Raw genomic sequence first — 72,089 nt, 5'->3', positions numbered from 1 at the left:
AATCCCTCCCACTGAGCACTCCAACCTCGACGGACCGAAAACCCTCAGCAAGGCCAGACCAGCCTATTGGCAATGTTTCAACAGTTAGATCAAGCTTGGCACCACGTGAGGCAAGACTCCAACCAGCGACGGCCACAATAGCACTGCAACTGCCGGATCCATCCCCACTTCAACTAGAACTTGGTCAAGAGTCCGGTGCTGGGGTCACTTAAAGCCCCAATAAGCGGCCCCAAGCAGGTCATTCTATGACCAAACAAGGAAGCCAAGGCTCAGGATCAACTCCGGCACTGCCCTCCCCACACAGGCGCAAAGTGGCCACAACCCCGGGTTCACCAAGAGTGGTTCAATAGGTAATCCTCACCCCAAGGTATCACAGTACGGGACAGCACGACATCTTGAACAGAAAGTAATATACTCAGCCCCCTCAAACACACTAAACAAATACAACTGGGTGACATAGTATCAGTGAAATTCCTGAGCACGAAGGGGGACACACACGGCGACTCAACAGTGGTGGGTTTAAATCACATAAAAATACAACAAGCCATTATGAACAACTCTACACAACTCGCTGAGTGGGGTATCGACGTCCAGACGGTGCCGTACCCAAGATACCCACATGTTCTGGCACCAGATAACAAGGGAAAGGCCCCTTGGTTGATCCTGCATGGGACAAACAGTTCCGGCTCCCCGGGCAAAACTCGGATAGCCCCCAGAGTCTCAATGGACATCAGGATCTCATGCCAAAACAACCAGTGGGACATTTGTGCAGACCCCTTTCCATCAAACCCACCCAGAATCTCAAGTGGGGAGCATCAGTATTCCTAACCGCAGAGAATTCCAATCAGCCAGGGGAGGGGCCAGGCGAGAAATATTCCACAAACAGCAACTAACCTTAATCTCCTGGAATATAGCAGGGATTAGCAAAATCAGTGGAAATGAAAATCTGAATCAGTTTTTGGAAACCGGCGATATACTCTGCTTCCAAGAGACCTGGGCTTTGTCCAGTACTCCACTGGCAGGGTACTACGAACACTTTATACCAGCCACAAAAAATCATCTATTTGGCCGACCGGCCGGTGGTCTATACGTCTTTATAAGACACGAAAGTGCCCTCGAAGCTGCAGTTATTAATCTAAACTCAACCGGACTGCAAGCACTACACATCAGAGGCCTGAACCTTAACTCACACCCAATGCCCCTTCTAATAATCAACTGCTACATTAATCCGGCGCTGCACACTGAGAAGTTGGAGGGACTGCTGGGGAAACTAGAAGACCTCTTGTGTAAATATAAATCTCACCAGGTCCTCCTAGCAGGGGACTTCAATCTGAAGGATCTGGATACAACCAAACCCCCCCCCCCCCTACCCCCCCACCCCCGGGGATCCGCCAGGGCAGCACCCTTGTCCAACTTCATCATCGACCACAAGCTGATTTCAACTCACGCACGAGGGGGCGGACCAACTGAGGGACCTTTGGTTGCTTCACTGAGGGTAGCACTAAGGAAGAAAATATGGGAACATAAAAATGCCACCATGGAAAGGGAATGGCTCAAAGTCTTCTCCCTGATTAAGCAGAAGAACCCAGCGCATCTGTGGAGACTTATAAACCAGCTGAGCAATAGAGATATATCAAGAGAGAACGGAGTAGCAGAAAAGGACTGGCTGATTCATGTCAAACAGCTCTACGCAATAGCCCAATAACACAAAGATAGTTCAGAAGGGGCCAGTGGTGGCGCGGGCCGTGTCTGGCAACCAAAAATCAAGCCAGGACACACGATCGCCAGTCAATGTAACTGGTCTGTGGGTAACAGAACTCCGGGTGAAACACACTGTACACCACCAGCCCAGCTTACTCCCCAAATGGTCATCAAGACCATCAGGAACATGAAGAACGATGGGGCTCCTGGGCCTAATGGGATTCCAGCGCCATTCTTCAAAAAGGCCCCCGATTTCTGGGCAGCAATGCTAACCCCGTTATACAACCATACTTTCCAGACAGCCACAACTCTCGACTCTTGGAGGGGCTCCATCCTGGTCCCTATTTTCAAAAAAGGAGATAGTTCAAAGCCATCAAATTACAGGCTCATTGCCCTACTTGACCTTGAAGCCAAGGCCTACGCCCACCTACTTCTAGAGGATTTGGAGATGTGGGCGGAAGAGAACAGCATCATACCCTTTTACTAGACTGGCTCCAGGTCACAGGCATCCACCATGGACAACGTATTGGCGCTCGCACACTTATCAGCCCAGGCAACCCTGAAGAACCACCCACCACTTTTCTGCTGCTTCGTGGATTATAGCACAGCCTTCGACAAAGTCATTCGAAGAAGATTATGGTGGAAGGTAGAAAACTGGGGTATTCCACCAAACCTACTGAAGGCAATAGGATCGCTTTATGAAGACACCTGGGTAAGGATCAAAACCAGCACCAGCACAGTGCCCTCGGAAAAACCCACGGAGAACGGGATGAAGCAAGGCTGTATGCTGGCACCCATCCTCTTTAACCTATACACGGCGGATCTGGGGGATGCCCTAAAAGGAGCTTGCTTAGTAGTACCAAGGCTAGAAAACAGGAGGCTGCCGGTGCTGCACTACGCCGACGACACAGCCATAATGGATCATACGAAGGTGGGCCTACAGCCCTACACAGAGCCCTAAATGCACTAAATCGCTCCAACAACATCATCAACTTGTCAGTAAATCAAGGAAAGACCAAGGTCGTCATTTTTGGGACTTGCCAACAGAAAAAGAAAGCACAATGGCCAATGGGCAACTTGCAACTTAAGACGGCGGCGTCATACAATTATCTAGGGGTCTGACTTACGGAACAGGCTAAGGTGAACGCCCACTTGAAACATCAGAGCATCAAGGTCAACAAGGTCAATCATCTACTTAAGCAACTAAGCCACCACCTGATCAGTCCAACTGCTTGTCCAATATTGAAAGTCTCACAAACGAAACTTTTATCAGCAATAAGCTATGGCCATATGGCCTTCCCCGGCTCACAGCATGCCTGCCTCAATTCAGCACAATCTAAAGCACACAAAACAGTGTTCCATATACCGAGGTCAGCAAGGAAAGCAAGGCTAAGGCTGGAACTAGGTGTGGCGAGGGCGGACTTGATGTTCCAGGGGGACATTATAAAGCTCTAGCTCAGGATTTTAAGGGCCCCACCCAAAACACTAAAACATCAACTGAGATCTATCTTCGAAGAGCCAAGCACGACCTGGCACACCAGCCCTGACAAAGTGATCGAAACATTGAAGATAGTGGAAGAGAGCATTTTGCGGCCGGAAATCCCCATGAATGGGTGGAAAAGAGCCATAAACAAACAAGTGTGTGAAATCTCATTTGATCTCGACCGCAAAACTCGCCGTTCAAGTTCACACTTAGATCCGCTGAACAGCTCCTCTATGGCAGGCAAAGCTCAGCCTTATCTAAGGGAAGCTCTCACCCCATTGGCCCGAAGTAAAATTCTGTCAATGAGATTAATCACCTTAGGAATTGCAGATGTCAACCCTGCATGGGCCAGAAGGTGGGAAGCCACAAACTGTAGACTGTGCCCCTACAAGAGGGAATCGTGGCTGCACCTCTTATGCTGTTGCCCCAATCTCATCGACGAACGCCGACGACTACTTCGCCCAATCTGTACCACCAATGGAATAAAATCCTGCAGTGAAGCATCAGCTATGTGCTTTTCTAATTCCAGCACGACGATCCTTGCAAGACTGGGTAAATGTATCCACTACATTAGGTCTGCCTAAACAAACGAAATAACACTCTGGAGAAGAGCACTATAAACCCAGCGGAAGACAGTTGAGGTGGTCTTGATTGAGCGCTGACACCTGTCAAGTCCATAGTCACAAATCCTGGGGAAGGTCTGATCGTGGTGGAACTGGGTATGGGTGGCAAATTCCTTAGCAAAAACATTTTAATTTCTACTACAAACTGAAGTGTTTTCATTGTTTTAGCTGTAATATATCGATTGGTTTTTACTGTAATGATTTTAATTAATTGTACAGTTAATAAATAAATAAAAATGAGACTACTGAACATGGTTAGAACACATGTCTTCAGCTTCTACGTGGAGTAGAATTACTGAGCGTAAATTGAGTTTTCCTAGCTATGGGACATTTAACACCAGAATCCTGGATCATTTGAAAGGAAACTTGTATGAAATGATTGAGGGGAAAATTGCAAGAAATGAAGCCACCATCTCGACCCATTCAATATGAGGTATTTAATGTTTGGGAGAAAGTTGTAAGGAGAAATGAGAAGGCAAAGTACCAGAGGAGAACTGGGCGAGCAGTACAGAATTATGCAAATGCTTCATGGGTTGAGGGACAGCGTAGATGGAGGAAAACTATTATTGAGGGAACTAGGTTGTATCCAGTACTTACCTCGGAAGCTGCAAATAAGGAAAAGAATAACTCTGCCATCAAGCAAGAAGGGGATGAGTCAGATACTGATTCAGGAGATGAGTTGTTGGAACAGATGTTTTATTCCAACCCCCCACCACCACATACTACCCTTGCCGAGCAAGGAGATTTGAGTGCCATTACTAGTCAAACAGTGGCTACTGCCTCTGTGGATCCATGTTTAACACCAATTAAATGGCCGTTACAAGTCTTGCAAATTGTTCCATCAGTTGTGGTTCGACCACCAGCTGTAGTTCCTGCTACGACAACTGCAGTTGCTGTGCCTACCAAAGCCTCAGTACCTATTCTTGATGCCCTGATTGCACCCCGAGTAGTTGCAAGTGCTCCTGTATCAGCAGAAGTGAGGGCAGAAATACAGCCTGCTGCTATGTCCGGATTTGTTCCAACATCTCATAATTCACGGATAGTTTTGTGGAAGCCCCCACAAACTCTGCAAGTCTTGGTGGATGAATGAGGGACGTTGGTCTTTATAACCCCTATGGCTTGAATTGATTTAAATGTCACAACTGAAGGGGACATACCTGCATGGCTTGAGGAGGCTATAGGAGAGAAAAAAATAGAAGCTTTGGAATCACCAGAGAATCTAGAGACAGAAAAAGAGAGTGCTTTAGAAATACTGAATTTAAAGGTAGAGCTTGAAAAGATGATAAGGGGATGTTTGGAATTGGAACATTGAAATAGATACCAGAGGAAATAATTATTTTACCAGTGTAAGAAAGTTCCATGAAGGGCTGCCTTTGTGCATGATTGATTGACAGAAATAGCCAAGAAATACGAGGTAGCTCTAATCAGTAACATACATTTGCACCGAAGTTAAAGAACAGAGGGGCATATCATCAAGGACCGGCGATAATTATCACTAAGCGCGCTTAGCGCTAGGATAATTATCGCCGGCTAACGTGGATTTATATCGCTGAGATAGCGTGCTATTAGCAACGCTTATCTCAAAAGTGATAAAAATCCTAGCGCTAACTGCCAAACGTGAGATTATCGCTGGAAACCCAGCGATAATCTCACGAAGTTTGGCGCTAGCTTGATGGTAGGGCAAGGCAAACTTAGCCATGATATCCACCTTCCATAGGATATCATGGCTAAGTCAGTCTTGAAGCAGGCGTAAGAAAAGTAGCGATAACAGGGGTTATCGCTACTTTTCTTGCCGCTATGCTTCATAGCGTGGGGCTTGATGATAGAAGAAATGTCGCTTAGCGACATTTCTCCAGTCATGTCAGGGCAGGAACGCCCACTTTGCATCTCATTAGAGATGCACAGCTGGGCGTTAAGAATTCAGGCGCTAATGCAAGGTTTCACGCGAAAGCGTGACCTTGCTGATTAGGCGATAAAATTATCGCCGCTTTTCGCCCAAAAACGGACGCAAAAGCGGCGATAATTTTTATCGCCTTGTTGCTGATATGCCCCAGAGTTAGATGAACCGGCCAGAGCAAATATGAGAAGTACAGGAATGCACTTGCATATTGTGGAATTAATCAAATGCATTCGCAGGTGGAAGGATGTGGAAAAAATTAAAAATCAGGTAAAGATGCATGAAAAGAAAAAGAAGGAAGCAGCTGGTGGAGGAGGACAGGATGAACAACATGAGAATGAATTGAAAGTCTCAGTAAAAATAGGCAAGTTCAGAGAAAAGCATCAATTTGTTGTGTGCGACACAAGTCCTGTAAACCTGTTAGGAAGAAATCTACTGTGCAAGTTAAATTGCACCATTTATTTTACACCAGATGATGTTGAGTTTCAAACACATAATGAGGATGTAGATTTCAAATTAATTAAACAGAAAATTGAAGTAAGGATGTTCCCTTCATTGACCATTTATGCATTACCAGAAGACTTGAGAGAAACCGTGAATGCAGAAGTTTGATATTTCACAGGAAAATACATCGAAATTATCAAAGGTGTAGAACCAGTCTGAATAAATGTGAAGCCAAATGCTGTCTACCCCAGAACTCCCCCATATCATGTGACTCCAGAAACAATTGCAGGTATAAAACCAGTGATTGAGTATTTGTTACAGAAAAGACTCCTGAAGCAAATAATTGATAGTCCATGTAATTCCCCACTTATGGGCTCACAGAAGCCCAATGGAAAGCACAGGATAGTTCATGATTTAAGATATGATATAGTAGTGCCCTTTTTTCCTGTGGTGCAGAATCCAGCCACTGTATTATTTCAAATACCATGTACTCCAGGTTTACTGTTATTGATTTATGTCAAGCCTTCTTCTCAGTGCTATTGAATGAAGAAAGCCAGTATATTTTCTCCTTTGTGTTCCAGCAGAAGGTATTAACATGGTGTAGTATACAGAGAGTCAATCCATTTTTAATCAGATTTTGAAAATAAATCTTGAAACCCTACAGATGCAATGTAAGTCTACACTCATTTAGTAAATAGACTACCTGCTTGTGGCATCATAAACACATGATGCATGTAAACATGAAACCATCACACTCTTGAATCACCTGGCTGCGAATGGACACAAAGCGTCTCCAGGTAAACTGCAGTACTGTTAAAAAGAAGTTAAATATCAGGGACATATGATTGTGAAGGGAGCTAGACAGGTGTCTCCAGAAAGTGTGGAGGGCATCTTACAGATGAAACCACCCCAAACTCAAAAGGAAGTCAGAACGTTTTTGGGAATAGTTGGCTACTGCAGGCAGTGCATACCAAACTTTTCCTAAATGGCAAAACCTCTACGGAGGTTGACATACAGAGATGCGTCAGATCCGATTCCACGGGACAACTAATGTACAAAAGCATTCCTAGAAATGAAGGAAAAATGGTGCCATGCCCCACCACTAGGCATGCCTGATTGTATGAAATAATTCATTTTATTTTGCAGCAAGAGAGATGGGTGCGCTCTCTCAGTATCGACACAAGTGCGTGGAGGAGTTAGAAAGTCTATAGCCTATTTTTCCACTACACTTACACTGTAGCGGCAGGTCTTCAGGGTGCCTGAAAGTGGTAGCCTCAGTAAGTATTAGTATGGAGAACATAGTGATGGGATACTCTTCAACTGTTATGGTCTCACACTCTGTGGACCTATTGATGACAAGAATCAAGACATGTAGTTAAGTCTACAATGTGTTCTGTTGGGTCATCCAATTGCTTGGCACAAATGGCGATTTAATCAAAATCATTAAATGTTTGCCACAACTATATTTGGTCAATCATTTTGCAAACCAGAAATGTGAGTCAAAATGCACCACACAAAAGACATACTCAATACTTAATATGCATGTGTGTTAATGATTAGGCATCACGTTGGGTCTTCCCCAGGCCAGATCTAAGCCACGTAGACAGCCAAAGAGATAATGTAAGGCACTCCTCCTTGCCTGGATGGAGTCACTGTGTACGTGTACGTCAGAACAAGTAGGTTATCAAGATTGCCAAATTGATCCTTGGTCCAAAGTTGAGAGTGCTATTTATTTCTTAACATATGCCAACAGTCCCATGTCCATCCCTCAAAATAAAATTCTTATTCCAGAGCCGGCAAACTTATTTGTTTCTTTTAGTGGCAGAAGGTCCAAATTCCAAGTTTCAACCTTTGATTAATCCTCACGGGGTGCAGCAACAAATGCAGCAGAACCCAGTGCGACTGTTTATGACTCATAACAGATTGACCCATAATAAACAGAATATTTTGTCTGCAGACAATATCACACTAAAACATTGTACAATTCTGAATCCTTCAATCTTATTGCCTATAAATGAAACTGATAATAAATGTGATGAATATGACTATAATTGCCTAGATGTCATGGAAGTGTGCACCAAACCCTGTCCTGACATTAAAGATGAACCACTAAATGAGCCTGACCATGTGTTATTTGTGGATGGTCCATGCCTAAGAGGAAACAATGGCAAATTGAGAGAAGCATATGCTGTGTACACCATAAATGATGTTATAGAAGCATCATGGCTTCAAACAGTGTTCACCGAGCAAGTTGCAGAGCTACTCGCCCTTACCAGAGTCTGCAGTTTAACAGCAAAAATGCTTTGCCCTTACCAGAGCCAGCAATTTAACTGCGAAATTTAGAGTCCCTATATTTACTGACAGCCAATATGGGTTTGGTGTGGTCCATGATTTTGGGCAGTTATGGTCTCAGGTTTCTTACTTCTGCAGGAACGCCAATACAGAATGGGATCCATGTTTAGAACTTGTTAGAAGCACTACAAATTTTCCGGAAAAATTGCTGTTGTTTAATGTCAGGTCAAAATGGAAGCGGAAACGTTGCCATGGGCAACCGATACGCTGACTCAGTAGCAAGGTATTACTCACTACTGGCTTGTTCTGTTAATGGAGCTTTCACATGTGAATCTGAGGAAGAGAGTTCTTTCGCCATGTTGATGAAAGTCACTGACACATGGGATGAACTGAAATGGGTACAGCAAAAATGTGTCAGAGGCAGAGCAGAATGGATGGGTATGAGAAGGATGTGAGAAAGACGCAAATTACATTTGGATGTCAGCTGATGGGAAGCCAGTGTTGCCTGATAGGTTGTTGTTTCCAAGGACACACTCTTATCACAAGTACAGACATTTGGGAAGAGATACAATGGTGAGACTAGTCAAGCAGAGTTGGTGCAACCCCAGGTCGAAAATGTTTACAGACAAAATCACTCACAGGTTTGTAATATGTCAGCAACTTAATGTTGGGAAAAGGACATGCCACCTTGACATACACAGGGAGATCATGTAGTTCTTTTAAGAGGATGCAAGTGGATTTTAGCAAGATGCCTGTACATAACAGGTTAAAATATATCTTGGTGACTGTCTGTATTTTCTCAAGATGGTTGGAAGCCTACCAAACGAGAAGAAACGAAAGTCTGACTGTAGCAAAGCTGTTATTGTGGGAACTGATCCATAGGTACAGCATGCCGATTTCTCTTGCGTAAGATAGAGGAACACACTTCAATAATGAAGTGATGCAGATGATCCATAGAGCCTTAACGATTGAGCAAAAATTATATTGCAGTTACAGACCAAAAGCATCAGGTATCTTGGAGTGAATGAATGGTACCATCAAGTCCAAATTGGCAAAAGTGTGTGATTCAACCTCCCTAAAGGGGTCAGATGCTTTACCCTTGGTTTTAATGAGCATTCAAAGTATCCCAGACAGGAAGACAGGACTATCACCACATGAAATCCTAATGGACAGGGCAATGAGACCTGCCCTTGTGAATGTTACAGGATTGTCTGTTTAGAAATATGAACTGTATCAATTCAATTCAATTTCATAAAGCTTTATTCGGAGCTTGACAAAAAGTCCATAAAAGCAGATCATACATAAAACATCATTAATATACATAGACTATTAACAATCATAAGTCATAAAAGCTACATCAATACAGTTTAAAACAGACAGTATAAAAAACAGCACAATATCTATTTAAAAAATAATACTAGGCCTTGCCTTGATAGCTCTAAGAAGAAATGTAGCAGTAAAGAAGCAAACATCGGGTGGAGGATTAAATATCAGTTTCAAAGCATCTTTTACGGTTCTGACACCGAATTTCTTGAAGATAGGCTTTAAGAGATCAGTGCGATAGTTACCATATAGTGGACAGAACAATAAAAAGTGCATAGTGCTTTGTGCTGTAGTGCCATCACAGGGGCAAGGACCACTAGGGTGTTTTTTGATAGTAGGAAACGCCACTAAGTGGTGAACAATCCCAAAGCGCAGTCTTGTAAGAACGAACCTGTGGGAGGGTCTAGTAACAAAGCTCAAATAAGGTTGATAACCCGACAGCTCACAACAGCTGTCATAGAGCATACAGGTGGATAAATTACTACTGACCCTCAAACGTTGCTCGTACTTTAAAGACAACCAAACAGATTTCAATTCGCTTTTGGTCAGACTGTTGGCAGCATAACAGTCCTCAAATAAATTAAGACCATATATATCCTTGAATTTGTTCAAAACATAATTTACCCAAGGGATCTTTAAATGATTATCAAGGGACAGACAGTCCTTGATGATGGCTTTATTCAAGGAGGTCTCCTCCTTTGCCCAAATGGCACGCCACAGCAATAGAGGTCTATGGGTGACGGTATCCGAAAGATAGTGAATTCCAAGTTCCCTATGCACCAGGTGAGTGGATACTGAAATTGGCAGGCAGAGTAGCCGCTTTAAAAACAGGTTTTCCTCTACTTGTAAATTTCCAGCCGAAACATGCCCCCATACACCTGCCCCATAAAGGGCGGTTGAAAGACACCTCATCTGGTAGATTTTCAGCATATCCCCAATCCGTCTGTCCCCTATCTTAGAAGCAAACGTAAAAACCCCGTGAGCGCATTTCGCCATTCTTGCTCTAACGTGGGTGATTTCGCTGGACCAACTACCTGTCTTGGAGAAGGAGATACCCAGATAGTTAAAAGTATCGACCGTCTGAACCCTATACCCCTCTATAAAGAAGGGATGGGGTTTTTTATGGCCCTGGCCACATTCCATGACAAATGTCTTTGATTTGTTGATAACCAGCTTCCTTTCCCCAATAAACATGGAAAACCTGTCCATGAGCCGTTGAAGGCCGACAGGGGTCCTAGAGAGGAGAACAGCGTCGTCTGCATATAGTAACACTGGGATATGGGCATCAAGTATAAATGGGGCATCGGCCCCCACAGTCCTTAAAGCAGAGTCAACCTCGTTAATAAAAAGTGTGAAAAGCAAAGGAGCCAATACACACCCCTGCCTGATACCACGCTTAACAGAAAACTTCGGAGTACACTCCCCACCTGGGCCAAATCGTACGCTAGAACTGAGATTAGCATAAAGCCTGGCCAGGAAATAGACGATACCCTCCGGTGCCCCCATTTCAAGTAGTGTCTCCCAAAGAATCTTATGGTTAACCATATCGAAGGCACTACTAAGGTCTGCAAAGCAGAGAAAGAGGGAACCTTTCTTGGCCATAGTGTATTTCCCAATAAGTAGTTCTAGGTTGAGACACTGTTCTACTGTGCCTCTACCCTTCCTAAATCCGTATTGGGAATTAGCCAGGATGTTATTTGTTTCTGCCCATTCTTCTAATCTAAGAAGAAGAACCCGGCTCATAATTTTCACGGAGGAATCTAAGAGGGATATAGGGCGGTAGTTCTTAGCATTCCCCTTCTCCCCCTTCTTGTAGATAGGAATAATAGTGGATTCCTTCCAAGTAAGCGGGGCACCGAGACTTACAGCAGCATTAAATACTTTGGTCAGTAGCGGGCCCCAGATCTCAGGTTCTTTTTTATAAACATCAACCGGCACACCATCCGGTCCCTGAGCCTTCCCTCCTTTACTAGCGTTAATACATTTCTTAACCTCGGTAGGGGAAATATCAAGGGGAATTATTGGCCAGATCCCACCTCCAATTTCCATATGTTTATCAGAATCAAAAATCAAAGAAAAGTGAGAGACCCAACTTTCCTCACTGACATTTGCCGACAGAACAGGTGTATCCTCATTCCTTAAAAAAGGGCTATTGACAGTAGCCCAAAATAGAGAGGAATCAGAGGTTTCAGCGGCCTGGTCTAGCTTATCCCAGGCCTCACGCTTCAATTCCGCCTTTCTTTTTGATACTGCTGCCCGATAAGTAACCCTAAGATGCCTAATAAGGTTTGGGTCCCTCTGTTTAGCAGCCAGTGCTACTTTAAGGCTCTTAAGGGCGGCAGTACTTGCGTGATCAAACCACCCTTTTTGCTGATTTAAATTGCCCTTGTGTTGCTTAGTAAATTTGGCTTCGATACAATGATTAATATCAACAAATTTATGCAGGATTATATCTGTTAGCTCATTGCTTGCTAGAATAGCATCAATTTCCTCTAAACAATTTGCAATAATTGAATTGGACAAAAGATCTGCCTTCTCCCCCTTCCACCTGATTCTGGTTCCGTTGAGTCTATGGGGTTCAATGTTCTCAATGGCACATGGTTTAGGGTCTGAGTTGGCCTTCTAGAGAACCATCTCCATGGTCAGACAATTGTGGTCGCTAATTAAGTTGTCCACTACCATAGGGACTGAACACCATGGGTTAAGGCTGGAGGAGGTACAAATGAAATCAATAACAGTGTTTGCGTTTCTGCCCTTAAAAGTGGGTAGAACTTCACCAAAAACGCCCCTCCCATTCCCCAAAATCTCCATATCATATGTCATCAAGATTTTGTTTAATGAGTCCCCGTATGGGTTATGTGGGAAATGGGCGGCACCATCTCCTCGACCATTTATGAAACCACAGACCCTATGAGCAGAGAATAAACAGGCAGAAATGTTGAAATCCCCCATCCAAATAAAGTCAAAGACAATATTATTATCTGTTACAATTTTAGCCAAAGCAGCCTCCAAGGCATAAGCTACCTGTTGCCTAGTATTATCGAAAACATTATTATAAAAGTTAATTAAAAGGATATTTCTATCCTGCTCCTTACAAAGCCATAGTATCTGGGAATGGGCCCCCACCAGAACATGTTTCTTGACAGTAAGTGGCACATCAACCGAAATCAATATCAGGAGGCCACCCTTGGCTCTTCCCGAGTTAGAGGCCACAGCAGGTAATTGATATGAAACAAAGCCATTATAATTGATGGGGTCCAGACTCCAGGTTTCCTGAAAACATAAAATTTGAAAAAGGTTGATAAAATCAAACCAACCTAAGCATTCATCCTTGTGTGATAGGCCCGCGACATTCCAGCAGGCAATAGAACATAAGCCGTAATTAACTGGGCGGACTGGGGCATTCAAAACAGACCTATCCCTTCCGGGACTAACTAGACTATCGTGACCACAAACCACAGTAGGATCTAGATGGCTTACACCAGGATCAATAATAATACTAGTTTGTAACTTAGGGTCCATATTAGAGCTCTTTTTACCCAAATTCAAGTCCTCGTTCCCTGCATCATCTATGGCGGGCTCCAGTCAATCATTAGAGTCAAGCCCACTTAAAGGTTGGAATCTATTAAACGTAGGGATAGCGGGGGCAGCGCACAGGTTCTGGGCTCTAGGCCTACACCAGTGGTGCTCATCAGCAGACTGAATAACAGGTTGAGTAGCATAGGCCCTATAGAAATACCCAAGGGGCCGCAAAGAAATGCATTGATCACTCACAGGGAGAGATGCGGCTTTAATCAGAACTGTAGAGGTAAGTTGGGGGTTGCGGAAGTTAATGACTATACAGTCGCCTTCACAGGTCTTGCGTGATTTGCCAACCCAATTGGTTCTCCTGGTACTTAAAATATCCCTAGATAGGGCTACGGGGAAATCACACTGTCGGTGGAGCCAGTCCACAGTCTTATTCTTTAGTGACGAGTGAGATTCACCGTTTACAGGATTGCCACCTTGCCTCTTAACGGGTGGGACATTCATCAGGACAGCTACAAAAGGGGCACACGTGGGTGGCAGGTCCGGTTGAGGATTACTGTGTCTAGGGATATTAGCAGTGTGACCCGTAGAATCCCCTGAAACTGAGCTATAGGGTGGTTTAGTCGAGTCCAGCGGCTGAAAAGATGATTTGGGGACTACAGAAGACTTTCCAGTGTCATTTCCTGGTCTGCAATCGGAGCTACGTCTCCCACCCAACAATGAGACTGTGTTAGGAGGAATTAAGGAAATCTCATCAGGCACCACGATACTAGCAACAGTGTTCGCAGTAGGTCTAACCTTGGTGAGAGAGTCCAAGATGCCTCCCAATCTGACTACTTCGTCAGTGAGAGTAGTAAGTTTAGTCAATAAGGGTTTAAACAGAATATCAAACTTGGCATCTATTGTCTTAATTATAAAATCCAACTGCTCTTTATCAAGGATGACCTTAGCTCCCTCCATTGGCACAGATTGAGATGGTAACTTTTTCTGCGGAGCGGGATCGTTTTTCTTAACGTGTCGATTCCCTCCTCGCTTAGGCTGGGCGGTTTTACTAGTGTTCCTGCAAGTGCGGGTTAGTCTTTGGCTTCTAGATACCGGCTGACTAGGGGTTGTTGTATCTGTAATAATAACTTGGCCTGATTCAGGGTCATTTGTGGGCTCAGGGATACCACCTTCCAAACTAGAGGTATCCGTTAAGGTTCCCTCATTTATGCATTCAGTGGGTAACAGAGATGTGTTAGGGTCCAGATCAGAAGGAATCTCTAGTGCCGGCGAGTTAGACAGGGGGGGCACCGAACTTTGCGACCCCGGGCGGCCTAAAGATCTCCTTCGTTCTTGATTAATTTTATCGACCATCTTAACCAAATAGTTGTCCATGGTTGAGGTCGGGACTACTGGCTTAGCCTTAGGCATAATAACTTTAGCCGGGACCTACACCCCACTACAAGTATTGCTAACACAGACAGGGAACAATATACCAATCTATTTCGTTTAGAAAAGTACGTACAGCCCACAAGCACCCTGATAGATTGATTAAACAACACACCGGTAGTCCGGCCAGGCCATCCCCTATCGATGAATATAATAACACAGAGATAAATAACCCAATCTACTGCCCCCTCCTACCCCCTCCTGTCCCGGACTGTCTCAGACTGTCCGCCCTTTGTCCGGGCTTCGTCCTGGGCGTCCCGCGGCGCGTCCCGTGCAGCAGCTCCCTACGAAATAAATGTAGAACGCGGACCAATGGGCGTGGAGGCAGTCCTCGGCTCAGGTGCGTGCAGTCAGGGAGGAATGCACAGGCTCTTGGGAGCCGTAGTCCGTTCCGCGGCCTCTCACCCTCTTGAGATCAAGGAAGATTCCACGATCAGCTTCTCCCGCAGTACCAGGGCACCAGGTGTCAAGCGCCCCCAACAGCGAAGCGGGACCCGCGCCAGCGGGTTCCGCGAGCAGTTATAAAGGATTTGAGCTTGGGGCGGTCCTCGGCTCAGGTGCGTGCAGTCAGGGAGGAATGCACAGGCTCTTGGGAGCCGTAGTCCGTTCCGCGGCCTCTCACCCTCTTGAGATCAAGGAAGATTCCACGATCAGCTTCTCCCGCAGTACCAGGGCACCAGGTGTCAAGCGCCCCCAACAGCGAAGCGGGACCCGCGCCAGCGGGTTCCGCGAGCAGTTATAAAGGATTTGAGCTTGGGGCGGTCCTCGGCTCAGGTGCGTGCAGTCAGGGAGGAATGCACAGGCTCTTGGGAGCCGTAGTCCGTTCCGCGGCCTCTCACCCTCTTGAGATCAAGGAAGATTCCACGATCAGCTTCTCCCGCAGTACCAGGGCACCAGGTGTCAAGCGCCCCCAACAGCTTCTTTGTCATTAATAACGCAATTCTGTGGTTGTCCCTCTATCGTTGTCGTAGCGTCTTCAACTTAGTACTCCAAAGGTCCTGCCGAATGGTCAACCTATTTGGTATTCGTGATCCCCGGCTCACTCAACTGTATCAAAGAAGCCTTCCACTGAACTACTGAACTAAGCTTGTGTCTGACTTATAAAGAATGTGTTGCATTAGAAATAGTGTAAATATATCATGGAATTGATTTTTGTGATAACAGAAATAATGATCACTTGAGTAGCATTTGGAGAATGCACCGAGAGTGCTTGCAACTCACAGACCCTCCTGGCCGAAGTAATTGCCACCACAAAAGAGTCTTGATGGTCAATAACCGAAGAGGGCAGTTGTACAACAGCTCAAAAGGTGCACATTTCAGGGAGGTAAAGTCCATGTTCAAATCCCACTGTGGGGTAAACATGTGTTGCAAACCTTTGAGAAATCTCATCATAACAGGGGGCTTAAATAAGGAATGTTGGTCCGGCAACTGCAAAAATACAGAAATAGCTGAAAGCTTTCCCCTACCTGTGCCCAAAGCAGAGCCCTGATGGGCCAAAGAAAGAACAAGTAATAAGACTTGAGGCAGAGGAGCAGATAGAGGATCAGTGTTTTTCTATACACACCGTGCCACAACCTTTCCCTGCGGCAGGCATATATCGTTTTGATGTAGGGACGCATAGCTACCAGAATAAACTCACAGACTTCGGGAGGAAGGTCAAAGACCATCAACTGTTGTCACTCCATCTCATTGCATGAAGGTGGAGGGTGTGCAGGTTTGGGTGCAAGACCCTCCCCTGTTGCTGCGACAGAAGATCTTCCCGAAGAGGCAGCTTGACCGGAGGACTGATGGTCATGCTCACCATCTTGGGATACCAGACTCTCCATGCCCAATCCACACCTGCACTAGCCTTTCCTTGATGAAGGGTAGAAAGGCCTTCAGTGCCAAGCGAATCACCCAAAGCTCCAACAAGTTTATGTGAAGTCCAGTTTCTGACGGAGACAAGAGTCCTCTGATCTCCACCTTCTCCAGATGGCCGCTAAATTGCAGGAATGACACATATATCACTACAGTCAGTTCAGGCTAGGGAAGGGAGAGGGGTCTGCCACTGACCCATCATGGATTGTCAGCCACAAATGTAAAAATGTTACAGTTCGCTCTGAGATCTGGGTCTTGTCGGGGAGATTGCTCATATGCTGATAGAGGGCTAGGGCGCGGTACGGAATGCCTACATGTTGAGGGAGCTCCATAGGCCAGGCTTTACAATCCGGCAAATACCTGCGTTTCAGAGCGCATGCACCGATAACAATCTATTAAATTGTCTGGTGAATGCCCCGGGCACTACTGATGGTACTCGGGAGACATTTGGTCAGCGAGAACCCTTCGGCTCGAGAGGTGACGCAGAGGCCCAGCTTGCAGGGAAATGTCTGCCACGATGCGAGCGAAGCTGGAGTGTCTGGCCCTGAGGGGCTGACTGGACGGAGCATTGTGCCCTTAAGGTCTAGTGTGCAGATCCTTCGAGCTGCGGGCCGTATTGTGACTGCTGCGGCTGCCCTGGATCGCGTTGCTGCCAGCGGACCCGGGGTGCATCGAGAGCCGGGGCGCGGACTTGCGAGAGAACGCTCTGGAGGCCTGGCTTCGGCGGCGTATGGGAGAGGCTGTGTCCTGAAGCCCAAAGCATGATCGAGCTATTTGGATTTGGATTTGGATGTGGATTTATAGAGCGCATAGCTACCCTTGGGCATCCCAGCGCTAAGAGGACCTAGTTTATTCCAAGTGGGGTCGGTGCAGGAAAATGTTTAGGGAAAGAGCCAGGTTTTTAATTTTTTTCGGAATGATAGTAAATTCTGCTCACTCCTCATGGGTAGTGGGAGGGAGTTCCATAGCTTAGGCACGTTATAGGCGAACCTGCGGCCGCCCGATCTTGCCTTTTTTATTCTCGGGATGGATGCCAGTGCAAGTGAATCAGATCTTAGGTGACGGCTAGCTTTGTGAAGTTTCATCAGGAATCTGAGTATTGGGGGGCCTTTATCTTGCAGGATTTTGTGCGCTATGCAGAGCGTTTTGAACGTAATGCGCTCTTTTACTGGGAGCCAGTGTAGGCTCTTGAGGGCAGGTTTCGCCGAGTTCCGTGCTTTGGTTCCCGTGAGGACTCTAGCTGCGGCGTTTTGGGCCACCTGGAGTTTTTGAATGACTGATGCAGGGGCTCCCAAGTATAGGATGTTACCATAATCAAGTCTTGAGTTGACCAGTCCCTGCATCAGTAACTTCCTGGAATGGAATGGAAAGGGATCAGGTGGAAGATCTTACGGGCCATACGGATTAGGCCGACGCAGGTCCCTGATGTTTTCCTGGCCTGGGTTTTGAAATTAAGGTCCTGGTCAAGCCAGATACCTAGACTTTTGACTTCTGTTTTGGGAGTAGGGTAGGTGCCCATGCAGGCTGGCCAGGAAAGGTTTACGGGTAGTTTGTGTTGATTGCCCAGTAGGAGGATTTCGGATTTGTCGCCGTTGAGCTTGAGTCTAGAGTCCGACATCCATTGTGAGATCCCTTCTAGGCAACTGGCGAGGTTTCCTAAGCTAGAGTCAGAGTGGTTAATGGACACCACCAGCTGGGTGTCGTCAGCGTACATCACTGACTTGACACCGAAGGGAGTGATGATGTCTTCGAGGGGGGCCATATAGACATTAAAAAGTGTGGGGCTAAGGGAAGAGCCCTGAGGGACCCCACACTGAAAAGCCGTCTGATACCTGAAATGATCTTCCCTCGAGGAAGGATTTAATCCATGCGAGGGCTGAGTCGGTGATTCCCAGTTGGCTCAGCCGGTGGACCAAGATGGAGTGGTCCACCGTGTCGAAGGCGGCACTTAGATCGAGGAGGATCACTGCCACTGATCCTCCTGCGTCTATGATGGCTCTCGCCTCTTCGACAACTGCGAGCAAGGCGGTGTCGGTGCCTTGGCCCGGTCTGAAGCCGGTCTGGGAGTCGCGTAGTAAGTGATTGGACTCCAAAAAGGAGGATAGCTGTTTGTTAGCTATTCGTTCAGCCACTTTACTAATCCCTGGAAGAAGTGAAATCGGCCTGAAGTTGGAGGGGTCTAGAGGGTCCAGGTGGGGTTTCTATAGGAGGGCTTTGACCGTAGCCTTTTTCCAGTTGGCTGGCACGGCGCCACTCCTGAAGGAGGCGTTTATTAGATTGGTGAAGGGTTGGGCAATGGTGGGGGCGACCAGTTTCATCTTACTGATGGGAGCAGGGTCCGCTGGTGAGCCACTTTTTACAGCTTTCAGGGTTTCTAAAAAAGTTTCCGTGGAGATCTGATCAAAGGCTCGCAGGCAAGGAGCCTCCGGCTGAAGGGGGGATGCATTAGGATGGAGAGAAGAGGAGGGTGCGGGAAGTGAGGTGAGTATTTTATCAATTTTTGCGGAGAAGAAGTTGGCCATTTGATTGCATCTCATGCCTTCAGGGTCAGGGGGGGGGGAGGGTCCTGGATTTTGGTGAGGAGCCGAACTATGCGGTATGTTTCCTTCGCTGAGTTAGCTGCTGCCGCAATCTTTCCTTCAAAGAAGGTGGCCTGGGTAGATTTAATTGCGGTTTTATAGAGCTTGATAGCGCTTCTGTATTCGTTTTTGGAGGCTGTGGACCAGTTTTTCCTCTAGGCGCGTTCTAGTTTTTTGCAGCTCTTTTTTAGGGAACGGAGTTCCTGGGTGTACCAGGGAGAGTTGGTCGATTTGTTCCTGCTAGGCATTGGTTTGAGTGGCAGAATGGTATCTAAGGATTGATGGATCCAATCCTGTAGCTGAGTTTCTGCTATGGACGGGTCTTCGTCCAGGAGGGGGGAGGTGGAGGATAGAGCCTGAGCCCAGGCGCTGTTGTCCAGTTTTTTCCACGGGCGATCCGGGGGTTGGGGAGGGGGTTTACCCAGAGGTTCGGTGGATAGCAGTAGCTCGAATGGGACCAAGAAGTGGTCTGACCATGGAATAGGGATAGGGGGCCTAGCTGTGAGACGGGGGAGGTTGGAGACCACGGGATCCAACAGGTGACCTTTGATGTGAGTAGGGAGGTTATTGAGTAATTCGAGGCTGAGTGAACCTAGGTCGGCTTTGAGGTCCATCGCCGGTTTGTTGGAGGGGTCGTCGAGATGGAGATTTAAATCTCCCAGTATCGTAAAATTCGGCGTATTACAGGCCAGGGAAGAGACAGAGTCAATGAGTGACTCGCAAAAGTGACGAATTGGTCCAGGGGGACGATAAACTAATAGTCCCGAGAGTGTGAGCGATGGTGGGCGACTCACTGAGAAGAGGATGTTTTCGCAGTCCAGTATGGGACTATCTCTGAATTGACATGCGAGGTAGTCTCTCTAAACAACAGCGATTCCTCCGCCAATGCCTACGGGTCTGTTGTGGAATTTAATCAGGTATTCCGGTGGGAGTGACTGAACGATATCTGGCTCTGATCCTGCTGTGAGCCATGTTTCCGTTAGGAATAGGATTTCGATGTCGGAGTCTTTCAGGAGCAGATTAATTTCCGTTTGATGCTTTGGGAGGGATCTGCAGTTAAGCAGGGCCATATTGAGGGTGATGGGTTTCAACGTTGGCTCTAGGTGGAAACTGTACGAGCATGAACGGCAGCAAGAGTTCCCTTCAGCGAGCGAGATCGAGTTGCTGCAGGGGGGAGCTATTGCCGGGCGGAGCGTTCGTTCGGGGGACCCGCAATGCTGTGGTGAGTGGGACGGGGGCTGCTTGCTGCGTTGGGTCTCGGCGGGCTGGCCGGGCTGGGCGGGGTATTGGGGTCGCATCTCCTTTCCCGCCAGAGGGGCATATAGACTAATTGTGCTGCTGCGGGTGCGGTGGCGCCGGCAGTTTGACTCTGGGGACGGTCTGGTCTGCCTCGGCGGGCCGGAGATGCCTGGGGCTCCACTGGTGCCTCCGACCCGGGCTGAGGGTTGGTTCTGGGCCCTATGTCCTGGGACATTTGCGGGCTACTGGACTGGTGCGCTGCTGGGGCTGCTCCCTGGACCTCCATCTCTGTGGATGATCGGCCGTGTGGTGAGGGTGCTGTAGCGGGCTATGGAGCCGATTTGAACACCGTGCAGTGCTGTGCACAGTAGAGCGCAACGATCTGCAATGGTACAGTCTCTCTGCTGCCCTATTGAGCTCATACTGGTGTGATCTGGATCTGTGGCGGACTGGCGGCTTGGGCTTATTTTTCTGCTGTGTGGTCCGCGCTGAGGTGGCTGATGTGTGGATTGCCAGAACATTGTTCCCTAACATATTACCAAATTGCTGGGGCAGCGTGTTTGGAGCCTTTGCTGAATCATCGGGGGTGATCCGGAATGTCATCTGACTGCGCACAGGCACTGCGCTGGCCGCGACTCCGGAACAGATAGTGGTGCTCCACGCTCCTGCAGACTGAGGAGGGCGTGGTACGCAGCTGGTGTCTGGGTGAGTGTTGGCAAGCTCTGTCACTATGGGAAAACCTGACCCCAAGCAGCCGAAACTTCCATTCGAAAGCACACGAAATACGCGCGCAACGGACACCATGGCGGAGCTTGCTGTGACACAGGGTGCGTCGTAAACTGTGGAGAGTCCGGAGGACGACACGAGAACCATCCTGCTGGAATTGCGCTCAGGCTTGAAAACTATAGACAGTAAGATTGATGCACTCACTTCAAGCTTAGATGTGGTAAAAAAGAAAGTGAACGCACATGAACTCAGGTTCGATGTCCTGGAAAACAGACTATCGGACACGCAGGATTCGCAGGCGGATTCACGGACACAGATACTGCATATGGAGAAAGTGCTGGAGGTCATAAAGGCTAAAAACGAAGATTTGGAAGCGCGTTCCCGCCGGAACAACCTTCGTATAATAGGTCTGCCGGAATCGACATCAATATCAAAAATGGAGCCTTTCATTGACAATCTGTTGCGCGAACTGTTTGCCCCTGTGCTGTTTGCGGTCATGATAGTGGAGAGGGCGCACCGGTCTCTGGGTCCTCGGCCCAAGCCGGGCGCACCGCCGCATCCGATCATTGCAGGCCTTCTAAACTATGCGGATAGAGATGCTATATTACGAGAAGCCAGAGTCAAAAGTCCTATAAATCACAAGGGAACCAATTTGTCCTTCTTTACAGACTATACACCAGATGTACAGGTGGCGGTAGAGAATTTGTGATGGCAAAAAAGATTCTGCGTCTGCATCTGCTCAAATAGATCTTACCAGGGTGGCTCAAACAGCCCGACAGCATCGCCGGATCCTGAGGATGGGGACCACTAATTGATGTTATCATGTTTGCATGGATCTGTTTGAAAATATGAATGTCTCTTACGATATGTTTGGCGCAGGATTGGTTACGAGGCCGATATAGTACGGTTGCGTTTTTTGAAAAATGTTAAAATGTTATTGAGTGCCGGGGATCCCAGATGTTGCTCCCGGTTCTGTCTTCTGGTGCAAGGGCGTAAACTACTGCTGTAGCCTGGCCACCTCACCGTAAGGTGGGTGTTTGCCGCCTTTCCTTCCCCTATTACACAGTTCTTCTGTGATGGCCTGTGTGAATAGTAGGGTGGGGGGGAGTCAGTCTCGAGGGGGGAGGTTGTGTAGGGAATTTGGATTTGTGTTGGTTTTTGTTTTGTTTAATCAGGTCTTGATGTCTACATTGGGAGATGGAGGTCAGTGTGGGTCCGAATTGTGTGATATTGCTGGAAAAATCTTATTTAAGTCCAGTTCATGTTTTGTGTCAACTGCAGATGTTGGAATCGGCCATGTGTGAAAGTTTTAGATTTTTAACTTGGAATGTCAGAGGGTTGAACTCTCCAAAGAAAATTCGTCAGGTGTTTGCTTATTTGTCCCGTCATGGTATGCATATTGCCCTCTTGCAGGAAACGCATTTAACCAAGTACAACGAGCGTAGTATTGCACTTAAATGGGCCGGATATATGCTTGCCTCTTCCGACTCCTCATATGCTAGGGGTGTACTTATTCTGGTTCAGCGAGGTACTGCATTTATTCCTCTGCCTACCTACATAGATGAGGAGGGGCGCTGTGCAATGGTTCAGGGTAAACTGGGGAATTCTATTGTAACCATAGTAAACATATATGGCCCTATTGCAGACGACCCAGAGTGCTTCTTGAGAATGTATACCAAACTAAGAGCATGGCCCGAGGCAGCCATTATTTGGGGGGGTGACCTAAACACTTACTTGGACCCTGACCTGGATTAATCGAATCCACTGACAAACCGCACCCCTAGAGTGGCTCAAAGTGTCCACAATGCCATATTAGAATTTGGGTTGAACGATGTATGGAGAGTGCGCAATGGCTCAGTTAGAGAGGGTACGCATGCAACGCCGATGTACAATAGCTGGTCTAGGTTAGATGACTGGCTGCTGGGGGGGGAGGCGGCTGAATGGGTAACAGCGGTCGCTAACCTCCTACACACACTGTCAGATCACAACCCTGTAACACTGGATGTCACAATCCCGATGGAAACAAGTCGCCCTTTTACATGGCCGCTGCGCTCAGATGCCTTGTTGGATCCACTATATGAAGCCACTGTTCGAACGGCCATAGAACAGTATTTCGAACTAAACAAGGGTTCGGTGGATAGCGCCTCCACATTATGGGAAGCCTTAAGGTGACAATTCGGGAGTGTGCATTGGCACGACTGCCGGCATACTTTAGGATCACAGAACCCCACTGGCTAATATAGAGACCACACTTCAAAATCTTGAACGTAGCTACATCGCTGCCCCATCGGCCGACACTCTATCCCGCATACATGAGTTAATATTGGAATATGATGTGCTGGCTGAATCTGAGATAATATTTGTTTCGCGCAGACATACGGCACGTAGATATGGTGAGGGTGGGAGACCGGGTCGTAATCTGGCCAACAAAATCAGGAATCGTGTGGGACAACCTCACATTGATAAGATCACAGACTCTCTTGGGGGGAGAACACTATAATCCGATTGACATAATTGAACAATTCCGTGACTTCTATGCTAATCTTTACACTTCTAGGGGGGGGACTGAATCTCTTGAGATGGAGAGCTATCTTGAGGATGGGATGTAGCGTGTGCTTGGCTGTCGGATGCCCACAGAGAATACTTGAGTCAGACAATAGGTGCTGAGGACATTAAAGCTGCGATAAACACCCTACCAAATGCAAAAGCACCTGGGCCTGATGGCCTTACCATTGAATTTTATAAAGCTTATGCTGACCTACTTACCCCCTATCTGCTGGAGTGGTATGCCGAAGCACATGATTCTGGTATTCTACCCCCCTCGTTTAGGCAGGCGTTGATTATCACATTGCTTAAAAAGGATAAGCCTCCGGATCAGTGCGATTCGTACAGGCCGCTATCGCTGATTAATATAGACGCAAAAATTCTTGCCAAAATCCTTGCCATTAGATTATAGCCTTTAATGCCTTGCTTGGTTCTACTGGACCAGTCGGGTTTCATATTCGAGCGCTCTACTTCGCACAACCTGCGGACCATCTTCGCAATGCTCCATGTGCTGGAACCGAGCCTGTCCGCGGCGGCGGTGATGTTAGATGCTGCTAAAGCTTTTGACTCGATCGAGTGGAAGTATATGTTTTTTGTCTTACAGTGCATGGGGTTCCCGTTAATTTTTACAAAGTGGGTTATGTTACTATATGCGGATCCATTAGCAAGTGTGCGGGTGGGCGGACTGATGTCGGAGCCATTTGCTACTGAGCGAGGCACCCGACAGTGCTGTCCTCTGTCCCCACTGCTTTTTACTCTTGTGATAGAACCTTTGGCATGTGTGATACGGCAGAGACATAGGGAAACAGCCCTGAACTTTAACTACCATCCAGTCGCTATATCACTATATGCGGATGACATGGTGTTGTTTGTCCGTGAGCCCTCTAGATAGCTGGCGCAGCTGCTGTGAGAATATGGTAGATTTGGCGTGTTGTCTGGACTGGCTGTTAATTGGGATAAGTCCACCATTATTCCCTTGACAGAATCTACGACCCAGCCGGATGTGGAATTCCCGCTGGTCTAGACTGCAGAACCAGTCAAATACCTTGGGGTTTGGATCCACCGTGATCCAGACGTGGTTATACGCGAAAATTACGGACGGGCCTGCAGCACTTTGGATCAGCAAGTCGATAGCTGGGTAACTTTGCCGCTCTCTTTGGCGGACCGCATTGTGCTCGCGAAAATGGTGGTTTTGCTACGTTTTTTGTATCTGTTTACTAACATACCGCTCATCCTAACGAAGGGGTTTTTTGACACCCTCCGCACGACTTTACTCAGGCTGGTCTGGGGGGGCAAACACGCCCGTGTGGGCTGGTCTGTCCTTACACGCGATTATGCTAAGGGGGGATTCGGGGTGCCGCACCTACATGTCTACTCTTTGAGTGCTCAGGCTCAGTATGCGTACTTTTGGGTCAGACCGCATGCTTTCACCCCTCATGTTGCAGTGGAGGAAGGGGATGCTTCCCCTGTTCATCTACACAGTGTGCTCACACACACGAAGCGTGGAATTCTGAAAACGGACATTAACACAATAGATACAATGATAGCTGCGTGGCAGGCGATAGGGAGGCTGGCTCACAAGTTACCCATATATGCCCCGGCCATGCACATAGAACATCATGCTGCGCTTTCAGTGACTCATGAGGCAAGCTTGATGCGGCTCTTCAGAGAGGCAGGTCTGCAGTTGATGCACGATCTGTACCCAGAGGGGACATTCCACACCACAGACACATTGCAATACATAAACAACCCCACATTGTTATTCCGATTCGTAATCCACATGCTTAGACACGCAATTAGAACACACTATGTCACGTATCCCCTTGAGCCCCCCCATGCTGCGCTCCTTGCAACTGGTCCTGACTACCCCCACCAATATGAAGCTGATTACTAGATTATATAGAACAATATGTGACGAGAGTAGTGATGGACCTAACAAAAGCTGGGAGAGTTGGAATGACAGTCTGCTCTCCCCGATATCAGTGGCAGATTGGGAACATGTATGTGGTCTGACGGGTACACTTGCTCCGAATGGGAATTTACGTATAATACATTTTAAGTATATACATCAGGTATATTATACACCAGCGAGGTTACACCGCTATGAACTGCGTGAATCTAGTCGCTGTGTGAGGTGTGGCCAGAATTACGCAGACTTCTTACACCTTGCATGGGAGTGTAGAAGAGTGGCCTGTTACTGGTCTGCTGTGGTGCGGGATATAGTAGCAATGTCGGGGCTGGAGATACAATGCACTCCCCTTGTGTGCTTATTGTGCTGTGTTCCACATGTGAAGGGGGTGGTGGGCCGATAAGTAGGCCTAGCACTGCTGATGGCTAAACGTAGGGTAGCCATTACATTGGATGGGAAACGGTCACCAAAAACTGAACATTGGATTAAGGATCTTGTGTATTGTAAAGAAAATATGGAGTTATATGCAGAGGAATTACCGATAATATCAAGACCAAAGGGTATATGGGAACCATTGCGACAATTCCTACACCTAAGGGCAACGGCAGATGCACAGAGTGAAGTGGGCTAGAAGTGATATATTTAAACATTCTGCATACTGAAAGGGTAGCATACATACAGAGATGGTGCGTTACCTCTATCTCTCAAGATCACAGTACAATATTGATTGTTCAAGATATGAGCTTTTCTTTGTAATAATTTGATGTTTATTTTTAATTTGAAGGGGTGATATTGTTTAAGATCACCTTGCATGGTGGTATTGTGGAGTAATGTTACTTTTTTGAAATGCAATTAAAAAAATTTTTTTAAAAAGAGATTGCTCAGATGCTGTGCATATTGGAACTTCAAGTCCCACTGCAGAGCTGCATATGCCAGTGGGCATGCTTCACTAGCAGGATGCAGGTGGCTATGAGGCCTAGCAGCCTCAGAGTCTGACCCACCAAAACATAGGTGTGACTTCAGCACATTGATAGTGAACTCCAGCAAGTGCAGGAGGTTCTCCGTAGTCTGCAGGTGGGAGACAACTGCCTGGGGTGAGCCCTCCTTCAAAAGCCAATCGTCAAGGTAGGGGAAGACTGGAACCCCATACTTCTGCAGGTGTGCTTCAACCACCACCATCACTTTGGTGTACACCAGAGAGTTACTGGGGAGGTCAAAGGGGAGCAAGGTGAATTGAAAGTGCTCCTAGCCCGCCATGAAACATAGGTAATGTCTGTGGGTTGGCAGGATGGGATGTGAAAATATGCATTCTGCAAGTCCAATGCCACCATCCAATCTCCCAGATCTATGGCAGATAGAACTTGAGCGAGTGTGAGCATTTTGAATTTCTCCTGTTTGAAAAAGAGATTGAGAAGGTGCAGGTGTAGAATAAGATGAAGACAACCGTCCTTCTTGGGCACCAGAAGGTAGCAGGAATAGCAACCATGACCTACATCTGATTCCGACGTTCTCTCTATAGCTCCCTTGGCCTAGAGAGCTGACACTTCCTGGAGGAGGAAGGAAAGATGGTTATCTGTCAACCGATCATAAGTGGGTGACCACAAAGGGCATGGACTAGCCCCTTTGTACAATTTGTAGTACCCAACAGTCTGATGTAATTGACCGCCAGTGGAGCTGGTGATGGTGTATCCAGCCCCCCTGGATGCCTGTGATGGTAGGAGGGCAAACTAAAGGGGCTTGGAGGTTGCGGCTGCTGGGGGAGTGGTGGAGTGACCCGACCTCTGGCTACTTGTCCCATGTTGTCTGAGGGAATCACGTCCCAGGCAACAAAAGGTTGTGGAAGCTTGCTGGCCGTGGTGGCTGGGATGGTATTGATGCGGTTGGAAACCCCTTCTGTGGGGTGAAAGGTAGACTGGGGTGGTAGGGTGAAAGGTAGACTGGCTGTAGCCCTGCAGTCCTTTTAGTGCTGTAGCGCTAAGTCTGTCTTCTCTCCAAAGAGACAGGAGCCATCAAAGGGCATGTCCATAAGCGATGCTTGGATATCCTTGGAAAAGCCAGTAGTCCTCAGTCAGGCATGGTGCCAAAGGGCCATCTATGAAGAAATCGCTCTACCCAGTGAGTCAGTATTTTCCAGATCACTGTGAATGGCGAACTTTGCTGCATCCCTCCAGTCGGCAATAGCCTGAGAGAGTATGGCTTGGGCCTCCTCCGAGACCATAGGCAGCACTTGCACAACCAAGTCCCAGATAATGTAGGCCCTAATGGCAGGCAGTGTTCACCAACTGCAGTGCTAGGATGGGGGAAAATAATATTCTCTTTTCAAAGGTATCCAGCCTCTTGGATTCCCTATCTGATGGAGTGGAAGGGAGCACTTCAGGATTGATTATGGGAGTGGAGGTGGACCACCAAGCTCTCTGGAGTGGGGTGCTGGGTGCGGAGAATGGGATCCACTGGCGCAGGGCAGTGGCACTGGGCAATCATCCTGTGCACAGGACCCCTGTGCAGGACTTGGACCATGACCTGAGGAGGACATTGTGAGGGCTTCATTAAAGGGGAGCAAGGGCTCAGAGGGGTCAGTCCCCAGCTGAATTGCCTCTTTCAAGATGTTAGTCTTGACTGCCACTGAGGCTAGCTATAGGTTCAAGACGTCAGCCACACAACACACCACCATACCAAAAAAAGCGCTCTCCTCCATAGCCACAGTAGGAGGGGGGACAAAGCCGGTGCCAGGCGAGGGGTCTCACCAACTGGCATCAGCTAGATCCTCATACTGGGTGTCCTCAGTATCATCCAATGGGTGGCGATATTCATCAGGCTCTCTGTACCCCTCCCTTTGTCTCCTGTACCAGGCCTTTCAAAAACAAAAGGCACTGGTTCTGACCCGGAAGGCATGCCTCAGGATGGCACCGAAACTGGCTCCATGTGATGCCGATCCTGCTCCGTGACGGAGTAGAGGAGGAAGGGGATGAGGTCATCAATGGACATCGACGGCGCCAAGGCTGGTGGTACATCAGCTAGCACCAGAGAAGGTCTCAGTCTCGCTTGAAGCACAGCTCCGGATGTAGCACCAGATCCAAGGGGCCAAACTGGTGCCAAGGGCATTGCAGCCAGTGGTAATCCAGTAGGGGTCCGACCCAAATCCATGGGACCTGAAGTCGCTCTAGAGGGGTCAGGCAGCCCAATAATGAGGTGCATGGCCTCATACATTTCTTTTAGTTGGACAGGGGTCGCTCCAGATCCAAGAAAATAAGGGCAGGGCCGAGCCGACCCTGGTTGGGGCTCCACTGAGATGCAGGGCCTGGAGTTCCAATGCTCCCTCATCTCGTCTGAGAATATGGACAGACACAGAGAATTCAAAGACCTCTTCGACTTCTTACATTCATTTTTCCTGTGTTACTTACTAGGAATATATGATGTTACATAGCATACCGTTACTCCGCAGGTATTTTCTTTGAAGTTTTTAATTCGCAAATACCATTACTACGCATGCCTTTACTTCGTACATTAAAAATGCTTTTACTTCGCAGTTAATTATTACGCATACCGATACAACGCGTTATTGGTACTTTAAAACAAAAAATTAATCGTAATAGTAACCTATCCCCTTTCACGCACCCTGAACCCTAAAAATACCCCCTACCCCAAAACCCTATCTCACCCTGACCCCTAAAAATATCCCAGTACCCCAAAACCTAAATGCACCCTGAACCCTAAAATTACCCCCTACATCCCAAAACCCTAACCCACCCTGACCCCTAAAATTACCGCAGCACCCCAAAACCTAAACACACCCTGAACCCGAAAAATACCCCAGCACCCCAAATCATTAAATGCACCCTGAACCCTAAAAATACCCACTAAACCTCAAAACCCTATCCCACCCTGAACCCCAAAAAAACACTAGCAACCCAAAACCTTAAATGTACCCCAAAACCTTAAATGTACCCCAAAACCCTAAAAATACCCCTACACCCCAAAACCTTAAATGCACCCTGCACCCTCAAATTACCCCTACACCCCAAAACCCTAAGCAACCCTGACCCCTAAAATTACTACAGAACCCCAAAACCTAAACACACCCTGAATCCCACAAATACCCCAGCACCCCAAAACCTTAAATGCACCCTGGACCCTAAAAATACCTCCTACACCCCAAAACCCTAACCCACCTTGACACCTAAAAATACCCCTGTACCCCAAAACCTAAACGCACCCTGAACCCCAAAAATACCCAACCACCCCAAAACCTTAAACGCACCCTGAACCCTCAAAATACCCCATGCACCCCAAAACCCTAACCCACCCTGACCCCTAAAAATACCCCAGTACCCCAAAACCTAAACGCATTCTGACCCCTAAAAATACCCCTGTACCCCAAAACTTTAATTTGCACAGTAACTCCATTATGGGTAGTAAGTGCATGCTAAGTAATGGAACATGCGTAGTAAATACATGCTAAGTAAATGCATGCTAAGTAATGGCATCTGCGAACTAAAATATGCGTAGTAATGGTAATACGAAGTAATGACCGCGTAGTAAAGGTAGGCTACCAACACAAATGCCATGTTCTCATTTAGAGATCTCTTTAATTGTTATGGAGACTCGAAAAGGAGGTATTGATAGAGTACTACTGTGAATATTGTATTGAAAATAATTTTGAATTGTCCAATAATAATTTATTTGTTTTTGTTGACAAAGCTCCATAGGTCTATCTGTCTTGCTTGAGCATTGTATTTCTGTTTAATTTGATAGCCCACACTCTAGAGGGTTATTTGGACATTCCCCATACTTTATACAGTTATCTGTTAGTAGAGCACAAGCGTCTCCATGTAAAGGTTGAAGAAGACAGAAGACAGAATAGAACCCTGGGGGACTCAATATGTGATAGGGTTCTTGTGTGACCTGATGGTGCCCATGGGAACAAACTAGTGTCGGTTGGATTAATAGGAGGAGAATTTAGGGGCATATTATCAAGGCCCTTATCTCTGCTTTTTTGGCTTTAAAAGACAACAAAGCGGAGATAATATTTTTGTCCTATTAATAAGGCAGTGCTAACATGCATTAGCGCATGTTATCAGCCTTGTTAGCAACGCCTCGCTTTGTATCTCTAATGAGATGCAAAGTGGGCGTCACTGGGCAGTACAACCTTGCAAATATCGCAGATGTGCACATCGCGATATTTATAAGGCTGCCCCAGCATTTGAGCAGACGTTAGTTTTTTTAGAAAACCGCTGTTTTCGCCAAAAACTAACGTCTGCTAAAAGGCAGACTTACCTATTCCTAACACTGGGTTGGATTATGCTGATACGACCACAGGGTCGTATCAGCAAGGTTATCGCCATTTTGCAGGGAACATCGCTGGAAAACCCGCGATGTTCCCTGCAAAACGACGATTTCCCCGCTATCGCTGGAATTTTTATCGCCCTGGAGAAACGCATTGTTAATAACGCGCTACCAGGGCGATAAATTCCAGCGATGAACGGCGATAAATAAAAAAGAGCTAAGCGCGCTTTGCGTTAATTATCGCCGTACCTAGATAATATGCCTCTTAGATAGGTGAAGGACATTGCTGGTCAATCTCATTTGCAACTCAAGGGTGAGTATGAGGGTGGCATGGTGGACTGTGTAGAAAGCAGTTGAAAGGTCCAACAATATCAGGAGGCGAGGTCATCTTCATCTGTGGTCAAGAGGGCATCATCTATGATTTATAAGGTGGTAGTCTCCGTGCTGCAGCATGATCTGAAGCCAGACTGGTAGTCATACAGCAGATATATACTTAGCCTCTCTTCTTTTTAAGTTGTGTAATAAAATCGCCCAATATTTAAGGTTCCAACAGACATTTCAGTGTTGCATACAAGAACTTGATTGACAGAGAAGGGATCTTGACTGAAACAGGTGCAATAGCTCACCATCCTCATCCACCTTACTGCGATTGGAATCTCGGACATGAATCCTGTACACAGATAACTGTAGAAGACATGCACCCTCTTGAAGTATATCGAGGTATCTCATTGGGATTGGAGTATTAAACCTTTTTTTGGTCCCTCACCATAATTGTCAGAAATTCTCGGACGAAATCCCTTCCCCAAATCTCAAAACTAAGACTCAACTCTGGGGGTGAGGGACAGAGAGGGCTTACCACAGATTTCCTTGGAGTGCAGATCTTCCCACTTTGCCGCGCACAGCTTTGATGGTATATTTTTCCTTTGTCTGACAAGTACACCTCCTCAGTCACAGGCAACTAGGCTGTTCTAAAAAAACGCCTTCTAAGCAAGTGGACCTCTTCCATCAAAGCAGATCCAGAGAGCATTTGCAGAATGATACAGAGCTCTTTTCTCCCTTGTGCAGCACCTTAGTCACCAGGCAGCTGGGCTGAATACTCCACAAAGGAGGCTGTCCATTGGGGTAGGCAGTCCAAATGTCCTTTTTCTTCAGCATTACAACAAACAAATGATGGACGGAATGCTGACAATGCAGACATTCTCCCCCAGTCAAGAGATCTGGGCTAAATCCATCGTTCTTTTGCCCACTACGCCACCCCAGTTCAGACATGGCCATATGCAAATCAGTCTTGACCCTGTGCCTCATGGGAACAGTCCAGCCCGAACTGCCAAGCCATGTCTTCCCTGGACCGGAATCAAGCATCCTAGGACCGGTTTCTGGCTATCAGCCGTCATCAGCTAGGATAGCTTGACTCCAGTGACGTAGTGAGCACGGGTCCCACGTCTGGGAATACCCATCCCACTTAGGGCGAAAAGCGTTACAACAAACAAATGATGGACGGAATGCTGACAATGCAGACATTCTCCCCCAGTCAAGAGATCTGGGTTAAATCCATCGTTCTTTTGCCCACTACGCCACCCCAGTTCAGACATGGCCATATGCAAATCAGTCTTGACCCTGTGCCTCATGGGAACAGTCCAGCCCGAACTGCCAAGCAATGTCTTCCCTGGACCGGAATCAAGCATCCTAGGACCGGTTTCTGGCTATCAGCCGTCATCAGCTAGGATAGCTTGACTCCAGTGGCGTAGTGAGCACGGGTCCCACGTCTGGGAATACCCATCCCACTTAGGGCGAAAAGCGTTACAACAAACAAATGATGGACGGAATGCTGACAATGCAGACATTCTCCCCCAGTCAAGAGATCTGGGTTAAATCCATCGTTCTTTTGCCCACTACGCCACCCCAGTTCAGACATGGCCATATGCAAATCAGTCTTGACCCTTTGCCTCATGGGAACAGTCCAGCCCAAACTGCCAAGCCATGTCTTCCCTGGACCGGAATCAAGCATCCTAGGACCGGTTTCTGGCTATCAGCAGTCATCAGCTAGGATAGCTTGACTCCAGTGGCGTAGTGAGCAAGGGTCCCACGTCTGGGAATACCCATCCCGCTCAGGGCGAAAAGCGTTACAACAAACAAATGATGGACGGAATGCTGACAATGCAGACATTCTCCCCCAGTCAAGAGATCTGGGTAAAATCCATCGTTCTTTTGCCCATTACGCCACCCCAGTTCAGACATGGCCATATGCAAATCAGTCTTGACCCTGTGCCTCATGGGAACAGTCCAGCCCGAACTGCCAAGCCATGTCTTCCCTGGACCGGAATCAAGCATCCTAGGACCGGTTTCTGGCTATCAGCCGTCATCAGCTAGGATAGCTTGACTCCAGTGGCGTAGTGAGCACGGGTCCCACGTCTGGGAATACCCATCCCACTTAGGGCGAAAAGCGTTACAACAAACAAATGATGGACGGAATGCTGACAATGCAGACATTCTCCCCCAGTCAAGAGATCTGGGTTAAATCCATCGTTCTTTTGCCCACTACGCCACCCCAGTTCAGACATGGCCATATGCAAATCAGTCTTGACCCTGTGCCTCATGGGAACAGTCCAGCCCGAACTGCCAAGCCATGTCTTCCCTGGACCGGAATCAAGCATCCTAGGACCGGTTTCTGGCTATCAGCCGTCATCAGCTAGGATAGCTTGACTCCAGTGGCGTAGTGAGCACAGGTCCCACGTCTGGGAATACCCATCCCACTTAGGGCGAAAAGCGTTACAACAAACAAATGATGGACGGAATGCTGACAATGCAGACATTCTCCCCCAGTCAAGAGATCTGGGTTAAATCCATAGTTCTTTTGCCCACTACGCCACCCCAGTTCAGACATGGCCATATGCAAATCAGTCTTGACCCTGTGCCTCATGGGAACAGTCCAGCCCGAACTGCCAAGCCATGTCTTCCCTGGACCGGAATCAAGCATCCTAGGACCGGTTTCTGGCTATCAGCCGTCATCAGCTAGGATAGCTTGACTCCAGTGGCGTAGTGAGCACGGGTCCCACGTCTGGGAATACCCATCCCACTGAGGGCGAAAAGCGTTACAACAAACAAATGATGGACGGAATGCTGACAATGCAGACATTCTCCCCCAGTCAAGAGATCTGGGTTAAATCCATCGTTCTTTTGCCCACTACGCCACCCCAGTTCAGACATGGCCATATGCAAATCAGTCTTGACCCTGTGCCTCATGGGAACAGTCCAGCCCGAACTGCCAAGCCATGTCTTCCCTGGACCGGAATCAAGCATCCTAGGACCGGTTTCTGGCTATCAGCCGTCATCAGCTAGGATAGCTTGACTCCAGTGGCGTAGTGAACACGGGTCCCACGTCTGGGAATACCCATCCCACTTAGGGCGAAAAGCGTAACAACAAACAAATGATGGACGGAATGCTGACAATGCAGACATTCTCCCCCAGTCAAGAGATCTGGGTTAAATCCATCGTTCTTTTGCCCACTACGCCACCCCAGTTCAGACATGGCCATATGCAAATCAGTCTTGACCCTGTGCCTCATGGGAACAGTCCAGCCCGAACTGCCAAGCCATGTCTTCCCTGGACCGGAATCAAGCATCCTAGGACCGGTTTCTGGCTATCAGCCGTCATCAGCTAGGATAGCTTGACTCCAGTGGCGTAGTGAGCACGGGTCCCACGTCTGGGAATACCCATCCCACTTAGGGCGAAAAGCGTTACAACAAACAAATGATGGACGGAATGCTGACAATGCAGACATTCTCCCCCAGTCAAGAGATCTGGGTTAAATCCATCGTTCTTTTGCCCACTACGCCACCCCAGTTCAGACATGGCCATATGCAAATCAGTCTTGACCCTGTGCCTCATGGGAACAGTCCAGCCCGAACTGCCAAGCCATGTCTTCCCTGGACCGGAATCAAGCATCCTAGGACCGGTTTCTGGCTATCAGCCGTCATCAGCTAGGATAGCTTGACTCCAGTGGCATAGTGAGCACGGGTCCCACGTCTGGGAATACCCATCCCACTTAGGGCAAAAAGCGTTACAACAAACAAATGATGGACGGAATGCTGACAATGCAGACATTCTCCCCCAGTCAAGAGATCTGGGTTAAATCCATCGTTCTTTTGCCCACTACGCCACCCCAGTTCAGACATGGCCATATGCAAATCAGTCTTGACCCTGTGCCTCATGGGAACAGTCCAGCCCGAACTGCGAAGCCATGTCTTCCCTGGACCGGAATCAAGCATCCTAGGACCGGTTTCTGGCTATCAGCCGTCATCAGCTAGGATAGCTTGACTCCAGTGGCGTAGTGAGCACGGGTCCCACGTCTGGGAATACCCATCCCACTTAGGGCGAAAAGCGTTACAACAAACAAATGATGGACGGAATGCTGACAATGCAGACATTCTCCCCCAGTCAAGAGATCTGGGTTAAATCCATCGTTCTTTTGCCCACTACGCCACCCCAGTTCAGACATGGCCATATGCAAATCAGTCTTGACCCTGTGCCTCATGGGAACAGTCCAGCCCGAAGTGCCAAGCCATGTTTTCCCTGGACCGGAATCAAGCATCCTAGGACCGGTTTCTGGCTATCAGCCGTCATCAGCTAGGATAGCTTGACTCCAGTGGCGTAGTGAGCATGGGTCCCACGTCTGGGAATACCCATCCACTTAGGGCGAAAAGCGTTACAACAAACAAATGATGGACGGAATGCTGACAATGCAGACATTCTCCCCCAGTCAAGAGATCTGGGTTAAATCCATCGTTCTTTTGCCCACTACGCCACCCCAGTTCAGACATGGCCATATGCAAATCAGTCTTGACCCTGTGCCTCATGGGAACAGTCCAGCCCGAACTGCCAAGCCATGTCTTCCCTGGACCGGAATCAAGCATCCTAGGACCGGTTTCTGGCTATCAGCCGTCATCAGCTAGGATAGCTTGACTCCAGTGGCGTAGTGAGCACGGGTCCCACGTCTGGGAATACCCATCCCACTTAGGACGAAAAGCGTTACAACAAACAAATGATGGACGGAATGCTGACAATGCAGACATTCTCCCCCAGTCAAGAGATCTGGGTTAAATCCATCGTTCTTTTGGCCACTACGCCACCCCAGTTCAGACATGGCCATATGCAAATCAGTCTTGACCCTGTGCCTCATGGGAACAGTCCAGACCGAACTGCCAAGCCATGTCTTCCCTGGACCGGAATCAAGCATCCTAGGACCGGTTTCTGGCTATCAGCCGTCATCAGCTAGGATAGCTTGACTCCAGTGGCGTAGTGAGCACGGGTCCCACGTCTGGGAATACCCATCCCACTTAGGGCAAAAAGCGTTACAACAAACAAATGATGGACGGAATGCTGACAATGCAGACATTCTCCCCCAGTCAAGAGATCTGGGTTAAATCCATCGTTCTTTTGCCCACTACGCCACCTCAGTTCAGACATGGCCATATGCAAATCAGTCTTGACCCTGTGCCTCATGGGAACAGTCCAGCCCGAACTGCCAAGCCATGTCTTCCCTGGACCGGAATCAAGCATCCTAGGACCGGTTTCTGGCTATCAGCCGTCATCAGCTAGGATAGCTTGACTCCAGTGGCGTAGTGAACACGGGTCCCACGTCTGGGAATACCCATCCCACTTAGGGCGAAAAGCGTAACAACAAACAAATGATGGACGGAATGCTGACAATGCAGACATTCTCCCCCAGTCAAGAGATCTGGGTTAAATCCATCGTTCTTTTGCCCACTACGCCACCCCAGTTCAGACATGGCCATATGCAAATCAGTCTTGACCCTGTGCCTCATGGGAACAGTCCAGCCCGAACTGCCAAGCCATGTCTTCCCTGGACCGGAATCAAGCATCCTAGGACCGGTTTCTGGCTATCAGCCGTCATCAGCTAGGATAGCTTGACTCCAGTGGCGTAGTGAGCACGGGTCCCACGTCTGGGAATACCCATCCCACTTAGGGCGAAAAGCGTTACAACAAACAAATGATGGACGGAATGCTGACAATGCAGACATTCTCCCCCAGTCAAGAGATCTGGGTTAAATCCATCGTTCTTTTGCCCACTACGCCACCCCAGTTCAGACATGGCCATATGCAAATCAGTCTTGACCCTGTGCCTCATGGGAACAGTCCAGCCCGAACTGCCAAGCCATGTCTTCCCTGGACCGGAATCAAGCATCCTAGGACCGGTTTCTGGCTATCAGCCGTCATCAGCTAGGATAGCTTGACTCCAGTGGCGTAGTGAGCACGGGTCCCACGTCTGGCAATACCCATCCCACTTAGGGCGAAAAGCGTTACAACAAACAAATGATGGACGGAATGCTGACAATGCAGACATTCTCCCCCAGTCAAGAGATCTGGGTTAAATCCATCGTTCTTTTGCCCACTACGCCACCCCAGTTCAGACATGGCCATATGCAAATCAGTCTTGACCCTGTGCCTCATGGGAACAGTCCAGCCCAAACTGCCAAGCCATGTCTTCCCTGGACCGGAATCAAGCATCCTAGGACCGGTTTCTGGCTATCAGCCGTCATCAGCTAGGATAGCTTGACTCCAGTGGCGTAGTGAGCACGGGTCCCACGTCTGGGAATACCCATCCCGCTCAGGGCGAAAAGCGTTACAACAAACAAATGATGGACGGAATGCTGACAATGCAGACATTCTCCCCCAGTCAAGAGATCTGGGTAAAATCCATCGTTCTTTTGCCCATTACGCCACCCCAATTCAGACATGGCCATATGCAAATCAGTCTTGACCCTGTGCCTCATGGGAACAGTCCAGCCCGAACTGCCAAGCCATGTCTTCCCTGGACCGGAATCAAGCATCCTAGGACCGGTTTCTGGCTATCAGCCGTCATCAGCTAGGATAGCTTGACTCCAGTGGCGTAGTGAGCACGGGTCCCACGTCTGGGAATACCCATCCCACTTAGGGCGAAAAGCGTTACAACAAACAAATGATGGACGGAATGCTGACAACGCAGACATTCTCCCCCAGTCAAGAGATCTGGGTTAAATCCATCGTTCTTTTGCCCACTACGCCACCCCAGTTCAGACATGGCCATATGCAAATCAGTCTTGACCCTGTGCCTCATGGGAACAGTCCAGCCCGAACTGCCAAGCCATGTCTTCCCTGGACCGGAATCAAGCATCCTAGGACCTGTTTCTGGCTATCAGCCGTCATCAGCTAGGATAGCTTGACTCCAGTGGCGTAGTGAGCACAGGTCCCACGTCTGGGAATACCCATCCCACTTAGGGCGAAAAGCGTTACAACAAACAAATGATGGACGGAATGCTGACAATGCAGACATTCTCCCCCAGTCAAGAGATCTGGGTTAAATCCATCGTTCTTTTTCCCACTTCGCCACCCCAGTTCAGACATGGCCATATGCAAATCAGTCTTGACCCTGTGCCTCATGGGAACAGTCCAGCCCGAACTGCCAAGCCATGTCTTCCCTGGACCGGAATCAAGCATCCTAGGACCGGTTTCTGGCTATCAGCCGTCATCAGCTAGGAATAGCTTGACTCCAGTGGCGTAGTGAGCACGGGTCCCACGTCTGGGAATACCCATCCCACTGAGGGCGAAAAGCGTTACAACAAACAAATGATGGACGGAATGCTGACAATGCAGACATTCTCCCCCAGTCAAGAGATCTGGGTTAAATCCATCGTTCTTTTGCCCACTACGCCACCCCAGTTCAGACATGGCCATATGCAAATCAGTCTTGACCCTGTGCCTCATGGGAACAGTCCAGCCCGAACTGCCAAGCCATGTCTTCCCTGGACCGGAATCAAGCATCCTAGGACCGGTTTCTGGCTATCAGCCGTCATCAGCTAGGATAGCTTGACTCCAGTGGCGTAGTGAACACGGGTCCCACGTCTGGGAATACCCATCCCACTTAGGGCGAAAAGCGTAACAACAAACAAATGATGGACGGAATGCTGACAATGCAGACATTCTCCCCCAGTCAAGAGATCTGGGTTAAATCCATCGTTCTTTTGCCCACTACGCCACCCCAGTTCAGACATGGCCATATGCAAATCAGTCTTGACCCTGTGCCTCATGGGAACAGTCCAGCCCGAACTGCCAAGCCATGTCTTCCCTGGACCGGAATCAAGCATCCTAGGACCGGTTTCTGGCTATCAGCCGTCATCAGCTAGGATAGCTTGACTCCAGTGGCGTAGTGAGCACGGGTCCCAAGTCTGGGAATACCCATCCCACTTAGGGCGAAAAGCGTTACAACAAACAAATGATGGACGGAATGCTGACAATGCAGACATTCTCCCCCAGTCAAGAGATCTGGGTTAAATCCATCGTTCTTTTGCCCACTACGCCACCCCAGTTCAGACATGGCCATATGCAAATCAGTCTTGACCCTGTGCCTCATGGGAACAGTCCAGCCCGAACTGCCAAGCCATGTCTTCCCTGGACCGGAATCAAGCATCCTAGGACCGGTTTCTGGCTATCAGCCGTCATCAGCTAGGATAGCTTGACTCCAGTGGCGTAGTGAGCACGGGTCCCACGTCTGGGAATACCCATCCCACTTAGGGCGAAAAGCGTTACAACAAACAAATGATGGACGGAATGCTGACAATGCAGACATTCTCCCCCTGTCAAGAGATCTGGGTTAAATCCATCGTTCTTTTGCCCACTACGCCACCCCAGTTCAGACATGGCCATATGCAAATCAGTCTTGACCCTGTGCCTCATGGGAACAGTCCAGCCCGAACTGCCAAGCCATGTCTTCCCTGGACCGGAATCAAGCATCCTAGGACCGGTTTCTGGCTATCAGCCGTCATCAGCTAGGATAGCTTGACTCCAGTGGCGTAGTGAGCACGGGTCCCACGTCTGGGAATACCCATCCCACTTAGGGCGAAAAGCGTTACAACAAACAAATGATGGACGGAATGCTGACAATGCAGACATTCTCCCCCAGTCAAGAGATCTGGGTTAAATCCATCGTTCTTTTGCCCACTACGCCACCCCAGTTCAGACATGGCCATATGCAAATCAGTCTTGACCCTGTGCCTCATGGGAACAGTCCAGCCCGAAGTGCCAAGCCATGTCTTCCCTGGACCGGAATCAAGCATCCTAGGACCGGTTTCTGGCTATCAGCCGTCATCAGCTAGGATAGCTTGACTCCAGTGGCGTAGTGGGCATGGGTCCCACGTCTGGGAATACCCATCCACTTAGGGCGAAAAGCGTTACAACAAACAAATGATGGACGGAATGCTGACAATGCAGACATTCTCCCCCAGTCAAGAGATCTGGGTTAAATCCATCGTTCTTTTGCCCACTACGCCACCCCAGTTCAGACATGGCCATATGCAAATCAGTCTTGACCCTGTGCCTCATGGGAACAGTCCAGCCCGAACTGCCAAGCCATGTCTTCCCTGGACCGGAATCAAGCATCCTAGGACCGGTTTCTGGCTATCAGCCGTCATCAGCTAGGATAGCTTGACTCCAGTGGCGTAGTGAGCACGGGTCCCACGTCTGGGAATACCCATCCCACTTAGGACGAAAAGCGTTACAACAAACAAATGATGGACGCAATGCTGACAATGCAGACATTCTCCCCCAGTCAAGAGATCTGGGTTAAATCCATCGTTCTTTTGCCCACTACGCCACCCCAGTTCAGACATGGCCATATGCAAATCAGTCTTGACCCTGTGCCTCATGGGAACAGTCCAGACCGAACTGCCAAGCCATGTCTTCCCTGGACCGGAATCAAGCATCCTAGGACCGGTTTCTGGCTATCAGCCGTCATCAGCTAGGATAGCTTGACTCCAGTGGCGTAGTGAGCACGGGTCCCACGTCTGGGAATACCCATCCCACTTAGGGCGAAAAGCGTTACAACAAACAAATGATGGACGGAATGCTGACAATGCAGACATTCTCCCCCAGTCAAGAGATCTGGGTTAAATCCATCGTTCTTTTGCCCACTACGCCACCCCAGTTCAGACATGGCCATATGCAAATCAGTCTTGACCCTGTGCCTCATGGGAACAGTCCAGCCCGAACTGCCAAGCCATGTCTTCCCTGGACCGGAATCAAGCATCCTAGGACCGGTTTCTGGCTATCAGCCGTCATCAGCTAGGATAGCTTGACTCCAGTGGCGTAGTGAGCACAGGTCCCACGTCTGGGAATACCCATCAAGCGTTACAAGAAACAAATGATGGACGGAATGCTGACAATGCAGACATTCTCCCCCAGTCAAGAGATCTGGGTTAAATCCATCGTTCTTTTGCCCACTACGCCACCCCAGTTCAGACATGGCCATATGCAAATCAGTCTTGACCCTGTGCCTCATGGGAACAGTCCAGCCCGAACTGCCAAGCCATGTCTTCCCTGGACCGGAATCAAGCATCCTAGGACCGGTTTCTGGCTATCAGCCGTCATCAGCTAGGATAGCTTGACTCCAGTGGCGTAGTGAACACGGGTCCCACGTCTGGGAATACCCATCCCACTTAGGGCGAAAAGCGTAACAACAAACAAATGATGGACGGAATGCTGACAATGCAGACATTCTCCCCCAGTCAAGAGATCTGGGTTAAATCCATCGTTCTTTTGCCCACTACGCCACCCCAGTTTAGACATGGCCATATGCAAATCAGTCTTGACCCTGTGCCTCATGGGAACAGTCCAGCCCGAACTGCCAAGCCATGTCTTCCCTGGACCGGAATCAAGCATCCTAGGACCGGTTTCTGGCTATCAGCCGTCATCAGCTAGGATAGCTTGACTCCAGTGGCGTAGTGAGCACGGGTCCCACGTCTGGGAATACCCATCCCACTTAGGGCGAAAAGCGTTACAACAAACAAATGATGGACGGAATGCTGACAATGCAGACATTCTCCCCCAGTCAAGAGATCTGGGTTAAATCCATCGTTCTTTTGCCCACTACGCCACCCCAGTTCAGACATGGCCATATGCAAATCAGTCTTGACCCTGTGCCTCATGGGAACAGTCCAGCCCGAACTGCCAAGCCATGTCTTCCCTGGACCGGAATCAAGCATCCTAGGACCGGTTTCTGGCTATCAGCCGTCATCAGCTAGGATAGCTTGACTCCAGTGGCGTAGTGAGCACGGGTCCCACGTCTGGGAATACCCATCCCACTCAGGGCGAAAAGCGTTACAACAAACAAATGATGGACGGAATGCTGACAATGCAGACATTCTCCCCCAGTCAAGAGATCTGGGTTAAATCCATTGTTCTTTTGCCCACTACGCCACCCCAGTTCAGACATGGCCATATGCAAATCAGTCTTGACCCTGTGCCTCATGGGAACAGTCCAGCCCGAACTGCCAAGCCATGTCTTCCCTGGACCGGAATCAAGCATCCTAGGACCGGTTTCTGGCTATCAGCCGTCATCAGCTAGGATAGCTTGACTCCAGTGGCGTAGTGAGCACAGGTCCTACGTCTGGGAATACCCATCCCACTTAGGGCGAAAAGCGTTACAACAAACAAATGATGGACGGAATGCTGACAATGCAGACATTCTCCCCCAGTCAAGAGATCTGGGTTAAATCCATCGTTCTTTTGCCCACTACGCCACCCCAGTTCAGACATGGCCATATGCAAATCAGTCTTGACCCTGTGCCTCATGGGAACAGTCCAGCCCGAACTGCCAAGCCATGTCTTCCCTGGACCGGAATCAAGCATCCTAGGACCGGTTTCTGGCTATCAGCCGTCATCAGCTAGGATAGCTTGACTCCAGTGGCGTAGTGAGCACGGGTCCCACGTCTGGGAATACCCATCCCACTTAGGGCGAAAAGCGTTACAACAAACAAATGATGGACGGAATGCTGACAATGCAGACATTCTCCCCCAGTCAAGAGATCTGGGTTAAATCCATCGTTCTTTTGCCCACTACGCCACCCCAGTTCAGACATGGCCATATGCAAATCAGTCTTGACCCTGTGCCTCATGGGAACAGTCCAGCCCGAACTGCCAAGCCATGTCTTCCCTGGACCGGAATCAAGCATCCTAGGACCGGTTTCTGGCTATCAGCCGTCATCAGCTAGGATAGCTTGACTCCAGTGGCGTAGTGAGCACGGGTCCCACGTCTGGGAATACCCATCCCACTTAGGGCGAAAAGCGTTACAACAAACAAATGATGGACGGAATGCTGACAATGCAGACATTCTTCAGCAGGCAGCACACCTTTATTCGGGCAGTGTACCACTTTCCTTGCAGGGGCCAGAGCCGTGTTTAGTGCCAACCCTAGAAGATCGCCAGTAATCAGAATCCTGATGCTTACACTCAGTTGTTGTCTCAGTTAGTGTTAGAAATGGGGGTCTCTAGTTGGCAAGGGCTTGCACCTTTGTCCAAATAGAGACCCTTCTTCCTAGTCAGGGTAAGGGAGTTACACTCCGAAAATAACCTCTGCTCACCCCCCTTGGTAGCTTGGCACGAGCAGTCAGGCTTATCTTAGAGGCAGTGTGTAAAGCATTTGCACATAAGCAACAGTCACACAATGTAGGCACTACAAAAAGACACCACACCAGTTTAGAAAAATATCCAATGTTTTTATATAATTAAGACGACCAAAAATGATTAAAACCCACAATAAAGTACTTAAAAATCTTAAGTTATCAAAATAACCTTGTAAAACAGTTCTTTGATGTCGATAGCTCCGTCCGGGGCTATCACGGCGTTAAATCCAAACCGTTCTGGCTGACCACGGCGTAGCGGGTCAGCTACGGTGTGGGAAGACCCACAAACAGTACCTTTCAGAAATGCAGGGCGTCTGTGCCCTCAGGTTTCGGTGCGAGCAGCGGCTCGGTGGCGGCGTTAGATAGCGTCGTCGGTGAGACCAGGGTTGCGGTGTGAAATGAAGGCGGTGCTCGTCACAGTGCTGGCAGGTCACGGTGCAAGCAGCGTCGTCGTCGTTGCTGAAGCGCTGTAGTCGGCTGATGAACTGGAGTCGATGCCACCGGCGTTGGCAGGCCAAGGTTGCGGTGCGAGATGAGTGCGGTGTGTCGTGTTACTTTATGAGCAGTGCCCTCGAACCACGGTGCAAGCAGCGGCGTAGATTCTGGAATGGAGCGGTGTCGTCTGGGATAGGTGCGGTGCGGAGTGCGGTGCCCACAGGTCGCGGTGCGAGCAGCGGCTCGGTGGCGGCATAAGCATGCGTCATCGGTGAGACCAGGGTCACAGTGCGGCGGTGCGGCGGTGCCCTCTGCGGTGCTTTCAGGACACGAGTCAGCAGCGGCGTCGTAGACGGCATGGAGCTTGAAGTCTTTGCTGTTCCTGAGACTTCTTGAACAGGGGGCAAGCTCTACCTCAAGCCCTTGGAGAAATTAACAAAAGTAGATTGCAGAAAGTTCAGTCCAGTCCTTTCACTGCCCAAGACAGAAGCATCCACTGCAGGGAAACACAGCAAAGCACACAGCAAAGTGGTAATTCCTCCTCACAGCTTCTCCAGCTCTTCATCTTGGCAGTCTTCTTGATCCCAAAAGAGTTCTTAGAAGTCTTTTCTATCCCTGAGACTTCCAACAGGAGGCAAGCTCTAACTCACGCCCTTGGAGAAAACTCTAACAGCAGGAGGATGAAAGCACAGTCCAATCCTTTCCCTACTCAAGACATAAGCAACCACTGCAGGCCAACCCCTCAACACGCAGCATAGGGGCAGTACTCCTCCTCCAGCTTTCCCGGTTCTTCTTCCTGGCAGGTTCCTTAGTTCAGAAATAATCTAAAGTTCTGGGGTCTGGGCCCCAATATTTATACCACCAAATCCTTTGTCCTCTGAAGGCAAAGGGTCCTGTACCTAGTTCAAACCAGTTCTGGGTGCATCCTGCCAGTGTGCACCTTCTCCCTTTGTCAGTGTAGGCCAGGGTCATCAGCCACACCACAGGAGGTGGAGCCAGCATTGTGGGAGGCAGGTACAGCCCTATTTAGACCCAGATGCCACTCCTCCCACCCATCTATGTGCAGATAGGTCTATTCAGCCCTGTGCTGACTCAACCTGTCTCCTGGAGTCTCCCCAGCCCCTGTCACTCACAAACCAGACAGACAATACACAAGCTAGCAGAGGCAGGCTGAATGATTAGGTAAGAAAATACCTACTTTCTAAAAGTGGTATTTTCAAACACAGAATGTTAAAACCAACTTCACTAAAAGATGTATTTTATCATTCTGAGTTCAGGCATACTAAACTTGAATTCCTACCATGTTCCCTGCGTCAGTTAGGATTATAGGATGTTATCATCTAACTGCCCATTCTGGCCTATGGGGAACAGGTAGCCTTGTAATAGTGAAAAACAAAGTAGGCTGTAATTCACTATCAGGACATGCCACCCACACCAGGGCATGTCCTTCCTTTCACATACAATGCACCCTGCCCACAGGGGTACCTTGGTCCTACCTTAGGGGTGACTAACATGTAGAAAAGGGAAGGTTTAGGTGCTGGCAAGTGTGTGCACTTGCCAAGTCGACATGGCAGCCCCAGGCTGCACACAGGCTCTGCAATGGCAGGCCAGAGTTACACTTTATGGGCTGTTTGCGTGGGTGGCACAATCCAGGGCTGCAGCCCACCAACAGCATTTTATTTACAGGCCCTGGCACTCGCAGTACACTTTACTAGGGACTGACACATAAATCAAATAGGCCAAACAAGGAAACACCAATCCATAACACAGTTTACACAGAGAGCATATGCACTTTAGCACTGATTAGCAGTGGTAAAGTGCCCAGAGTCCTAAAACCAACACACACAGGTCAGGAAAAAATAGGAGGAAAAAGCAAAAAGTTTAGGGATGACCTTGCAAAAAGGGCCATGTCCAACACAACCCCCTTCCAGCCTAAAGCCAGGGTAGACAAATCCATACCTCGATGGACCTCCCTGCTTGGGGCAATAGAACATGGAACCTGGCCCGCAACAGCAGGGTTTCATTCCCGTTCTATGCCTTCCTGAACCTAGTTGGATCCCTCTATCCCTTCTCTCAGGGCCCACCAAGCTGACCCATGGGGTACCCTTCTCCTCACCTGTGAACACCATCTGTGCAGCGTCTAAACTTACTTTGCTCACAGATGTGTTCCAACAGGCCGACAGAGCCCACATGGCCAACACAGTGGTGTGGCGCAGTCCACCCCCGGGGTGTGACTCCTGTCCACCTCCCTCCCAGGGGCAACCCTGTCCACCAGGACAGCAAGCCAGAGTGGCTACCGACAGTTGTCAGTGGGGAGACACAGGCCTTATGCCTCTCAGGGCTTTCTAACCTCTGTGGCATCAGAGAGTGGGGGGGGCGGTAGCCCCAGGTGCCTGGCACCCTTTGTCCACTCTCCTTTTTGTCAGAGATGAGATGACATCCTGGCACTGACCCACCAGCCCAGGGTCTGTACCCTGCGGCTGGACAGGAGACTGGAGTGGGCTCTCCCACACCCTGTCTTCCTCCCCGGGGCTCTGTAGCCTCCCACCTGGAGCAGTACCCCCCTCCAGAATTGTCAGGCCACCTGTGGCAGGTGTTCTGCACAATTTGCCCACCAGTTCAGGGGTGCTTTCCTGCAAATGGTACACCAGCTCAGGGTCTGTACCCTGAGGCTGAACAAGGGACTGGGGTGGGCTCTCCCACACCCGGTCCTCCTCCTTGGGGCACTGTATCCTCCCACTTGGAGCGGCACCACCAGAAGACAAACTGGTAGGGGGACTGTTAGCAGTCACCCCTCCCTCCAGGTCAGGGGGGCACCCTGAACCTGGCACTCCAACTCAGGGTCTGTACCCTTAGGCTGGACCTGTCCCTGGCAACCCAGAACTTCCAGGGGAGTACACCAACCCCACCCAAGGGAAACACTCTCCTCATGAGTTGTGCGAGAGTCTGCCTGGCGCAGGTCTCCAGCCTCCTGTCCACCTGACAGAACATGAAGACCCCCCAGGTCAGTAGTAGCCTCACCTGGGTCAGTCCTGGGGTGCTCTGACCTCAGAGCTGGCAACCCCTGACCCACTGGTCTTTCCACTGGGGACGGCATCCCCCTCACCCTTTTGTCTGGACTCATGCACCCTCCCAACTGGAGCAGTGCTGCCAGACACCAGAACCGGTGGTATGCTGGTTACAGCAGTCCCCCCCAGTCCCACAGACACTAGGGGATCCCCCTCAATGTGTGGCCTTTCAGTTCAGCCTAGGCTTCCCACCTGGTGTTCCCGTATGGAACCACCAAGGCTCTGGGACCGGGTTTCAGGTACCTTGGGCCTCAGCCCCTTCCCACTCCTTCTCCTCAGAGAAAGGGCGTGAGTCGCTACACCCTTCCCACGACACCGGGACCTATCTGGGCTACCACAAACCTTTCCCACCACCCTTGGTTGGGAAATACCTAAGCCACTTCCTTCCGGGTCACCCCCAGATGCTTCTCCAGACCCTCTGGAATCCACCAAAAGGTATGTCTCCAGTGCAAGCTCCCTGGGGTCAGAGAACTCACACTCCACTGGGTGTTGGCATAGCTCTGGAAAACAGGGACTTAAAAATATGCTCTCTTGCTGGGAAGTAGCAGGGTTGGTATGTTAGAATGTCGAAGGGATGGTTTCTGGAGTCATGTACAAATATTGTTTTAACAAGGTTTAAAAAAGTGTACCGGTGATACTAGAGAATGATTGTGTATAGATCATGTGAATTGGTGATGCCCAATGCTTCCAATAAAATATTTTCAACAAAAAACAAAGATATGCTCTCCAACAATTGAATCACACAGCCCCACACAGGTGTTAACCAAACTACCCTTCACCCAACCATCCAGTGCCTCAGAAAAGTACCCCACATCATTCTCACAAGACTAGTGAGACAGTGTCTGACTGTTGCTGTCTCTCAACCCATACTCTTCTCGCTGGTCTCCATACTCACTTACCAGGACTTATATCATGGGGGAACCCCTCTCCCTGCACCTCTCATCTAGAGTCAGTAGAGTGTCCCTCTCACTACCAGGAATATGATCCCCTGTGCCAGTACCCCAATCCACCTCAGGGACACTGCGCACCAGTGGAGTAACCTCGCAATCCTGAACACCCTGGTGTATGTCAACCCCCTTCTTGAAGCAGGGCCCCAACTGTAGGGTTCAGGGTGAGTTTAAGGTATTGGGGTGCTACGGTATTTTTGGGGTTCCGGGTGCATTTAGGTTTTGGGGTACTGGGGTATTTTTGTGTGTCAGGTTGGGTTAGGTTTTTGTGGTGCATGGGGTATTTTGAGGTTTCAGGGTGCGTTTAAGGTTTTGGGGTGCTGGGGTATTTTGGGGGTTCAGGGTTCGTTTAGGTTTTGGGGTACAGGGGTATTTTTAGGGGTCAGGGTGAGTTAGGGTTTTGGGGTGTAGGGGGTATTTTTAGGGTTCAGAGTGCATGTAAGGTTTTGGGGTGCTGGGGTATTTTTGGGGTTCAAGGTGCATTTAGGTTTCGGGGTGCTGGAATATTTTTAGGGGTCAGGGTGGGATAGGGTTTTGGGGTTTAGTGGGTATTTTTAGGGTTCAGGGTGCGTGCCAGGGGATAGGTTACTATTACGATTGATTTTTGATTTTAAAGTACCAATAACGCGCTGTAACGGATTGCGTAATTATCTGCGAAGTAAAAGCATTTTTATTGTATTTGTATATATTTGCGAAGTAAAAGCATGTGCACTAAAATCATGCATAGTAAGGATATTTGCAAAGTAAAAACTTCGAAGTAAATACCTGCGGAGTAACGCTATGCTAAGTAACATCATATATTCATTTGTGTTCATACAATTTAAAAGTCATTTATTATGCATAGTGTATCACTAAAAAGTTAAAAAATCCACACTGTCTTTGTATCTGAAATGAATTGAGCAATGAAACAAACAGTCATAAACTCAGAGCAGGATTCACACGGAAATAGTCCACCGTTTCACAAACCGCTGAGTTCTATTAAATATGCGGGGGCAGATTTACAAGCCCCTTGTGCCAATTTTGCGTCCATTTTCCCATGTTAAAAGTGACGCAAAAGTGGCACAAGGGGCTTGTAAATCTGCCCCGAGGAATCCTACTGGGATTGTAACAACGACCAGCAACTTAATTTTTTCTTTATCCTTTCAAAATGGACTTCTCTTGATGTATGGTTGACATGTTTCGGCCTACTAATTCATGGGCTCCTCAGTACAATACAAGGAAGTGCGACCCGCTTAGAAATAAAAGTTAATTTAAACCTAGTTCAAATTTTATTCACTAAGAGCAATCCAAAGGTGCATTAAAACAAATGACCCAGTGATTCAACTAATGCAGTGTGTGAATGATGTACAAGTCATACCAAAAGGCACTGATAACAACATCAAGACTCACCAATAAGCATATGATACAGAACCCTATGGCCTCTTAGACTCCACAATAGCACCCCATAGGGGTATCCTACATGTCTCAGCACATCTCATTGGGGGGTCAAAAATATGAGCTACTCACCCCCACCCTGATGGAACTTCATTGGCTCCAGTTTACAGTCCAGACTATCTTCAAAACTTGCTGCATCAGTTACAAAACCATGACAGCCATCACCCCACTTACCTTGTAGAAAAGATCACTATCTCTGGTGGGTCTCGGCATGCCAGTAGCCAGGACACCATCAGACAGCAGACTAAGAAGCGTAGTAAAGAAGAAAACAAGACAACAGCCCTATTCCATCTATGCACCCAGGAATACCTTCCAGTACAAAAACTATATTTTAAGGCTTTTCTCACTGTGCATGTGTTCTGTACAAATTAGCACACATGCAAAGTTGGAAAAATTATGAGAAATAAAAACGATTCTCCTCGTTACGCCTGTGTTGAGAAGTAGGCCTGGGCAAAAATTTCGTTCCGTTCGCGGAAATTGCGATATTTTGACATTTTTGCGTTCCGCGGAGAGCGCGAAAATGTCAAAAATTCCGGTTTCCGCAGCTTGGCGATAATTTGTTTCTTGCTCGCGCTGTAAAATGATACATTCTCGCGCGCGCGCGATCGCCTTACCTGAATCCCTGCGTTCGCCGACAAGTTTTCTTGATCCGGTCGCGTTCTCCATGAGATGTTGTATTGTTTTTAGCCATTTGCGCTGTCTCGCGACAGTTCGCGCCCGCAGTGACGTCATGCGTCGCGCGATCACGTCTTTCTTCTCGCGATCATGCACCGCGAGAACAACTCAAAACAAGATGGCCGCGCCCGCAAGCAGCCACATGGGTAAGTTGGCGACCCGCAACCATGCAGAAAATCGCGCGAACATGCCGGAAAAAAACTTCCGCATCTTCGCGATATTTCTGCTTGTTTGCGATAATTTTAAACATTCTCGCGATAATTTGCGAAGGTTAATTCCGCAAATTCCGCCCACCCCTATTGAGAAGTCATAAGATTTTGGCCCAAATTAGTCACTACCAATGCTTGTAGATCAGGATTTAAATCAAAGTCTATGGGTGAATTAATGGGAACGCCCATGCTCCATCCTTATTAAAAATTAAAAGAGACGCAAAGCAACTCGTAGCACAATTTTGAATTACTTTGGGATACTATCCAATGCAACATCTGATTTTTGTTGGATAGTAAATCCCACCTGATAAATTTGCGCTGGGTTTGCGTCACATAAGTGATGGAAACTCTGCGCAAAGCGTAAGTAAACCTAGGCTGTGTCAGTAACTATGACTGAATGGGAATGAGTTAGATTAAGATGAATGCAAGCAAGTGAGTGAGAATGAATAGGAATTAGAGGATGTAAGAGAGTGTGAATGGTAATGAATGAATGAGAGTGAGTGAGTGAGTGAGTGAGAGAATACGTGTGAAAGAGTGAATGTGAGTGTGGGAGAGAATGTGATGCTTCTGGAGGGAATCACGTTGGGCTAGAAAAATCTGCAAGCCACGCAGTTCCACATTCAGAGAGGTTCCATGGATTGTATTCCATCCAATTCCTTGCGCAGAAGACATTGGGGGATTTTCGCTGAATTCTAGACCTCAAGAGGCTTATTTATGAGCCCCAGCGTCACTTTTGCGCTGCCATTGCGTCACTTTTTGTGACGCAGCGGCGGCATAAATAATGCACCATGTTACGCCATATTTACGAAGAGACGCATTCTAGGCAGATGCGTCACTTCGTAAACCCCTGCACTACATTATACCTGTGTCAGGTATAATGTATGCAGGGTGGGTGTTCCTCTGCAAGAAAGGGTCGTAGGAGTGGTGCAGTGAAATCTATAAGATTTCACTGCACCACTTCTAGGACGCCAATGCGTCAAAACCTTACGTCTGCCTCAGGGCAGGTGCAAGCTTGCCCCATGTGAAAGGACACATTGCTGGAGTTCCATTTTTTTTCAGACACACCCCAGCAATGCGCCACTTTTGCACCGACAGATACGCCAGTAATACTGACGTATGTCATTCCTTGCGACATGATGTGTCATACAGTAAATATGACGCATCTATCATGTCGCAAGTAGGGCACACTGAAAAGTGTTACATCACTGCTTTCATGCAGCGAGGCAACACTTCCCATAAATGTAGCGCCAAGTGTCTAAATTGATTTGTTCCCCACCAGACATTAAAGATGGCATCCTTACAAAGCATTCTTCCCCTTCTCAGGCCAGGGGATTTCCTTACTTCGATGAATATGTAGGTTGCATGAATTCATATTCCAATTCATGTGAAATACCAGACATTTCTATGGTTTGCAGTGCTGGAAAACCGTTATCAGTTTCAAGTTTGGGCTTTGATCTAGACTCAGCTCCAAGAGTTTTCACAAAACTCTTAGCTTCTCTAGTATTTTACATTTATAAGGAGTTCAGGTCTTTACATACTTGGATGGTTGGCTATTTGCATCTTCTATTGTCTCTAAGGCACGTGAAAATATACAGGAAGTCTGCAGAGTTTTCTAGGACCACAAGTTTCGCATGAACGTCAAGAAATGTCACTTCATCTCATCACAGACACTCTAGTTTGGAGGAGTCCTGTATCGAAGAGATTAGGGACAGATGAGTTTTGGCAGATGAAAGAAAAAGGAAACGCATGTCTCATTTCCCAGTCTTCTAGCAAAACTCATGCAAATGCAAGAGATTGGCCCATGTAGTGCACCTTCTTCACTTTTGGAGTCCACTTTCTCAGGATTATTAAATTATGGATTAAGTGCCTTCAGAGATGTGGCAGAATCTCCAGTGATTGCTGAATTTGGCAAAAACATGGGTTGTTCAGTAGGGTTGGGGGAAAGTTTCAATCCACCAGAGGAATTGGCGGAAATTGGAGGAATTTGGCTACTCCACGTTACTCATGTAATTCAGTATCCTGGCCAAATTTTGCCAATTGCTATGTGGCAGAATTTTTTGCCCTCGAGGTTCCAGAAATGTGAGCTGGTGAAGGAGAGTAAGATTTGGCATACCCTAGCATGATTTTCTAACGCAGTTGGTCGCAAGTGGTAGCGGTCAGAGAGCTGTTTCTCAAATAGATTTATTGTCGCTCTAGTAGATTTTCTACTAGAGCAGCAGCAAAATCAACTCCAATGGCTGTGCGCTCTTGCGCACTTCACGGATCCATTTGTGCTGATTTCCAGCGCAGCTCGCGCTACTGGCGTTAAATTGCAGCACAAGCAACATGTCAGTGGAACTTTGAGGAATCTCCACAAGTTCCTCCCACCCCTAGTTTTCAGTTGACCTCTCCCATCCTGTCGGTTCTCATAATGGATGTCAACAGCACTGGTTGTGGGGCAGTTCTGAAGGATTAAAAAGGCCAGAGTCAGTGAAGCAGGCATAAGAGAAGTTTGTCTTTCAATGGGAAGGAGTTGGTAGCAGTTCAGTGGGCTCTTGTTCATTTCTCCCCATTATTAACACATCAAGCGGTTTGTTTCCAGACCGCCAACTAAGTAGTGAGGTCTTACACCAATCATCAGGGCGGGAAGGGGGCTCCTTCCCTTGTTCTCCTGCCTGAGAAGACGCTCCTATGGGTGGAAGAAAATCTCCCTTCTCTCTCAGAAGTATATCTTCTCAGGAAGGAGAATGGGCCAGCGGACCTTCGCAATCAGAAGTTCCCATCCTCAGTGGCTCCTTGTCTCTGTCCTCTTCTGAGTCAAAAGATCATTGAAAAGTTTGGCCAGCCACGGTTAGACTATGACCTTCTTCCTCGCTTTTGCAGTCTAATCCCATTTCAGAGGGTTTGGACAGGGGATGCTTCCTCCATTCTCTGGCCCTCAGAACTTCTTTACTGCTTCCTACACATTCAGTTAATCCCCAGAGTTGTGAAGAAGGTGCAGGAGGAGCATACAGAAGTTCTTGGCTAGTACCAGGTAAGTCCAGGAGAGCTTGGTATTGTCAACTCCTGCAGACATCTGTTGTACCTCATTGGCACTGGCAGTTCCCAATTCATCCTCCTTCTCAAAGACGTTCTCTTCTGTCTCCAGCTTACCTCAATCATCTAAATCTGGTTTTACGATTCGTAAGAGGATGAATCTCATTCACAACTCAGGGGTAATCTCTGGGGGCAGCTGAGAATATCCAGCAGTCTAGAAGTCCCTCTATAATGTTGACGTTTAATTCTAGGCATAGCAGTTTCAACCATTAAACGTCAGTAGGCAGCTATCCATGCCTTCAGGGTGGTTGAAGTGCTATCTATATCTTCTTTCTACTCCCGCTTGATTAGAAGTACATTCATGGGATCTGCCTTTTGTGTTATATGCTTTAAAGTGAGCCCCTTTCAAACCCCTAGAATCAGCAGAGCTTAAATTTTACTCTGCAAAAGTCATTTTTCCAGTAGCTATTTGCCCTGAGAGAAAGAACAATGTGATTAGTGCTTTCCACTGTCCTTTTTCTAATGTTTTTTTCGGGAGCAGGTGGTTCGTAAACCAATCCCTTATTTTTGTCTAAGATCTTGTCTAAATGTATTTGTTTGGAGGATATTTTACCCGTTGTATTCTCAGATCCAAACTCAGAAGACAAGAACAACCTCAAAATTCTGGATGTTCGTAGAGCTCCATTATCTAAATAGAATTGCTTCTTTTAGTAGGGTTGATTAACTTTTTGTAGACTTTCGGCTTTCGGGCAGTGGTGTTCATCCTTCTTCCTTCACCCTTTCTAGATGGATTATGATTGTAATTCCTATGGCAAACAAGCTGTCAGGTCAGGACCTTCTTAATCCTGTCGTATGAAGTTATACTAGAGGAATGACTATGTCTTGGACAGCCTTTAAGGGTGTTGCTCTTAAAGAAATTTGTTTTGCTACAACTTAGTTGTCCCCTCACATTTTCATGGTTAATTATTCTCTCCTGTTGGGTGGTGGTTTTACTACAGACTTTGGTATGCATGCATTGTCCTCAGTTCAGAAAGTGTAAATTGTTCCTACTCCTATTTTATTTTTGTAAGAAATTGAAGAAGGAAGCTTCAGTTAATGTTTCAGCCGCCATAGTTTTTCTTTTCTTTATGGAGAAGGAACCAATAAACCAATCAAAATTTCTGCTTTGGTACTACCTAATCATGTAAGGGCTGTGCAGGGAAGACAGACGATGCACAGGCATAGCAAGGGCCCCCGCAGCCCTGTGGTGCAGGGGGGGCCAAGGCTTACACATACTGGAGGGGACCCCCTCAGGCCCTATTGATGTGAGTTTGAGGGGCTTCTTCAGCATGTCTTGCAGGGGCCCCCTCACGTTTTGTTACACCACTGAGAGGCGGAGGTAATGATCTGATTGCATATCGGTCAATCAATCAGTATATGTTAAGCGCGACTTCTTACCCGCTAGGATCTAAAGGGACACCGAGGGGGCCTGCAGGTCCTGCTCGGTGCTGAGGTTCCGTCAAAGAGCCAGGTCTTGAGGGCTTCCTGAATTGGGTAAGCAACGGGGATAGCCTGTGGTGGAGAGGCAGGGTGTTCAGGTCTTGGCGGCGGGGTAGGAGAAGGATCTTCCTCCAGGAATGGCTTTGCGGATCTGAGGGACGGTGGCCAGGGCCAGTTTGGCAGAGTGGAGGTGTCTGGTGGGTACGTGGAATAAGAGGCGGTGGTTCAGGTATGCTGGTCCAGTGTGGGTGGAGGGCTTTGTAGGCGTGTTTGAGGAGCTTGAACGTGATTCTTTTGTTGACTGGGAACCCGTGGAGTTCTCTCAGGTGTTCGGAGATGTGGCTGCAGCGGGGAATGTTGAGGACAAGTCTAGCTGCGGCGTTCTGAAGGTTCTGTTGTTTCCTGAGGAGTTTCTGGAGGACGCCTGCGCAGAGTACGTTGCTGTAGTCGCGTCTGCTGTTGATGAGTGCGTGGGTGACCGCCTCTGGCTATGGTGGGGATCCATCTGAAGGTCTTTCGAAGCAGGCGAAGTGAGTGGAAGCATGAAGAGGAGAGGGCGTTGATCGGTAATCTTCATTACTCCGAGTACAGTTCTTCCTCGTAACACTCTTTAATTCCTCTCTCCCATAGCTTCCCATCATGTATAGATTGATTCTTGTGTACTACCTTTTTTTCCTTTCAGCTTGATTATTACAGGAAGTGATCACAATAGGCTCCTCCTTTTATGGGCGTGTGGGTAATGGGCGCCATATTGGTAGGAATATTTTAGTTGGATTAGGTGAACAATGTTTGTAAAACTGAGGAAATACTCGTTTGTCCATGCCTCTGTTTACATTCATTAGCACTTTAAAGCAGACATATATATTTAATCTGCCAGTGCTTGTTCCTTCTCATTCTCTCGCACCTTTCTTTCTCTCGCCCTCTCGCGCACTCCACCAGCCTGAGTCCCACTCGAATCTTTTAGTGATTTACCCTTCGCCCACTTCTGACTTCCAAGGCCAATGTCTCCCTGAACCCTCCTAGAGTACACAATACCCCCTTTCTCTCCTCCTCCTCCTTATCTGAGATAATCTATCCGACGTCTGTTTTTCCGCACAGCTGCTGTAGCTGCTGGGGAGGGGATGAACAGAAAGTGCCTCTTAAGGTTAAACAGAGAGAGCTGTTTTTCTCGGCGATGCTTGAAAGAATGCTCGCTTTACAATGGATGCCTCCGTGCCCTGTGTGAGGAAATGAAAGAAGCCGCCTGGGTGAGAACAAAACTCAAGTGCCGCGCGTGGCAGTGATGGCTCTTGGAGTGACACAGATTCGAAGAGTGATGGAGGAATGATTTCTGCAGCAGATTAAAGGTGCTGAGGAGACTGAAGGCATCTGAAAGGCGTGCTGCGTGTCTTCGTCGCCCCCGCTGCTTGTGCCATTCAGAAGGCGCTGGATGTCAGTAGGCTCTTCGGAAAAGACAATTAATTGTAGCCGGGAGAGTGGGAGAAATCTCCGGATGTGAAGGCAGCAAGCAAGCCCTGCACTGGCGGCTCCTGGGCTGGGAGCACCGACCCCCAGACCGCTTAATGCAGCAGAGTAAATATCTCCGAACAATTTAAGCGCGCCTGCTAACAGCTTTCGTTTCTGTGAGTTTTTTGAAACGACACCAAAACTGATGCATACACCCCACTAACCCAGCCAGAGAAATACAGCTGTGGAACAGGGCCAGTTTTTGGCATGGGCGACTTTGTAAGGCTGCCCGGGGTGGGGGTTGCGCAGCGGCCCGCCCCCTTGAGGGCGGCCGCCTTAGTGCCACAGGAAGGCACAGGGGTGGGAGGTCTTGTCCCTGGGCTTGACCTAGGGAGACCCCAGTCAGGTAGCTGCTTCCGGCGGGGAGGAGCCATGAGGGGGGTACATATTCGGTCCCCGCCCCCTCCTCGCCCTCTTGTCCGCTCGTTTTGCCTTGGGTTGAGGCCGCAGCCCGCCGTCGTGGTCTCGTCGTAGTGCGCGCTCAACCTCCTTCCAGCCTCAGTGGTGAGTCTTGCCGGTTACCTTACTCTCGCCCCGGCCCTGTCCCTGGGCAGTACCAGGAGACGGGGCCCTGTGGTCGGTGTACCACGGGCGGGGGTGAGGGCCGTGCGCGGGGGGCTGGCTGTGTTGCGTTGTTGTGGGGGGGAGCTGCCGATCTTTGTTTGCACGGTGAGTGCATCCACCCTCCTCTCGCCCGTTCCTCACCTTCGGGGAGTTGCATCAGGGCGGTGTGGCTTTGCTGTGGTGGGCCACCTTGGGGGGGTTCGGTCAGCTCCCATTTGTTTACGGGCATCCCTGCGGGCTACCCAGGCCCAGAGCGGGCCTTGGGGGTGCTGGCCTTGGGGAAGGTGGGGGGCAGCTGGGGTTCGTGTGCCCCCCTTCTCTCCTTCGCCCACCGGCAGAGGCAGCTCCGGAGGGAACGGGGCCTCTCCCGCTTTTCCGGAGGTTTGGCTTGCGGGGTCCCCTGCCTCGCGGGCTCTGGGGGCCCAGGTCTAACAAGTCTGTCACGTTAGGAAGGGGAGTGGGCAGCCAGGCCTGCGGCAGCTGCCGAGGTCGCAATGTCGTCCCCGGGGTACTTTACCCCCCCAGCATGCCTTCCCGCCACCCGCTTCCACGGCGATTGTCGAGGGGGGACTCCTGAAATATTGTGTGAGCAATCGGTGCAGCCATCTCCTGGCGTGGCATGTATTGTGGGGACCGCATGAGCAGGTTGTCGGGGGAGGCCATGACTTCCTACCCGGCTTGGATTGCGTGCCTCCCGGGGGTCGAGTCGCGCTAGCAGTGGACTACACCGGTGCACCAAGAGTCGAATCTAGGATGCAGCCTCAAACATCCCCCCCCCCTCGCCTTTTTCGTTAGTCAGTCGCGCACAGAGGTGAGCGCCCCCCCCCCTCGCCGCGCGCCACCACCTTGTGTTGAGGCGCGCTCCAGTCCATCCCCACTCCTCATAGTCTCCATCTTGCGGGCCAGCCATGCCGACCGGGCTTGCTGCCAGTTAGGACCGCCTCCTCGGGTGCCACGGGTGGCGATCTCTGGGTATTGTAGTCCCGAGGCAGGGAGCCCGAGCTCCATCAGGCTACCCCCACTCTTTGGGTCAACTTGGGCGTGATAATGCATGCGGTGCAGGCTGGCGGCCTCAATTTCGTTTCCTGGCCTCTCCGCTTCGCATATCATGTCTCTCTTCAGGCATGGTGCGCAGCGGAGCGTGTTGGCTGCGTGGTGCATCAACCCCCTTCTACGTTGTGGGGGGCAGCGTTTGTGTCAGAGGGCAATGCTCAGCACCGATCGGAGGCCTGCAGTGTCGCCTTTCGACCCCCCCCGGCGCTTATAATGATTGTTTCGTTTTCGTGTGCACGCTTCCTCCCTCTCCGTCCAGCCTCAGTGGTGAGTCTTGCCGGTTTCCTTACTCTCGCCCCGGCCCTGTCCCTGGGCAGTACCAGGAGACGGGGCCCTGTGGTCGGCGTACCACGGGCGGGGGTGATGGCCGTGCGCGGAGGGCTGGCTGTGTTGCGTTGTTGTGGGGGGGAGCTGCCGAGCTTTGTTTGCACGGTGAGTGCATCCACCCTCCTCTCGCCCGTTCCTCACCTTCGGGGAGTTGCATCAGGGCGGTGTGGCTTGGCTGTGGTGGGCCACCTTGGGGGGTTTCGGTTAGCTCCCATTTGTTCACGGGCTTCCCTGCGGGCTACCCAGGCCCAGAGCGGGCCTTGGGGGTGCTGGCCTTGGAGAAGGTTGCAATGTAAATACGGGGGTCATGTAAAGCCTCCAATGCCCTCGGGTCGAGCTCACGCTATTTGCATATGGACTGTGCCTGATTGTGCAATGTAAATACGGGGCTCGTGTAAAGCCGGAATGTGCAATGTAAATACGGGGCTCGTGTAAAGCCTTCAATACCCTCGGGTCGAGTTCACGAGATGAGCGGCAACAGGCCCGGTACCAGGAATTCTCGACTACTGTCATACGCGACACCTCCCAGCTTCATGCGACAGGGCCCACTTCCCAACGGCTACGAGGTCGGGAGGGGGGCGCGTGTAGTGGGCGCACCCCCCGTACGTTGTTGTGTGGGGGCTGAGGTGGGCGGGGCCAAGGGGTAGCCGTGGCTACCTGATAGTTGGGGGCGGATCTAGGGTAATCCGTTCCGGCCCGCGGGATCGCGTCCGGTTCCCAGGGGAGGAGAGTTAGCCTAACCGGCGTTCGAGTCTCGGCAATGACGTTGGAACAGCCTTTGATTCTGTGCAAATCACTTAATTGGTGCCGAACAATATGTATGTGCTCTCATTCTATTGTATTCCGAATGACGCGCTTAGTGCCTGCATGGGGTAGGAAAATAGGGCACTCAGGTATAGCGCTCCAATACCTGTGGGCCGATGGCGCGCTACATCCATATGCCAATAGGTAATCGTGGCTGCCCCCATATATGCGTCTCACGATGCCAGTGCGGGCATTGCTCGCGGGTTGTTGCTCCTAGAAACTCCAGTTCACAAGATTGCCTTGGGGCGAAGCTTTCAGTGCCTACACGGGAGAGAAAATGCGGCACTCATGTGAAGGCCATCAATACCTTAACCTCAATCTCCAATAACGAAGATGTTATTGCCATCACGGGCCGAGTTAGCGCCATCGAGGCAACGGTGACACATGCGGCTGCATGATTAGGTGCTTTGCGCGGAACTAGCGGCCGTGAGCGGTCGCGAGTCGGTGGTATCGAGCCGCGGGGCCGCGTTCGCATTCGCGGGTCAGATCTCGGGTAATATGAGATCGAGCACCGGTGCCCTGTGTGTCGATTTCGCGTTCGCACGCGGTACGGAGCTCCCAAGGCCTGGGGCAATGGGGATGCAATGCACATGAAGGCGCTCTCCCAGTGCCCATTGTGAGGGAATACGACGCTCATGTAAGGTGCTCCAATACCGCGGGACGCTTTCGTATTCAAGCGGTTCCATGTCTGGCTTTGGAGATATCACCTCCCTCGGTGGAAAGTCTGAGGCCAGTGACATGAGTGTGTGTCTAGCACTGGGGCCCCTTGGGCCACCATAGCTCACCCGGGCCCTATGCTGCCTGGGACCAGCTACCCTCTGCCAGGAGGAAGAAGTGCCCCTTTGAAAAAATATACGCTATTTGGGAACCCGACGGGCTGGTACCAGTGCTCAATCATCTCGGGTCGCGTCCACATCCTGTTATTCCGGCCAATCATTTAAGCTCCCCATGCCTGAATGCGTAAGGAAAATACGGTGCTCGTATAAAGCGCTCCAATACATCAGGTTGATTTCGCACCATGTAAACAGACAACAATCTTCTCAACCTTTCAAAGAGGTGCAGCTCCCGTCTTTTCGAATTGGTCGTCGTCGGGTCTCCAGATTTTGGTGAGTCTTGCGCACCCACTCCGCCCCGGCCCTGTCCCTGGGCAGTACCAGGCCGACAGGGCCCCTGTGGCGCGGATGGCCACGGGGCCAGGACTTTAGGAAGCTCTCCCTAACAATTGTAGTATTGAGGAGCACTGCAGGTCGTGCATGATTGAATAGTGGAACGCTCATTGGTCAATTGTACCCTTGCGTCACAGCTCAACACATTATGAAACGCGGTGTGGTATATGATTAGACATAGTTAGAAGTTCTTGAGAGGGTAGCTTGCCAAAATATATGAAGGGGTAGACGATTGGGGATTCGTGAACATGACTATGCCACTCAAATGTCTACAGTTAAGTGTCCATGACTCATTGCTTCCCTTCCAGGGGAGGGAAACGGCGAACTGCAGCTATATGCAGGGGCTTTGAGTTGGAAGGCATTCGTTTACATAGCTCATTGCGGGAGAGTAAGAATTTGTACAAACTCCCATAAAATCCTTACTACTGGGACAGTGAAGAAAGAAGTAGGGAAGGAACTCTGTCAATACGCAGCAAGAGCTGCATAGAGCTGAAAGTGGAACTTAATTAAATGCAAAACATGGCCTCGTACTGTCCCCTTTAGGGCCTTTAGTGAATCAATTGACCTCCTGGCAAACTTGATGCACAGCCTTTTCTACTTGCACGTGGAAGCTGGCCGGATGCTCTTGGGATTTAGACGTCTACCATTATGTCTTAACCACCTTCATTAATGAAGGAACTGTTTAGTCTCCGGTGCCTCTATTCTAAATTATTGTGCTGATGGTTACGACTATCTGATGTATTGCACACTGTATATATCCTGTACTAATGTATCAGTTGCCTTCATTCTCACTTCGCCGTCACATGTAGCACCTTTTATTGGTTGGAATTGGCAACTGTCACGCAATGGCGGTGACTTACCGATTTGGTAGCTCAAGATGTTTTAAATAGACCTGGGGAAGCAATGATTTGCCTGACTCTGCCTGGGCTCACCAGTTTTGACTTCGGCTCTCACTGTTGGTACTGCACATACTTCATCGGGATGGGCACGGGGCCCGTAGGCACCAGGGGCATTTTGATTCAAATAATATTTACACTGATGGGCATGGGAGTGTAAAACTTTAGGAAGTTTGGCTAGTAGTGTGGTTGACCGGGCCGTACCATGCCTGAACGGAGGCACTTTCAAGAGGACATGCCTGTTAGCCTCATTGATGAATGCATAGTGAAGTAAACTCTAAGTTGACAGCAAGTTATAGGAAAGGAAAGGTTTTAACGTCTCTCCTGTAAGGGGCCTACAGTCGGAGATACATGGATGTTTAGGTAAGCATTTATCTACAGATCAGTATCTGTTACAACAGCGTAACGCTGTCAGCGACATAGCCACAGTCCTGGCTGGCCACAGCTCCGGGGCATTAGGGTGAGTTACCACAGGTTTCAAGAGAGGGAGCTCCTAGCGACAGCCCGTCATCTCGCACAGCACAACAGCAATTTACGGGCTATATCCAATTGGCATGCACGGGCAGGAGGTTGTTTGACCTCAGTCACAAGGTCAGAGCTCAGCAGGCACACGCAGTTAATTCCCTCGCTGTGGTCGATAAATGAGTCCCAGTAAGTGGGTTTTGACACACACCAGTATGCTGCTTTTGTCTGAAATTTATCAGCAAAAGGCTGGCGGGTTGGGTACTTTTTCTGTGTGTGATATCAAGGGTCCACCTGACGTAAATTCCGAAATCAGGGAAATTAACTAAATGTTAATATCGCAGTTGGGGAAGTAGACAACAGTCTTGGAGCACCATACTACATGTGGTAGACTTGCATGCTACCGCAACCAGTGTAGGCAGATAGTGGCACTTATCAGGGAAGGAATGGTGGTCTCAACGGCATGCCGCCATGCAAGGGGACCATGTACCTAGGTCACGTACATCAGGCAGTGACAGGTGAACAGGGACCATGTGTAATAGAATATCAGGAGTGGTTCCCACCACGGTCGGGCAGAAGGGGAGCTGTCATCTTGATGCTCGATGGACACCCTTACTCCATCACACCCATTGTAAGCTGAGGATGCCTGTTGACGCTGTTAGACCTGCTATTAGTTAGTACACTCACTGTTGTGCCTTGGCTCGGTTTGTCTCGCATCAGGGCCAGTTGGGGTTACTGGCGAATTTTTTGCTCTAAGGCCGAAGCGGGCGCTTCTAGAACAGGGCAAGATTGGTTAGGCCAGGCAGCATGACAAAGGTCTTCTCGGCACGGGCAGAATGGTACAGGCTGCGAAGTAGAGCCTTTGCAGAACTTAGATTTGTCTACATCCGGCTAGGGAATGTTTAGCAGCAGGAAGGCATTGAACCATGGTGAGCAATTGGTTTTGGGTTCGTGCGCAACAGGAGCAAGGGAATTGCGTCCTGTTCCATCTGGGTACGGGGACAGTCTATACCACCAGTTACTGTAGAGCTGCCTTTTTCGCGCTGGGCTGGGGTGTCAATATCTTCCAACTTTACAGCCAGACTCTGAGCAGGCAAAGGCATACTTGTGATGGTGCAACGGGCACTCAACAGTAGAGTTAGATGTGTCATCATACCCCGATATAACGGTAGTGAGGTAACACAGGTTGTGGCTACACACGACCAGGCACTCTAGGGCAGCTGGGGAGGGGGTGTGCCAGTGCCAAGAGGGTGCGGGTTGCCTGGGTAGGGCTGCTGGCTTGAAGGGAGCACTACTCGGATCGCCACAAGGGCACGTTTGTGTCATAGAAGGCTGAATTGATACTTTTATGGCACGGTGCCAGTTGCTCTAGTTATGCGCATGTTGCTTGGCAGTGTCAGAAACGTTCAGAACGCAAGGCTGGTGGTTAGCCTGTTGTCATGCTGTTCAGAGGTATTTTAGCTCAGGCATGGCCATGCAGGGGTTATAGGCCGGTTAACAGGCAGGTGAAGCGGCAGAACGTGGAGGGGCTTGGGTTGGACCTCTGGATACTAGGGCGGAGCCTGGTTGCTCACTTGGTAGCCCTCCCTTGATTTCGATGAAACAGGAACCTTTGATGCAAGTATTAGTACCGGGTAACTTCTCCCGCCCTTCAGCACTGGCTGGTAGCTATGCAGGTTGTGGAAGTGGCCTTCCAACAGGGGCGTATGGTCCATATGATCGAGGGAAACACCGGGGTAACACTTTTGGGCTCTATTCCGCAGGAGAACATTTGGCTTTCTCAGTATTCAATTAGAGAAGCATTTCACAAGTTTCTCTCCTCTGTGGTCACCCTGACCTGTCCCTCCCTGGTATACTAGCAAATTTTGGGAGGGCAAGGCTTTCAGTTGATGGGGACTGATGGAATGCGATGGGCGTACTACAACGGAGTGAAAGAGGAAGCAAGGCGGGCTTGTCATCTCCTACCACCTCCCGCATGGGCACTGCCAGGCAGGAGTGTCTTGTCAAAGGGTTTGCTCTATAGCCATGCAAAGGCAACCTTGGACCATCGCTTAGTTGGTGTAGGTCATTTCAGTCAAATCCATGGGAAAGTTTAAAAGGACTGTTTAGAAAGGTTGGGGGAACCTGTCCTGTTGGTGCACGCTGGCCGCCGGCCCGGTTGGGCGTAGACTTGTTTTGACTGGACCTGGGAGATGCCCGGTATCAGTATGCTGTAGGTATGATGGCCTACCAGGAGCCATGCGCGGTTGCGCAGAGCAAAGAGGTCTTGGCTTCATCAGGCATGGTCTTATACACGCCAAGTCCACAGGGTGCCGGGAGGGAGATGGGGTGCACCTCCCTAGTTTAGGCACGGTCTTTTCCTACTGGACCTAGGGGAAGCTTTGGCTGCAGCAGGCTGTTAGTAATAGGCTACCTACGCTAGGCATGAATTTAATTTTACTTGACCTTGGTGAAGCCTTGGCAGCTGCGGGTTGCGAATAGACTGGTCCTACCGGGCCTAGGGGAAGCTTTGGCTGCAGCAGGTTGTAAGGAAATAGGTCTACCTTGGTGGGGGGCCCTGGTAGTGACGGTGGCCACTCCCAGGGCTGTGGAGGAGTTACAGGGCGATCCAGGGTCTGCACATACCAAGGGGTATAGCATGCAGCAGCACCGTGTGGTGCTAAGCCAGGATACCCAGGGATCTTTTAGCGTGTCCACTGGAAGACCTACGGCGCCCCGCTACCGACAGGCGGTTGTGGGTCTGAGCAACCGGGGGCTGCCATGTATGCTCCGCCCACCCATCACGGGGGGGCGTGGTGAAGCATGTGGACTGGAGGTCCACGGATGGGAGGGGTGGACCCTCCCAACATTTGGTGGTCACCAATTGGCGCTGCCATGGTGACCCTAGGCTTATCAGACGGGCAGGCGCCATGGGGCTGGCCTGCCCTGGGATCGCCCGTAAGATAACCCACCGTTTTTGCATATTTATTATGCTAATAAACCTGCAGCAATATTTCTCCACTTACATTCAGTGTCGTGTGTTTTATTATGATTATGTACTGATGTATGATATGATAACGGTTGCCGATATTGGCACTATGTAAGGCTGCCCGGGGTGGGGGTTGCGCAGCGGCCCGCCCCCTTGAGGGCGGCCGCCTTAGTGCCACAGGAAGGCACAGGGGTGGGAGGTCTTGTCCCTGGGCTTGACCTAGGGAGACCCCAGTCAGGTAGCTGCTTCCGGCGGGGAGGAGCCATGAGGGGGGTACATATTCGGTCCCCGCCCCCTCCTCGCCCTCTTGTCCGCTCGTTTTGCCTTACCCGCCCATCCGCTTACCCGGCATCAGGAGGGACAAGAAGGGGGGGGAAGGTTTTTCTAACAACTTTCACTTTTGTGTTGCAGGAGGAGTTACAGGGCGATCCAGGGTCTGCACATACCAAGGGGTATAGCATGCAGCAGCACCGTGTGGTGCTAAGCCAGGATACCCAGGGATCTTTTAGCGTGTCCACTGGAAGACCTACGGCGCCCCGCTACCGACAGGCGGTTGTGGGTCTGAGCAACCGGGGGCTGCCATGTATGCTCCGCCCACCCATCACGGGGGGGCGTGGTGAAGCATGTGGACTGGAGGTCCACGGATGGGAGGGGTGGACCCTCCCAACATTTGGTGGTCACCAATTGGCGCTGCCATGGTGACCCTAGGCTTATCAGACGGGCAGGCGCCATGGGGCTGGCCTGCCCTGGGATCGCCCGTAAGATAACCCACCGTTTTTGCATATTTATTATGCTAATAAACCTGCAGCAATATTTCTCCACTTACATTCAGTGTCGTGTGTTTTATTATGATTATGTACTGATGTATGATATGATAACGGTTGCCGATATTGGCACTAAGGCCCATGCCCAGGGCGCCAATCTTCAGAGGGGCTTAAGTCTTACCGGTCTGCTCTGCATAAAGGTCCTGCGAACAGCAACGCCCCTCTCCCCTGACTGCAGTGAATTAAAGTTCTTCTAATTGTTTTCAAGGAGTTACATCTCGCAAAGGCACCTACAGACGCACAAGAGTCTAGCGCAACCTCTTGCAGGTGGGCTGAGGAGGACAGCACACATTGTGTACATACTACGGTAGTTTAAAACGGCTTCCTCTTTGGACCCGCTCCCGTCTGCCATATGCAGCTCTCTGGACCCGACTTGCTCTTAAAAGTGGTTGGCGTTTTGTATTCCTCTCTGAGAGATGGGTGCATTACAGCAGCTTGGAAACATGCAATGGTCTTACCACTGCTAAAAAAAAGCCCAACCTGGATCACACTAGCTGGTCTGCTATATACCATTTCTATGCTGCCTATTCTCTGTAAGATCCTGGAGAAAAATGTAAATTCACAGTTTACCACTTTTGTGGAGGCATGCAATGGTCTGCATCGATCTCAGTATGGCTTCAAGGTGGGGCACGGCATGGAATCCTCCCTCCTAGGGCTCACAGAACATCTTAGACGGCTCCTGGATGAGGGTGGTACAGCTGCACTGATTTTACTATATCTAAGTGCGGCTTTCGACACGTTGTCCCATTCCATTATCCTGAAAAGTCACACATCACTAGGTTTGCAGGGCACAGCACTAGTTTGGATGACCTAGGGGCATATTATCAAGAAACAGAGTTAAAATTATTGCCGCTTTAGCGGCAGAAAACTGCCGCTAAAGGGGCGATAATGGGCTTGATAACATATCCTTGAGAATTTCCATAGAAGCCCATGTTTTGGTGACAACATGGGCTTCTATGGGAATTCTCTGCGGCATAATATCAAGCCCATTATCGCCGCTGTAGCGGCAGTTTTCTGCCGCTAAAGCGGCGATAATTTTAACTCCATGCTTGATAATATGCCCCCTAGTTTCTTGAAAATCTCTCTTTTCAGGTCTTCTCAGGCAGTGATAGATCAAAATCCCTCGCCCTCACCTGTGGTGTGCCTCAGGGCTCGGCCTTAAGTCAAATGTTTTAAAATATCTACGTCGACCCTCTTATGGAGGTGGTGGAAAGCTGTGGGCTTACCTTATTCTTGTATACAGATCAGCTTTTCTTTGTCGTCTGCTCAGGGAAACTTTACTGGATCCCTGAATTGAAGCTTGTGTAGGATTTCCCTTTGGATGAGTTCCAACTCACTAAAGCTAAACGGCGAGAATACGGCGGTCATAGTCCAAGAGAACAATCCCTATCCATGGGGTCCTCAGTATTGGTCTGAGGCCTTGGGTAAACTGCCAGATTTGTCATCCAAAGTAAAATAATAGACTGTAATCGCTTTTTTTAGCACCCTATCAGTCTCTTCCTTGACCTCCCAATGACTTCTCATCCCCTGCTGCCACACATCTGTACCCCTCCCCAACAAACAATTTAGCTCAAGTCAGACAGAGCTAAGTTGTGGGTGGTTCAGGTGAGCTGGGGGAGGTGCAAAGATGTGTGTTCAGAGGCAAGTCCCTGCTTTGGTGTAACCAGCCAAGGTTTGTTTGTGGAAAGGGGCTGAGGCCTCATTGTATTTACCAGCAGTAGCGAGAGTAGCATATTCCTTTCGTCCCAGTGTGCTTTTGGAGCAAGGGCTGGCTCTACTTTTGGAATCCCACCTTGCCATGAGGAAGGGCTATAGTAAAGCACATGGGAGGGGAGATGGACTGGCCCTGCCAGGTGTTAAACATTGGCTTTTATTAAGCGTCTTCTGTTTCATGGGCAGTAGGGCGAGATCTGGTGCTACCATATTAGTTAATTTGCTATCAATTTAATCTTTAAAAACTATATGGGTTACACAGCTGGCCATGAAATCTACTCCACTTTCCTTTAGCTTGCTCTCACCTGTCAGTTCATCTCAGCCCTATCTAAGTTCATCCCTCCTGTACAAACATTCAGAGGTGGTCAAAGTGGTGTCACTTAAGGCAATGGGTTGTGTATTATTAAAATGCAACTTAAAGAGCAAGGTCTTGTGATAGCCTGCATGGGGTTGTGCCATCTAAACCTTCGGTCTCCCACTGTAGTTTTAGAACTAGACTGCGTTAAATTGTGGAAGTTTTGCATTTCTGAGCCGTTTGGATGAAAGCATGTGATGATACTTACTAAAGGCACTGCACTCTAGTTATACCCTATTGATTCTATGATAGGACTAGAGACTTTGGATTATTCAAACTTCTTGCTATTTATTTATGTTCACATTTCTTTTGGTTTTATAACATAATAGTAACATAGGAAAGCAGTACAAATCTGAAATGCCCTGCTATCGCAGGGGAGCGTATGGTATGCACAATTAAACCCCCTTAACTTCCCCATCCCCCCAGAGGTCTCACCCCCCATGTCCTCCCCTTCCCCCTCCTCCACCACAGGGCCGGCTTTAGGGCAGTGCGACTGGTGCGGCTGCACTGGGCGCTGACCAGTGAAGGAGTCGCTGACCTCAGGGGGTTGCTGTGTTTAGCAATAACATATGATTGGAGAGATGAGGGGCACTTTTGAACGGTGGTAGGGAGAGAATCCGAGGAGGTGGTAATGGGGTGTGGGGGCGCCAAAAATGATTGTCGCACCGGGCGCTGCCAGCGCTAAAGCCGGCTCTGCTCCACCAGTTCATCTTGACCGAATACCTCCCTCAGGGCACCACAGTGGGCGGGTTGGTAAGTCTCAGGAGTATTTGGGACATGTGAGCTCTCGAAATTCAGAAGAGAGCATTGTCAGAAACAGTTTTCAAATATCAGAAAACGAGGTCTCTTGGTGCGCAAGGGAACTGTAAATACGCTCGATGCCCAAGACATGCCATATGCGATGTAACCACCCCTGATACGCGGGAAGACGAGCGGACCTCCAGTGTGCCAAGATGTTCTGGAGGGCCGCTTCTAGTGCTAAACCTCTCTGGCGGCCTCTAAGGGATTAAAGGGGGAACGTGAGAGTGTTAGGTAATCCTACTAAAATATAAATGGGAATCAAGGAAGCTGTGTGTCAAGGTGTCTTAATAGGGTGTACGTCTCTGATATTAGGCGAGCATCTGAGGACTTGGACAGCAGCTAGTTTTTGAATACTGTGAGGTGGCGTTGAGCCCGAGGTTGGATCTCAGGACAGTGGCGGTGCGTCCATTGGGGGCGTTGGGGTGTTGCCCCACTAATGCCACAACCCCATTTAGAATATAATTGTTCTACTTCTGACACTAATTGCAGCAATCAGGACCCTTGATTGGAATTAGCGTCAGAAGTAGAACACACCACGGACACTGAAGGGGGTGGGGCTGCGGCAGCACTCATGTTGAGTGACAGCGGCACACAATAGTGCGCATGTTCGTTTTTGGGCTGATAATTTTTACGATCAGCCCGAACATGCACACCAGCCTTCCCCTTAAGAGTCCGAGGGTTGCTTAATGCACAGCCCCGGTCTCCTAATGATCCTGGCGCTGCTGGAGCAGCGTCTGGATTGGCTGAGAGGGGTTGCCAGCCACTCACCCAGAAGACGTTGAAGGCGCCAACGCACCGGACCCCGGCCCAGGAGCAGACAGCAGAGGCGGCGCAGAACCGCCCGGTCAGGTAAGTTTAAGGTTTTTTAAAAACTTTATTTTTAAACTCCCCGGCCCCCATTCCCGCGCGATCCCCCCCCCCCCCCGCGACTGTTAGTTCGGCGAGTTGGCTCGGACGATCGTATCAAAGCGCTTTGTTACATATGTCGCCAAAGGTCTGAAAAAATGAAATGCATTAGACAAAATACGTGTATGAGAGAAAAAAAGGCCTCATACCCGATCCATACGATCGATCGTGCTTCTCAGGTGTTTTCAGCTACTTAGCCCGCATTCGTGTTCGTCGAAGAGCACCCGAGGCCCTCGCTTGAACTGGCGCAATGCTCGCCTGTTGGGCCGTCGTGCTCTGCGAAAAGATGCTCAGAAAGGCTCAGCTGTGTTTCCGTGGGCATCAGAGAAGTAACCGAAAGGTCACAAAATCAATGGATATTCAGAAATTTCATAAAAGGGAATATTGATTGAGTAGGTTCATCAACATCTGACAGCCTTCCTCTGGTCGGTGGTTGCACCCGCGGTATAAATGCACATACATGTACCTTAGTGACCACACCGTCATCCGCTTCAGTCAACACGCATACACAGACGTCACCCAAAGATTACACTGACACTTTATTTGTGGGTGAAGAACTGCTGCAGGTTTATTTCATACAACACAGTATGATAATAAAATTGGGTTATCTTACGGGCGATCCAGGGCAGGCAGCCCCTTGCTGCTCCGCCCGCCTGGTGAGCCAGCACACACGGTGGGTCGATGCCCGGCAGTGTGGCACATAATTATTTACAGATCATCCACTGGGTCACGTGATCTGTCTCCTACTCCCGCCCCTTCCGACAGGGGCGGAGCGTGTTGTGGCACACCCCCGGTTGGTCAGGCCCCCCAACCGCCCGAAGGACTAACGGGGCGCCGTCGCGGTCTTCCCAGAACCCCCTTCGGCTCCTGGACCTTGGCTCAGGCACCCTTACTGTGCCGGACAGGGGTACCCTTACTGTACCGCCTGTCGCAGAGGTACCCTTACTGTACCCGTCTGCATCCAGATCGCCCTGTAACTCCGCCTGCAACGCAAAAGAAAACATTAAAACATTCCAACTAACGCGCTGTGCCTGACACGTGGGGTAAGTGGAAAGGGTGGGAAATCGCGTGTCCAGGCTGGAGCGGCGCGCAGGAAACAGAGGAGGAACTGGGCGAGCGGGCCTCCTAAGTAGGGGGGGGCAAGCCGCGCCCCCCGCCCCCAACGGCCCGCCTCCAGCTCCAAACTATAGGGAGTCATACCTTGGTGGGCGTAGCCTCGCGCGCGAGGCAGCAAAGGGGAAGGCTCCGACGGGCGGCCACTAACATGCTGCCCTGCTGATGTCCCACTGCTTGGGACGCGGGCAGCGGCATAGTGACCACACCGTCATCCGCTTCAGTCAACACGCATACACAGACGTCACCCAAAGATTACACTGACACTTTATTTGTGGGTGAAGAACTGCTGCAGGTTTATTTCATACAACACAGTATGATAATAAAATTGGGTTATCTTACGGGCGATCCAGGGCAGGCAGCCCCTTGCTGCTCCGCCCGCCTGGTGAGCCAGCACACACGGTGGGTCGATGCCCGGCAGTGTGGCACATAATTATTTACAGATCATCCACTGGGTCACGTGATCTGTCTCCTACTCCCGCCCCTTCCGACAGGGGCGGAGCGTGTTGTGGCACACCCCCGGTTGGTCAGGCCCCCCAACCGCCCGAAGGACTAACGGGGCGCCGTCGCGGTCTTCCCAGAACCCCCTTCGGCTCCTGGACCTTGGCTCGGGCACCCTTACTGTGCCGGACAGGGGTACCCTTACTGTACCGCCTGTCGCAGAGGTACCCTTACTGTACCCGTCTGCATCCAGATCGCCCTGTAACTCCGCCACAGCTCTGGGGAGGCTACCGTCGCTGCCAGAGCCCCCCTTCCTCCCTTCGCTGTTTATAGGGGCCCGCCCCTGCGAGCCAGCTTTTAGTGGGCTAAATAATGGGTCCTGTTCTGTAACCGTAAATATACGGCATTAAGTTGCAACATTACTCAGAAGCCCAGGGCAGACTAACAACGAATGACTCTAGGCCCCAATGCCGCTCAGCTTAGGCGTGACTGGAGTCACTAGCCTTCTTAGCGATGCCACTGCAGATCTTCCTAACGTAATTATGGGAAGATCTAGCACCTACATATGGAGCCAGAACTAAACCATAGCTGAATTCGTCAGTCCATCGATTCCCTTCATATCCTAGCACTAAGGTGTTGTTTTCCGCTTTGTCTACAAAGGTGATGTATAGATAGCGTCATGGTACCTGAATAGCAGCTGCTGCTGCGGGGGATCGCATGATTTCTTTAGCAGGACAGAAGATTTTTATGTAACTGCTAAATGGACGTATTCTTCTTTCATGACTCCGGATAAAGCCAATATGACTGACTGGGCTGCCGAAGGTACATCGCTCAGCTCGAGGACCTAAATTTGTGAACGTTTCCCCCCGCTCCCTGGCTCCAAGGGAAGGCTGGGCGAGAAGAGTAACACCTAAATCTGATTCTCGGGCTGGAAAATATGGCATCGGTAACAAGGCATTGGTGAAATAGGCGCTTATGGACCTGCAATCCCATTAAGATTTTTCAATTGGCCAAATTAGGTGCCACCTGGCACGGAATTGTGTTCCCAACAGCTACAGCACCATGAGCAGGGTGAAGGTAACGTGTGAGTTAACCACTTCACCTACGTATATAAACACAAGCTGACATCACGGTTACCTAAAATTGCTTCCTTTCACATCGTATTAGTCTATTGTTTACTACAAACTGGCCCATATCTTAGCAACATCTCCCGGTTTTAGCCTCTCTACTTGCAAATTAAGTTACCTTAAATTGGACGATGGAGTCTTATACTAGTCCCGCTGTTATCCCACTCTTTTCTTGCTCTCCACTGGGACAGCGTATCCAATTCCTTGCTTGTTGAATAGCAGCTAGCTTTGGACTCTATTGCTGCTGGAAGTAGTTAATATCTTTGCCTACAGTCCTTGTTACACCGGTGTTGCAGTGCTGTAGGTAAGTCGTGGCACCGACATCGTAGCTTGAAAAGGAAACTTCTCATTTCTATCAAATAATTTGTTGTGAGCCCCAGTTATGATTTCGTTCCTAACCCATAATTGGCAGTGTCTCTATCTTGCCAGTACCTCGGTCACGTCCACCTTAAATCATGACAATACATCTGGCTTTTCCGCTAGCCT

This window comes from Triturus cristatus, chromosome 3_2 (genome assembly GCF_964204655.1).
Source record: "Triturus cristatus chromosome 3_2, aTriCri1.1, whole genome shotgun sequence".
Lineage (NCBI taxonomy): Eukaryota > Metazoa > Chordata > Amphibia > Caudata > Salamandridae > Triturus > Triturus cristatus.
This window is presented reverse-complemented; position numbering follows the sequence as displayed.